The sequence below is a fragment of the Centroberyx affinis genome, unplaced genomic scaffold, assembly GCF_046629955.1.
Source record: "Centroberyx affinis isolate AG114_WGS23_722 - 3 ecotype Tasmania unplaced genomic scaffold, CSIRO-AGI_Caff_v1 ptg001162l_1, whole genome shotgun sequence".
In the NCBI taxonomy this organism is placed as follows: domain Eukaryota; kingdom Metazoa; phylum Chordata; class Actinopteri; order Beryciformes; family Berycidae; genus Centroberyx; species Centroberyx affinis.
In genome coordinates this window covers 318,858-372,095 of record NW_027279693.1, presented here as the reverse complement: position 1 = coordinate 372,095, position 53,238 = coordinate 318,858, and the positions used below count along the sequence as shown (strand labels likewise).

Here is a 53,238-nt window from a genome sequence, read left to right as displayed (position 1 = left end):
ACTTCTACTCTACTACATTTCAGAGGGAAATATTGTACTTTTTACTCCACTACATTTATTTGACAGCTTTAGTTACTAGTTACTTTGCAGATTTAGATTATTAATACAAATTATAAATCAACTAATAAATTATGATATATTTTGATAGGTTAAGCTACCCAGCAGTATATAAAGTAATTAAAATTAGCTACACCTTTACCAGCTGCAACATTAAAGTGATGAACACATTAATGCATCAATAATTATAGTCCAATAACATGATATATATGATTCTGAAATGGGCCATTCTGCATAATGACTACTTTCACTTTTGCTACTTTAAGTATATTTTGATGCTAATACTTTTGTACTTTGACTTAAGTAACATTTTGAATGCAGGACTTTTACGTGTAACAAAGTATTTTTACACGGTGGTATTGCTACTTTTACTTAAGTCAAAGATCTGAATACTTCTTCCACCACTGTTGTAAATGAACCTGCACATTTTATTGGACTCACTGGCTTTTACATTAGGGTTACGCACACACAAGGAGCACTCGTTTTTGGGATCAGGTCATCCCCCCCGGTCACATGAAGTGAGGACACCGGCAAGGGCGGAGTGTACTGCCGCCAAATCGAGTCGGCAGCAGCAAAACAAACCAACCCTAAACATCACTGACGTTGAATACAGTTAGTCTAGCATGTGTGTTTTGTTTGTTGGCTTTTCTTCGCCGCTCACTGGCAAACTCCGTCCAGCAGCCCGGCCACCACTCGACTAAGAGCAATTAAACGAGTGCACCAATCCAGCGCCGTAGAGGTGAGCGGAAGTGTGTCATAGCCGTGTGCAATAACGAACTAGCCCCAAAACCCGGATGGTAAACAGCAGATGATTGAACATTCTGGTCAGACTAGACGGTGTGGACGGCCGTTTCAGCACTGCAACAGGCTGGCTAGCTAGCTAACTAGCAGCTCAAAGTTTTGGATAGACTAGTAGCACATTCACAGGCTGGCTAGCTAACGTGCAGTTCAAACCGTCAGTTAATCTAGCAGCACAGGCCGAGAAACACAAGTCCAGTCCGGTATGGACTCTTGGGTTCGGTTTAACGCCCAGAGCCAAGCCAAGGAGAGACTTTTTAGGTAACGTCAAGGTTATTATCAGCACATAATAATACCATTTCAAATGTGACGGTAGCTACATATGTCTTCTTATGTATCTAAATTCCTTGCTAGCGCGGATAGATATTATTTGCTAGCTGAAATAAATTAGACAACTTGCTAACTAGTTTACAACTAAGAAACTGCTGTGTTTTTATTGATTATTCTATGTGAACTACCTGTTTACCTACAGAAAGTTTGAATTGGTCTGACTTGGATATTACATTGTTATCGTTCTGGTGTGTGTGCGCGCGCGCGGGTGGCAGGGTATGTGTGTGTGTGTGTGCGCGCGCGAACCTGATAGCTGTCCTCTCGTATTCTCCTGTCTGTAGGAAATAATCATGTGTCAGTATCCTTGTTTATGCATACCGAAATGCATACCAAACATGACTTGGGGTCGACACTTGTATTGCAGTGCTTCCTCTGTTATTTAATGCAGCTGTGATTCATGAGGGGATAACTCTAGTTTTAGACTAAATTACAATGCCAATGTCACATTTTCTGTGGCAGCAGTGGTGATTTCCACCACTGCTAAATGAACACAGAGGAAACACTGTACCGCCTGTACACCCATACCACCGAGCAGCACTTCATTTTTCCAATAAAATACCAACTTTTAAACTTATCACTGCTCACTCCACCACCCATGGGGTGGTTTGGTAGGTGAGGAAATTACAGTAAAAGAAATGACAGGAAAACCAGTTCTAAAAGAGTGAACTTTTATTGAAATAAGTGCTGCTTGGTGCAACCTTTTAAGGCAAGACTGCATTAAACTGTCAAATTTTAGCATGCAGTTTAATAACATGTTCTCTCAATGCAAAAAGAAAATGAAAGTCATGTATGGGTCCTGCAGGTTAGTGATTTTATTGGATATCATTTAGACTTCTAACAAGTAGATTTGTAAATTATCTTGTGTCCACTTTAAAAGGAAAGACCTCTATACATGTTACACCTGTTAAGGCTAGCTGTCAGCAGCTAATTCTGCATGCAGTTTTGTTATATGGTCGTTTGGCTATTATTCACAGACATCGGTCAGTTTTAACTTTAAATTGCTTTAAACTTTTGCTATTTATTTTTAAGCACCTGTTCAGTGTTTTCAGCCATGGACATTTCTAATACTAGTAATACTAGTATTAGAAATACTAGTAATACTAATACCTGCTAAATCTTTGGTCTTTTGTAAAAAATGATGGTCTTGAAAACATTCAGAGAGGTATGGGAGAATTTAATAAAAAAAAAAAAAAAAAATGGACAGTCAGTTTCATAAAGTCCCCAAGCTATTTTCCAGTCCAAATGCAAAAAAAAAAAAAAAAAAAAAGCAAAGTCTCCTTCTGTTTCGTTCCAACAGGGCCGCTCAGTATGCCTGCACTCTGCTGGGCTACACTCTTCAGAAGGGCGGGGCAGGGGCGGACCTTTTAAAGACCGTCGGTCAGCTGGAAGCCCACATGAGCCTAACGAGAAAGAGTGAGTGAGCCCGAGCGCCCCCTCTTTTTTCACTCTTTTCACTCTTTTTTTTTCCCACAAGCGACAAAGTGTGAGGATTGCTCAACTCACTCGGCCGGGTGTCTTGTTTTTGTCGTCCAGTGTTGCGCCTGGGGAACTCGGCGGAGGCCCTGGAGGCGGCCAAGCGGGCGGTCCACCTCTCCGACAGCGTGCTGCGGCTCTGCCTGACCGTCGCCCACCTCAACAGGGCCATGTACTTCGCCTGCGACAACGTCCTGTGGGCGGGGAAAGCGGGCCTGCTTCCTCAGCTGGACCAGCACAAGTGGAGCCAGAGATCCTTCAGGTGAGCGCGGAGGGATGTCGGTTATCTTTTCGTATCATTCCTGCGTTATGGTTTTGTAGGGCTGGGCGATATGGACCAAAAATCATATCTTGGTATTTTTAGGCCGAATGGCGAAACACGATATATATATCTCGGTATTTTCTATGAAGTGGGCTAAATGTTCAGTTGTAAGCAGGGCTGGGCGATATGGACAAAATCAAATATCACAATATTTTTAACCAAATACCTCGATATCGATATTGCGACAATATTGTAGGGATGACTATTGGTGCTTTCACAAAATATTTACACAATGAGATTTTTGATAAATAATCATCAGTAGTAATAGTAATCAGTAATGTGGATATAATGACTAAGTGGGTAAAGGCAAATAATAGAACAGCTAGAACAGTCTGGTAAGTTCAGAAAATGACATCACTTTACTGTAATGCAGCCTTTAAAACCAGGAAAAGACACTTATGCCATATCACCATATTACCATATCCAAAATCTAAGACGATATCTAGTCTCATATCACGATATCGATATAATATCGATATATTGCCCAGCCCTAATGTTTTGCTCTTTCTGAATGTTTGAATGTTTCACTTTTGAAGGGGGGATGCATCGATACCACTCTTTCAGTGCTTATTAAGTTCAAGTTCAAGTTTATTGTCATTCATCCACTTACATAGTATACGGCCGAAGGAAATGTCGTTCCTCACGGACCAAGGTGCTAACACACAAAAGATAAAAAAAATAAAATATAGCATATTCACAAACGTCATACTACACAGGAAAAAGTAAAATTACCAACAACAACAGAACTGCGAAGGCGGGTCTGTGGCATGGTGTGACTGCTGGCATTTAAAGTGCAGTGTGCACACCCGTATGTAAACATGGTGAACAGGTAGCCATGACTGACAGAGTAAAATAGACATTTAAGCAAAATAAAAAACGTCTCACAGTGTAAGTAGTTTTTAGCAGTCAACACTATGAGCAGTGTACCGATATTGTGGAAATTATAAAATATAGGCTAAATATAATATGCAGTGCAACTGTATCGTAAAAACTATAGAATATGAATAATATAAATATGCCTAACCTGTAACCTCAGTGGTAATTGTACATGGTACAAATACAAATACAAATACAAATACAAATAGGAGGCACAGCGGTGATGATGGTCCAGTATAAAGTGTCGGTGCAGGGTAGTCCTGAAATGTCCATTGCAGGAGCAGAGAGGTGTAGTCCAGGTGAGTTGTGTGTGTGTAATGTGGGGATGTTCCCATGTGTGTGTGTGTGTATTACAAAGTTTCGGTCCACAGGTTTGAATATCTCTTGATACTGAAAACACAGCTGCTAAAAATCCATTAGTGTGAATGCTCTCTGTTTGGGATCATTGTCCCAAATGTAAAAACAGTGAACACCCGGGTTTTTAGCTAAAGAATGTAACAGTGCTGCTTTGATCCCACATTATTAAAAAAAAAAAAAAGTTCCTACCACTCTTACCACCACTCTTTGCTGCCACCCGCAGGTACTACCTCTTCGCTCTGATCCTTAACCTGACCCGCGACGCCTACGAGCTCCGCCTCCTCATGGAGCGCGAGGCCCGCAGCCACGCCGCCAAACCCGCCCCCTCGCCCGTCGACGACCCGCCCCCCTCCTCGCCCGGCGCCGGGGTCGTCCTGCGTGTCCTCGCGGCCCGGCTCCGCAGAGAGCTCCGCCTGCTGGCCACGGTGCTGTGCGGCAACCCGCCGCTGCTGCTGGACCTGCTGAAGAACGGCTGCGACATCTTCATCCCGCTGGACCGGCTGGGGATCTACCCCACGGGGCCGGGCTTCGTCGGCGCCTGCGGCCTGGCGTCCTCCGTCCTCTCCGTCCTCACCATCGTCCACCCGTGGCTCAAACTGAAGCCGTGACGGCGTGACTAGACTTTTTCGGGGGGGGGTCTCCGTCTGAGGAGCCTGCGTGAGTGGAGGGAATCGACAGGATCAAATGGCATAGCAGAGGTATCATATGGCCTGACTTGTGAAGGTCCGGTTCTTTATTTGAAGTGTCACAGCTTTGCAGCGCCAGTGCAACGGCTGAGGTTTTCATGTGATGAAGCTTTGACGTATAGCGGAAGATCACCTGCTACTTGAACAGAGGGCAAAGCACTGAAATCCTTGAAATATCCTCAAAATAGCTGATAGGCTGGAGCCATGAAGAGCATTGAATTAAACAACTATGGAATTCCAACAAACAAGATGCCCTCCCCTAATAGATTATCTCTGCATCGCATAAACATCTCAGTACCCTGTTGCTAACTGACCAGCATCTCATTTCCACTGAACTGCTCAAGGCTACAGCTATTATCCAAACAGTTTTTTCAGTTTAAGGTTGATTTTTTGTTTTTGTTTTGCGTGTCTGAACTAGGTCTGCACAGGGCCGGACACAGAACCTGAATGGATAGCGTAGCATTATCAAAGACTGCGCTTCTCTCTCTAGCTCTTCTAGGCAACATCTGCATATTAGCAAACCTATCAGGTAAGCATCATCAAGTTAACTTTATAAAGCCCCTTAAAGGTTAAGTGTGTAATATTTCTGCTGAAGCATAATATGACTAGTAAATATCAGCAGAGGTTCCTGAATGGTACAGAGATTTCTGCATAGGAGCGGGCCAAGGCTAATGATTTTGTTGTTGTTTAAAGGCCCTCCTACCACGCAAAGGTCCATGCAAAAATCTGGCAATTTGTTTCTGCCTTGCTTATCGACAAAAAACACACATCAGAAAATATAATTTGAGACTTTATTACTAATCGGTAGAGTGTTCTGGTAAATTCGGCATGTATATAATCCCCAAAACAGCTTGAAATTTAACAGACCGACCCATTTATGCACAGGGTAAGTATTGATACTTCACACGAAAAACAGTGACTCCTTACCTTCGATGTGTTCCAAAAATCCACAGACAACAGGAATCGTGGTGATGTCAGGATCCTCCACCTAGTGGTGGCATGAGTGACAACTTAAAGGAATAGTTCACCAAAAATGAAGGGTGAGTAGATGATGACAGAATTTTCATTTTTGGATGAACTATTCCTTTAATACAGCTGCAGTGCCAGTTTTCCACTGCTTTGCTCCTTGCTGCAAAACCTCTCACCGCAGTGACTTGCCATAAGTCGATTCATACGGAAGCTAGCCCACCGGTACACATAAAGATGACTTGTTGATTTGAATGAGAAAGACCGTTCTATCCATTCAAGTTCTGTGGGGCCGATATGGGTTTGGTAAATCCATATATACACAGGCTCTCTGTGTAGGTTATGTACACCTCCTAAAAACCCAACAACATAGTAGTCTGTTGGTTTAGAGCAGTGGTTCTCAACCTTTTTCATATCAAGGACCCCTAATTTAGGCCACATTTGGGCCCCGGACCCCCATTTGAAACACAAACCTGAGAATATTTTTATTGTTAGATATGATTTTGTCCAGAATTCCATGACTATCTGTATTGTAGGTTGAGAGATAACAGTCAAACTAGGATCAAACCAGTCATTCTTCTACATTCTCTAATTGTGTTAACTTCTTGTAAATGAAATAATGCTGAAGTTTAGCAATTCATCAATTTGCTGGGGACCCCCTGGAACCCCCTGGTGGTCCCCCCCACCCCACGTTGAGAACCACTGGTTTAGAGGCATATGCAGAGGAAGGTCTACAACTGTACTGATGCTGCACAGTGTCCAATATTGTTTTAAGTGGCTCACAGTCAGGTACACTGTGAGAGATGGAAATATGAGAGCATTTTGTTTTAAGTTGAAGCCATATCTTGGAAAGTTTTCTATATATTATACAGGAATGTGTAAGGCATCGAGTCATTTTACTTGGTGTGAATGTGAGCGACTTGGAGGGAAATTCCTTTGTTCCAAGTGAGTGTCAGTGGTGTGGAATGGGGCTCTGAAGGGGTTTTATTCTAACAATTATGCATGTAAAGAGTGACTAGTTATTAATTGAATGTTTCAGGTAGATGGACCTTATGAAATGTGTTGAGCAGTCACACAGCAAGCCTGTATTATAGTGTGTTTAAAAATGCAAATTAATTGAGATCATCTATAAATTTAGACAATATTGGTGAAGCAGGCATATGAGGCGAGTGTGAGGTATATTTATATATAGAGCCTATACATATTTTCAAAACTAAAAGCTGAAATAACATAGGCACATCACTGTTCTAGCCTGCCTCATTAGCAAAAGCAGTCTTGTTTCATGTGACTGAGAGTGTGTGGAATGACATCATCACCCATCATTGTTCACAACTTTAAGTCTTGTAACGATTCTAAATGGAAAAACTAAAAGCGTTTGTAAATGATCTAGTAAATAATCCTTTTACAGTTTGTCAAGACATGGTGTGGTTTGTTAGGATGTTACAAATCCTGTCTCAGTGGTGTTGTATGTGATTTATGACCTGTTTGGAAAAATTTTTTCAATAAATGGTGGCCTTGGCTCTTATCTATCACTGGCCTGTATTATTGTTACACGCTGTCACTATTTTAAATGCTTCCACACTCTCCCATATTACAGACAAGAGAGTCCAACTGAAATATGTTTTTATTAGTGGTTTTGCAATTGACTGCAACTAGCTATCTGGTAGGGTAGAAAACCAGCAGTACAGTGGGCTCTTAAGATAGATCTTAAGAAGTTACCCTAAAAAGAAAATTAAGGCAATTTGCGAGCATCTTGCTTCCTTAATTTGATTTATTTCCTAGAAAAAAAGGAAATGACTGGTTGCTCTATATTGTCAAACTAGGATCAAAATGTGTCGGGTGCTCTTGGAAAACGGGGGAAAAAAGAGTGCTACAAACAAAAGGACAATCCAGGCACTCCGAATATAACAATATAACCACGAGGAAGGAAATCTTTAAAAAACCTTTATTGTAGTGGCTGAATCATTAAAAAAGCCAACCTACAGTGGTCGAAACCTATGAAAAACCTGTTATATATGGGTACCTATTTCCCATTTATGATATACATTTAATATTTCTGTGTAATCTCATCTCATGTTATTTCATTTTATTTATATATTTTTTTCAGTATTTTCAATTTGTTTCACCTTTCATGTTATTATCTGGGTCATGTGACTGCCTCCCATTGGCTGTTGCTATTATATAGGTGAGGCCACACCTGTGTTGTATGTGTTTAAAGCCCTGAAGAAGGCCTACAGTGGTTGAAACAAGATTTAGCCACTACAATAAAGGCTTTTTAAATATTTCCTTCCTTGTGGTTATATTTTTATATTTGGAGTGCCTGGATTGTCCTTTTGTTTGATTTATTTCCTGTTGAAACAGGATGTTGGGGTGGGACATAATGCAGGGAGGGATCATTCAGAAGTCTAAAACCAATGGGATATCAGTTACGGAGAGAAAGGCCTCACCTTAGGAAACACTTACCTTGGCATTACAATTACAGCCTCAGGCAGTTTCAGCCTGGCAGTGAATGCACTAAAAGAAAAAGCTTGAAGAGCTCTAAATGCAATTAAAATGAACATTTGTACTATTCAAATTCCAGTTAAAGGAAAGGAGGAGGTAGTGGAGGAAAGAAGGTAGAGGAGGAAAGGAGGAGGTAGATGAGAAAAGGTGGATGTAGAGGAGGAAAGGAGGAGCTAGAGGAGGAAGGGGGGTGGTAGTAGAGGAAAGGAGAAGGTAGGAGAGGAAAGGAGGAGTGATTTTTGGAGCTTTGGGATGCACTTTATAAGTAACTTACATCCCCTGCATACCTTTTTGTCTTTAATTAGGGGTCCAAGCACGAAATGCTGGGAACCCTGTTGTTTTTGTTCGGATTATTATTCCGCTTCTTCTTCTTCTTCTTCTTCTTCTTCTGCCCTAAAAGTATCTGGATCTCAGAAAGTGTAAGAGCTAGAGCGACCACACTTGTCAGATGTTGAAAGTCTCAGCCGCTACTCAGGCAACGAAACCCAAGTCAATTGGCCTCATGGTGGCGCTATAACAAGCAACTTTACGTTTTGGCCTATAACTTCTGAACCGTATGGGCCACAATCAAGATTCCACTTTCCCTGGATTCCTTGGTTCATTCTGCATCCATCCATATAGGCCCCGCCCATTTTGAATTTTGTCCAAAACTCTTTTTTCGCTACTCCTACAAATGTTTTCCTATTGTCACCAAATTTGTGACACAGCATGTCTGGACTGGTCAACTGTCATGGGTGGGGCCTTTTTCACAAAAATCGCCATAACTCAGGAACGCATTGTCCTATGGTAACCAAACTTGGTACACGTGTGCAGGTATGTAGTCTCAACTAATATAGGCAAGGCCTAATATACAAAAATTGCCCTAAGTCAGGAAGTTGTTGGCCTACCTTAAACGAATTTGGTACATATTTGCACAGGTCAACTCTGAGGTAGCATGCAACATTTGGTGGTATTGTAACCATAGTTGACCATAGTTAAAATACTCTAAGGCTCTAAATAGCCTATAACTTGGACAGTCTCATTACTCCCTCCATCGCCCCCCTGTGGACTCAGTAGCCTAATGGTTAATGAATAGGTCTACCATGCAAAAGAGTGTGGGTTCAAATCCCGTGGGTAATGCTGTCTCCTCACACCACTAAGCTTGTGATAACTAAGCATAATGTCTTAAGTTTCTAATTTTTGGACAAATGACCATATGAAAAGATGAACTTGACAGAAGTCACGGGCCAACACAAAAGCCGGTGTTAGACTGCATGTCCGAACTTCACAACATGTTATTTTCTGTGTGTGTCTTTCTACCTTCCGTAATGTTTTGTCTATCTGTCTGTCTTATCAAATTGTGCTTGGACCCCTCAATCGCCACTTGCGGCTATATTTATATTTATACTTTTACAAGTGTGGAATCCTATGTTGTCTTTCTATATGTCGCACATATGTACTTATGTGTACATTTTGTGTTGTACTGTGTAACGACTCAAGGTCACAAATTTATAGCTTGAGACTTGACTTGATGCATGAAGAGAAGACTTGGGACTTCTTGACTTGTGTTCTGGTGACTTGGGACTTGACTTTGACTTGTACTTTGATGACTTGAAAAGGTTTCTAAAGTCTTGACAAAAGATCTTGTGTTTGTGGAAATGACTTAGATTGAAGGTGATGAGATTTGTTCCACCAGACGACTGAATTTAAATTCAGTTTTCTGAATTTGTATGGAATGACTGAATTTATTGAAGTTGAAATTGATTTTAGAAATCAGACTCATGATGCACTTACCAAACTTGGTAAGTGCATCATGAGGTAGGGTAACAGCTGCCCCTTCAGACACTGCGAGGTGGCTATGGGCAGTGAGACAGTCTGCAACCTCTGGCAGGAGGGACGCTTCTTCCGTGCAGACTCGAAATTTCGCCACATGGTAATCAAGGTAAGTCAAAGCATGTTAGAGGATTGTCAAACTGAAGATTTCCCAGAACTATCTCCTTCAGGCTTTGCCCACTCCAGGCTGTATGTGTCTTAAATGGCCATTTATGGAAGGGTAGAAAAAAGCCTCCCTTAAAACCTGGGCCAGGAGCCTCACTCCTGTCTCCGAACCTGTTGGCAGGAACACCAACTTACTGCACAATCTGTGAAGTCAAACAGAAAACCTGAACAGAATTCACAGAAGACTCAACTTGGTGCATCCACAATAACTCCACAGTACTCAATCCTAAAAAGGAGTAAATCTCATCTACATTGTTCTCAATATATGGTCCCTCTTTCCACCTAGGCCCACTTGTGTGTGAAGAAACTAAGAGACCCATCACCATCAAAAATGCCTCCTTTTTCCAGATCAGGACTTACATTCAAATTTGCTTTATTGGCATGACAAGTATTCTCATATTGCCAAAGCAGAGCCATTGTCAGGACTTCATCTGAGATCTTCCATGCCAAGAAGAAAAAGCAGGAGGAACAGCAGAAGCAGGAGAACATGTCCAGCCCTAAGAAAGCCAAGCAGGCTGCTGAAAACCCCCCCGGCAAGACCCAGGGACAGTCGGACACAGCCCTGCCCAGCCATGTGGCCCCAGCTGGGGCTGAGGTCAAGGTGAAGACCCTGGAGGAGATCCGCAGGGAGAAGGCAGCAAGGATTCAGGCTCAGCAAGCCCTGGAGGCTGAAAACGAGAAGAGCCTTGCCATTGAAGCGCCCAGTGCTAAGAACCCCAGTTTCTCTCGGTAAGACGGCACTTCATCAAAAAACTTGCAGTATTGAAAATGACTACGTAATGAAATCCATGATGGTCACCTCCGGAACATACATTAGTCAATTGGCATATGATTGGTCTATGGGTCTTGAAGTGGCCATCTTTGATGTCATGGAATATACAGTAATTACTGATGACCATGCATTCAGTTCTGTAACCCTGACAAAGGCTATATGGCTTTGACAAAGGCTACTATAACCGAAACGATCTACTGTAGACGCAGTCAGACCCCTGAACAACAGAATTCAAGGACTTTCCAGGACTTTTACAGCACTCAGGAGGACATTTTCCATGACCAAAAAAAACAAATCTGTATATCCACCCAATTTTTGAAGTGAGCTCGTTGAAGCAAGCTAGTAAACTTCTACCTACCTCTTCACTACCCTGTCATTGTGGGACATGTAACCTTCAGCGGGAGAAAAATCTGGCAACCGGTGACACTTCTCCGTAGGTACGTTTATCTTAGCTATTAGCCTTTATGCACGGTCCTTCACTAGGTTTGCCTTTTGGGGTTTCCGTAGTCCAGCAGCTTTGCTGTAGGTTTATTTACAAATGTATTGCGGTTTGTGTCACCCTCTAGTGGTCGGAAAATTGCTTAGAGTAGCTTTATGTGTGAAGTGTAAAAACAAAAATTATCAGCAACAACCGAAGTCCATGGAAAACTTCAATCCTGGTGTCTTGACAGCTTTGAGTTTGAACGTGTGAACACCTCCAACTCGTTGCTTTAAGTTGTTCCAATGGTTATTCCCATATGACACGAATGCAGCATTATTGTCTGTCACTGAAGAATGAGTGAATATTAACCTTCCTCTCCTTACATTTTAGCCCAGTACCAAAGACACCCACTCAGTTCAAGCCCCGGAGGCCCAGTCTGGCTGCATCCATGACAACTACAACCAATCCTGAAACTAACGTGTGCTATGTGGAGATTTCCGTGAGACGTAATGATATAAACAGCCACACACGCAGGCCAGCTGTGTTGCTGTTTTTACCTCTTTTCTAAAGCTTGTTGTCAAACTCGGACCGAACAGTAGCTTTTATTTTTTTTAAACTAGCTTGTCTCCTCCCTCGCTATTTGAAAGCAGCACTCTCCCCCTCCCATCTCTGAAAAGAATTCTCGTAATGGCGGAATCGATGAAGCGAGCGAGTAAACTTGTTAAACTAGTAAACTTGCTACCTGCCTCTTCACTTGTCATTGTGGGACATGTGACCTTCAGCCGGAGAAAGATCTGTCAATGCGAGACTGGTAACCAGCGACACTTCTCCGTAGGTACGTTTAGCTTAGCTATAGCCTTTATGCACGGTTTGTCCTTAGGGGCTTCCGTAGCTCAGTAGGTTTGCTGTGGTTTTATTTACAAATGTGTTGCGGTTTCTGTCACCCTCTAGTGGTCGGAAAATCGCTTAGTGCAGCTTTAAAGTTGGTAGGGCAGCAGAAGACGTGTTACTGTATACAAATCTCGTTACTAACACAAGCTAGTTTGCAGCAAATTGTGGAATGTTTGTTTCACTTTTGTTTTCACACCAGGAGACTCTGTGGATTGAGGTGTCTGTCTGACTGACTGACTGCCTGACCTGAACTTGCCTCGTGTTCCCTTCGGCTGGGAAAAAACGAAATGCAAGAAATCTTGGGCTGGCCAAGTCAAAGAGGGATCCCCCACCTGGACGTTTAAGCGTGCAACAGGTGCTGGGACACAATAATAAAATGGACAATGAGATAAGAAAACAAATTAGACAAAGAGAAACATGATGTGGCAGAAAGATGCGACTTTGGCCAGCACCAACATCTACAGAAGCAGTGACAATGACAGTGAGAATAGGAAAGTTTGAGTTTGGATTTTAAAATTTCCAAAAAACTAGCTTCCTTAATTGCAAGTCCCTATCTCTGGAACCAACCCACCATTTTCTCAACCTGCGTCGAGGCCAACAAGTCTAATAGACGTTGAGTCACAACGTGACTTTATTTTGACCATTTGCCGACATGACAACATATATTCCAGTCCAATTCCAGTCCAAATGTGCCAACCAGTGTTGGAAGTGAAGTTCAAACGACTAAGCCTGTTCCTGAAGGCCACACTGCACACCTTGAAAGAAATTATAATTGAAAAAGAAATGACTGAGCCTGTCCCTGAACGTCACACTGCAAAAATCAAAGCAATCAGAACTGAAAAAACAAATGACTGGACCTGTTCCTGAACGCCACACTGCAAAATTTCCCAGTTTAGAGTGGAGACAAATTGAAAATTGAAAAAGAAACAACTGAGCCTGTTCCTGAAAACCACACTGCACAACTCAAAACAAAATGACTGAGCCTGTTCCTGAATGCCACACTGCAAAATCAATCAGTTTGGAGTGGAGAGCAATTGAAAATTCAAAAAGAAATGACTGAGCCTGTTCCTGAACACACACTGCACAACTCAAAGCAATTACAATTGCAATTAGAATTGGAAAAAGAAAGAACTGAGCCTGTTCCTGAACGCCACACTGCACACCTTGAAAGAAATTATAATTGAAAGAGAAATGACTGAGCTGTTCCTGAACGCCACACTTAAAAAAAAAAAACAGTTTGAAGTGCACCATTAACCAAGTATCACCAAGTATTTAGAATTTAAAATAAAATGACTGAGAATGTTCCTAAAGGCCACACTGCACAACTAACTAGTTGGAAGTGAAGATCAAATGGCTGAACCTGTTCCTGAACGCCACGCTGTAAAACTCAAAGAAATTTAAATTTCAAAAAGAAATTAGAATTTAAAAAGAAACAACTGAGCCTGTTCTTGAACACCCCACTGCAAAAATCTAAGCAATCAGAACTGAAAAACAAATGACTGAGCCTGAATGCCTGAACGCGGCGTGGAGACAAATTGAAATGAAAATTGAAAAAGAAATGACTGAGCCTGTTCTTGAACGCCACACTGCACACCTTGAAAGAAATTATAATTGAAAAAGAAATGACTGAGCCTGTTCCTGAATGCCACACTACAAAACTCAAAGAAATTAGAATTGAAAAAGAAACGACTGAGCCTGTTCCTGAACGCCACGCTGCAAAACTCAAAGGAATTAGAATTGAAAAAGAAAAGACTGAGCCTGCTCCTGAATGCCACATTGCAAAATTAACCAGTGTGAAGTGGAGAACAATTGAAAATTGAATGAGAAGCGGCTGAGGGTCACCATACTGTGCCAATCTCTCATTCACTGTCAATGGAGCAACCTACACAAAGCAGGCCTGAGAGGCTGCAATGTCTTAATGAAACACCAGAGGGCGCTGTTGTCTATGTTATCAACCTCTTTCCCTTTGGAATATTATAGTGAATGTGTATTTATCTCTATTTGTCTCTGTTGCTTTATTGGCATGATTAGACTTGGTTCACATTATCAAAGCAGAGTACAGCAGCATTTACATCAACTCTAATAACACTGACATAAATGGCAGCTTAAATGGAAGACTGTTCATATCAATCGAAGCCATTTATCCTTATAAGGTGAAATTGAACAAATATCATATGAAACAATTGAAACTATCAATAACAGATATTTCTTTTACCATGGACACGACAGGATAGAAAATTAAGAGAGGAATATCACCGAATTCAGCAATCACTTTTGTATCTTGGTGCACGGCATTACAAGTTTATGTTTCAGTTCTCTGATGTTCAGAAATATTGATTACACTGCCCTAGATCATAAGAATATGAATTTTATAAATAATTCAATAGGTTGAGGTTCTGAATGCTGAACCCCTGAAAAGTTTAGGTGTCACTTCAAGGTGTGAGGTAAAGTGAGGTAAAAAAAAAAAAAAGGTTATGTTTGTTACATTCTACGGTTGAGATACGATGCATTAGGAAAGTTGCACAATGCTTATTTTCCATTTACAAGTCAAACTTTTCAAGACTAATGTATGTAAAATGAATCAAAATGTATGTGTATTAGGTGTGTGTGTGTGTGTGTGTGTGTGTGTGTGTGTGTGTGTGTGTGTGTGTGTGCGTGTGATACACCACTTATCACCGCCACCATGTGAGCAAAATTACTCTGTCACACACTTATGACAGAGAGAGAGAGCGAGAGATGGGGGGACACTGATTTTGCCGTACGGATTGTCTGATATCTCCAATTTGAGATATCTTCACTTTAGTTTTGACTAGTCATAATTTAATTAAAGATATGTTCAATTTGCATTTTGACTAGTCATAACGTAATTAGAGATATCTTAAATTAGCATTTTGACTAGTCATAATGTAATTAGAGATATTGTAAATTAGCATTTAACTAGTCATTCATAAATGACAGATTCTGTAATGAGAACTAATGGAACTGCTACTACTATCCTGCTGCAGCAGCTGTAGCAGTGTTTTTGCATGCCACTAGTAGGACTAGTACGACCAGACTGTAGAGGGAAACCATGGCATCAGAAAATAAAGACAAGCCACTGGAAATACAGACAAGCACCAAGAACAAGGAAATATGTTGAAAGCAGGTGTGGCCATTTTACTGACATGGTTAAATATTAAATAATATTAAACTTTCAAACAAAAGGAGACCTTCAAATCCTATTGATACAACATATAGTAGGGAGGCGGTCCAGGTCAACAACATTATTAAGCAGAATTGGGATATTGTATATAGCGACAGTACTCTATAAGTGTTAACAGAGACTCCAAGGCTCAGCTTTAGACAGGACCCTACAGTAGCTGACAAGCTAGTGAGGAGTTACCTGCCAGCTTAAAGTTATGGGGATGTTAGAGGGCTGATAGACTAAAAAGACTCAAAGGGAGACTCACTGAATACACTCCCTACAAGCCACCACTTACCCAGGGCTTAATGAACAAACTGACTTTCCCCTGTTCTTTAGCCATCCTGCCTGTTGTAATTCTATCAGTAAATAGTCCCAAGCATTAAGCTGCCAATAATGAAGCCAATTAGACTTCTGTCTTTATTCCCATCGGGTGTGTGTTGCTATACTTAGAGTGTCACAGGATGATGTTCTCTCTTATATTGCAGGATGCAGATCTGATGAGATTTGTCTTCATGAATATATATGTGTATCTGTGTGAATGGAAGTCTGTTGATGATCATGTTATCTAGTGTGATTGCTTATATGATTATTTATAGTTGTTCATGATTGTCATACGTTGTCATAATGTATGCTATTTGAATATTGCAGATTATGAGATCTATCCTTCATACATTTGTATCATATCAACTCCTCCCAGAGGCCACTGGGAGTTCATGCATTGTAGGACAGGAGTCAAGACCTTATAATTAGGCCAGACTAACTTTGTTTGTATCATACTCTGATGAAGGCTGAAAGCTGATGTGTGTAAATGCTGCTGCTTTTAATGTTTTTAGTGTCCTTGCCCATCCAGTAAAGGCTTTTAACTATTCAGATCCACAGAAGTGCCTGGAACTGGATTTTTGTGCCACAGATAACACTGAGGTGCCTTTCAGAGACACTGACATGCTGGCAGCACAATGATGATGTCACAGATTTTCCTGCTGGGCACCGTGGGGCTCCTTGTTCAGGGTGAGACTCTCTTCTGAAAACTTTGTTTCAGGATGTAACCAGGTTTACCAGAATGATGTTCTGCTATGATGGAGAAACACTGAAACAACCAACATTTACCTTCTTCCATCTATTCTCCATGTTAAAGAAATTATACTCTTCTGTTGTGAAATTGATCATCTTTCTCCAAGTTGTATTTGTCTCAATAACCTTTCTCCTCTGTTTTGATATTTTTCCAGATTCATTAGCAGAAATCATTCTGACTCAGTCTCCTGAATCTCAGTCTGTTGAACCAGGACAGACTGTCTCTATCAGATGTAAAACCAGTTCAAGTGTTAATAATGAACTCCACTGGTACCTTCAGAAACCTGGAGAAGCTCCTAAACTCCTGATTTATTCTGCTACAAACCGTCAGTCTGGGATTTCAGATCGTTTTAGTGGGAGTGGATATGGGACTGACTTCACTCTGACCATCAGTGGAGTCCAGACTGAAGATACAGGAGTTTACTACTGTCAGCACGATTACAGCTGGCCGTTCACACAGTGATACAACGTCGTACAAAAACCTCCCTCAGCTGGAGAGGAACTGATCTGACTCAACAGCTGCACAGAAACTAAAATATTAGAGGTTTGATCAAAATGGCAGTTCATTGTAGTATACAATAATAACATTGTCATGATGAAAATATTTTATGTAATTCAATGACTTCATACTTTTTACTTTTTAATGATTCTATTATTGAAACTCACTGTTACAGTGAGTCTTACAGTTTCAGCATCATTGTAAATGAGGGCAACCTCAATGGTTATTTGAGTTTAAATAAAGGTTTGAATTACAAGGATTTAATTTCAGCTGTCATGAATTTGAATTTTTTCCTTGAGAATATGAGGTATTAATACTTAATTAGTGATTTTAGAAAAATATATTAACAATAACTTTCAGCTTTTTAACTGCCATATTAGTATAGTAGCTAAAACATACTGAATATATTTCAGTCAAATAAACTGAACAAACTCAAATCAAACAATTTGAACTCTTCAGATTAATAAGATTAATATTGATTTCAATATATGTAACTTAAGTCAGACTTCGTATGTCTTATGCAAACTGAACAAACTCAAACTCATTACGATTCTGCATTAATCACACAATCATCACTACAATTAATACACAAACAACAATTGAATGTACCATAAAATTCAATAATATCGATGTCAATATATCATATTTTTGTTCAATCATAGTGTGATCAGTCAAACAATTCTCTCAAGCTCAGATTTGAACAAATTCTATGTAAACTCTTTCTAGTGAGACTGAATGTAATTAATTTGAGGTTAAAGTAGAGATGTATTTTCTTTGCTGTGTTTCTGTGTGTCAATCCAGCTCTATTCATGTTTGACCTCCCCATGCTGACCTCCAACCTGCTGAAAGTCAACTTCCCAACCATTCAGCTGTTCCTTCTCCACCCTCTCAAACCAAGACTGGGAAGACTGGGAAGACTGGGAAGGCTGATTCAGTCCAAACACAAACACACACAAGACTTGTTGTGAATGATTCAGCCTAAAAAACTGAACAACATTCTTTCAATCATCATTTTTCCTTTAAATTTTTAAGGAAGTCCTCTAGCTTTTCCTATAGCTTTTACTCTCTTTACAGTCCCTTGCCACCACTTTTATTTGCCTCAGTGCTCGATCCCTTTGCAGAGACAGACCACACACATGTAAATATTTCCCGAGTCAAAACTGGAGATCACACTCATGTTATATCCCTCTATGCTGATGATATTCTGCTTTTTGTTTCCAAACCTGAAATTTCTCTTACTACTTTTGCAGAATTATTACAAAGATTCACCATATTTTGTGGATACAGTATAAACGTGACACAACCAGAAGCCTTACCAATATGACACTTTGATAATAAGGGATCATTGGGCGATTTTCCATTGGTTGTAATATTGGATTTGTTTTCGAGGTGTGACCACACAGAGAAACTTGCAAACAATAAATAAAAGCAATTCTGCTCCAGTCATGCAAACAGTGATAAAGATCTTTAAAAATGAAAATAGTATCCTTTCATCCTTACATCCACACCTAGCTCCTGCCTAGCTTTAGGATACCACTGGTAAACAGAGTCACTGTGTGGAAGTATAATTCAGTACGAGAGATTGGCAGTTTGGCAGGTTTATTCAATCCAACCAAGGAACTCAAAATGTGGATGATTATGCAGAGTTTTATAGTGTTGAATATTCATGATTATGTTAATACACAATATAATAAAGCTATTGGTCAAAAAGTATAAGGTCATACGAACAAGACTGAACAACCAATGATAACTATAGTTCTAACACTTTAAATAGATGCATAATAAGAGGTGAGCACCTTCTTCTAGAAGACAACAAGTTATTATTTCAGTGTTTTCTATGAGATTTGGGCATTTGCACATTCCAGGCTCACAGTTCTGTGAAAAACACACAAGATGTTAATTTAGAGTTTAAACTGATTCAGTATCCTTGTGTTTTAGGCACTTAAGGTGAAAATATGGGTCAAAGGTTACGTATTAAGTGAGCATATTGGAATGTTGCTTAGTATAGGTATTTTTCCATTTCGGATGTGTGACAATGCATTACATAAACCCATTATTTATTTCTCCAATCATCACCAATAATTATAAAATCCCATTGATTTTGCACTGAGCCAAGCTCAATCTCTGTGGTTTAACTGAACCACTGTTACCATTAAGGCAGGATTAGAGACATCTCTAATAATATCCATCGAAACACAACTGATTTGGTGAACAGGTTTTTATTGTCTTAGCATATCAAGATTATCAGCATTACTGCGAGCAAGAAAACATTACTATTTAAATATGTAATGAGTCTGGTAAGATGAAGAGGGAGAGAGAGAGAGAGAGAGAGAGAAAGAGAGACTACAGTGCTGAGTGCAGACGGAGAGCAGTAGCAGAGTAAAACCAGTAGCAGAAGTCCCAGTGAGTCAGGTCAGGACTGGGAACACTGGTCTCTCCTCAGTGTCTCCGAGAGCGGAGACTGGGAGCCCTGGGTGGCCTCACAGGTCACAGAGCCCACCTTCCCCCACTGGTCTGCAGGGAGCCTCAGGGTGCTGCTCCAGCTGTAGTGGCTGTCCTTCTCCAGCACCCCGGGGCTCCTGCTCTCCTCCCAGCTGCTGCTGCTGCTGCTGCCGTCCACCTTCCAGGCCAGCCTCCAGTCTGAGGGGAAGCCCTTGTTGGCCAGGCACATGAGCGTGGCCTTCCCCTGCTGCAGCTCCACGCTGGAGGGGGGCAGCACCGTCAGGGTGGGACGGACATCACCTAGGAGACACCAATCAGCTTAGAGGACAGGAAGGCTGCAGCTGTCAATCAATCACCAGGCGGTTTGAAACCTTTACTGTGTGAGAGTCGATTTTCCCCTTTAAGGAGTTTCTGTCAGATGGTTTTTATGCTCCACCAGTCATTCACTCGCACATTGTTTCACTTCACTTTAAGAACCCTCTCATGCATATCAGCATATATTTGCTACATTTTAAAAAATGTCCTCCCAATTTTCAATGTTCTCAAACTGTATTTTATTTAAAAAGTGAAAAATATGAAATAATTAGATTACCAATACATATTAAAACTTTCTATGATTTGGTTGAAATAATGGTCAAAATATAAATGTATAGTAACACATGGATTGTGTTGAAGAAAACTGTAAAAAAAAAAGCAGGGTTAGATTTAAAACAGCAATTAGAATTAGCAAACTGCCAAATAATGTTAAAGCAGGCTATATTTGAAAGCATGAGATTTGGCTACATTTTCAAATTTTCAGGTATATAGAAACGCTCATTACTTATTAATTTGACTTACATGTACGGTAAAACTGGGAAATTAAACAAGAACATGGCACACCATTTCAAAAATAGTAATTTTTTCTAAAACCTTTTCTAAAGCTCAAGCTGTTGACTTTTGACAGTCCTACAATGTGTAAAGAAAAGTGCAGTAAAGCAGCTGTAAGTTAGACTCCATGGTTAAGGAGAGAAACAGAGAAAAGAAAAGGAGACTATAAGTCACAAGATATTTATATCTACTTCTAAAATTATGACACAGGAATAAAAGCCTTAATAAATAATATGATATTGAAAATTTGTGCAGAAACTTACTTCCAACATCCAGTCTGGTTCCTCCACCAAAAGTCCACCACAGTGATACAAAGTCATTGAGCCGCCGTACAAAAACCTCTCACTCTAGAGAGACACGGCTCTCTCACTTTACCAGACAAAACTAAAACTACAATGCCTCAAGATGCAACATTAAACTAAGAGTTATGAATACATGCTTTCTCCTCTGGCCCAAGAACTTATATTAATTAGATTGGTCATTTGGATTACATTAATTAATGTGTTTTTTCACTGGTGAGAGAAAACTGTTTGTTTAAAAATTATATATTAACATGGAAAGTCAAATATTTTGCTCTAAAGTGCATTGCATATGCAAGAAATTAAAATGTAGCTAATGGTTTAATAAAAACATTAGATAGGTGAACTTACTTCCAACATCCAGTCTGGTTCCTCCACCAAAAGTGAACCACAGTGATACAAACTCATTGAGCCGTCGTACAAAAACCTCTCACTCTAGAGAGACACGGCTCTCTCACTTTGAACAAAACAAACTCACCAAAATTATTTTCAGTTCATACAACTTTAGCTAACTGATGTAATAACAAGCTAAACTATCATATTATACACCAAAGTTTCAACTTTAATCTTTTTTTATTTGTGTATTGTTAATTTTATCTTGTAGTGATATTGATTTCTCTAGCAGTAAACTAAAAGAAGACATGAGATATCCTTGAAGAAAACTTGTTTATAGACATCAAGCCAAATCTACATCAAATTTTCCGTGAATACATTGTTAATCAAGAGTTTGGTAACTTAACTGATCCATTTGGAAACAGCATCATCACAGTAATCCAAGTCCCTGTTGGAGTCAGTCAGAGCATTTCCATAGAGAGCCACTTTGCATCAGCAGCACCATGCTCCAGTGCTCTGGGAGAGTTTATAGTCCTGAGAGTTGAACACTGGATGACTGACAGCTGTCCTTCATGACAACAGAAGCCACAGAAATCCTCCTCATCAAAACATGACTTTGATCTCCATCCTCATCTGGACTCTCCTCTGCTGCTGCTTCACAGGTAAAGTCCAGAGAATCAAACTCCTCTCCTCTATGAACATCCCTCAGTCACACTGAACAGAGACTGAACTGATTGCTGCAGCTGGAAGCTACTGCAGGAACTGATACAGTTCACTGAGGACTCACACACACACACACACACACACACATGCACACACACACGCACACACACACACACACACACACACACACACAACTTGTTTGGTGAGAATTTATGATGTTGTTCATAGTGTCACTTCCAGTTTGCCTTCTGAACTTAAAACAGCCCACCTCCCACCTCAACAACCTGAAAGTTCCCCCAAATGAAGAGGACAGTTCCAGTGAAGAAGCCCAATCAGACCATTAAAAGCACAACAACATCTAGCAAAGTAAGCAGTCCTGATGCCGACCCCCAAACCACTGCTGAATGATCCAAACAGCTTATCCACGCTGGTCCTGGAATATCTGGACTGTCAGGATCCAAACAGATCAGGATGATCATTCAGTCAACTGGATCAGGAAGCCTTGTTTAGATAGAAGAAAGTCAAGAGAGTCTTTTTCTTCAAGGAAGGGAATAGTTGGGTGAACACATGTATCTATTGTACAGACACTGAGTCAGGCCAGAAGAGGGGAATGTGGTGTGAGACTGTAGAAGGAAACCTTGGCATCAGAAAATAAAGACAAGCCACTGGAAATACAGACAAGCACCAAGAACAAGGGAATATGTTGAAAGCAGGTGTGGGCATTTTACTGACATGGAATAATAATAAATAGTATTAAACTTTATTGAATAGCAAACTAACAATGACTCAAAATAATGTGGATGAACAATAAAAGGGATTTAATTAAAAACATAAAGGCTAAAACAAGAGGAATAAATGAACAATGCCCTGACACTTTATTAAGACAATTTATTAAGTTGATACATAACCTATTCAAACCCCATAGAATACATAACCTGGGTCAAAAAATAAGTATTTGAGCTGTGATTTGGATCATACAGGACGGTTTTGATGTTTGAAATCTGCTTGACCTTTCAGCAGTCATAATATTTCAATATAAAAAGGCAGCAGATATCCTTATACCTGTTGAGCCTCACTGTGGCCTGGTAGTTTGGATTTTGCTGTGGATCTAAAAACATCTCCTACATAGACAAATCCCAGCTCTTTTCTCCACCAGCAAGGAGTGTCAAAACCTCTAAATTGGTGCATTTGAGCAGCTCTTCAATGATGAACATCTCCCAGGCATCTTTTGGGGACACAGCAGTTGGTCCTACTGCAGGTCTGGGAAGCTCCTCAGGATGTTATGGGTTCTTGCTGTGCCTTCAGAGGGACGAAGCTCACTCTGATAAAACCCCTGTCCACTTGATCTATCAGACTGATTCTGACTTTCCTCTTCAGGAGTCTCATCAGAAGAGTCCTCTGTCTGTTTATCTAGGAGAGCTTGACTCCCAGGTGCATCCACAAACAGCTTGTCCCTGTCTCTCAGTCCAAGTCAGAAGCATCAGACATGTCAGAATCTGAATCAGGACCAGCAATAGGCTCCTAAGCCAGCATCTGTTGATCTGGTATCTGGTCCTCAGTCAGCATCTATGACACTTTCTGCTGTATATCTGGAACTATTGTGACCAGAAAAACAAAAGAAGGTACTTCATTTTAAATGCACATAAATCAACTGATGAATTAGTCGATATGTGACTATAACTGAGTAATATTCAATCTCTAGATAAATAAGGTTAAATGCACCGGTCAACATTATTAAATCTCTAAACTAGCTAATTATTATATTCAATTATACTAGTTAGGTCAACAGTACATCCACAACAGCTATCTTGCTCGTAGTTTTGTACAAATTTGTTTCTCACTATAGTAGGGGATATGTAAATATGATGTAACATAATCTACCATAAGACATCAGAAAAGTAGAATATAACTTACTTAAATTTGTTACATGAGCATTCTTGCAGAGTTGCAAAATTGTTATGTTACATGTCAAAAAAGTGTTGTCTGTGATGTTGTTCCTGACTGTAAAAACTGCAAAGATCAAAGATCCCTAACACATTCCATAGAGAATGTATGCGGGTAATTTGTGATAGAAATGCAAAAAGTATTATTACTCCAAAAGTAATAAAGATGAAAAGAAAAAGAAACATCCAGAACATCAAGAACAAGATATGTAATGATAAAATACATTGATTTAAAAGATACAGCAAAGAAACACCCAGCTTAGTCAACTTTACCCATGCAATGCATCAAATAAATTGTGTCAACATGTGTCTTAAATAATTTTTGACACATGTTATGGAAACTTGGACTAGTAGTGCAAAAGTAGTGCAAAAACTCTGCATGTACATGAAGATAATGTAAATAGTTAATGCTCCCAGTGAGGGGGAAACACCATGATATGCTCAGGACATCTACACTTCACTGACTCTCTCTCTCTCTCTCTCTCTCTCTCTATGTCTGTGTGTGTGTGTGTGTGTGTGTGTGTGTGTGTTTGCATATCTGTCCTGCCTCTCTGCTCTCCACCCGTTAAGAGGCCAGTGTTGATCAGTGGCTGTCCAGGCCTTTCAGAGACACTGACACGCCGGCAGCACAATGATGATGTCACAGATTCTCCTGCTGGGCACCCTGGGGCTCCTTGTTCAGGGTGAGACTCTCTTCTGAAAACTTTGTTTCAGGATGTAACCAGGTTTACCAGAATGATGTTCTGCTATGATGGAGAAACACTGAAACAACCAGCATTTACCTTCTTCCATCTATTCTCCATGTTAAAGAAATGATACTCTTCTGTTTTGAAATTGATCATCTTTCTCCAAGTTGTATTTGTCTCAATAATCCTTCTGTTTTGATATTTTTCAGATTCATTAGCAGAAATCATTCTGAGCCAGTCTCCTGAATCTCAGTCTGTTGAACCAGGACAGACTGTCTCTATCAAATGTAAAACCAGTTCAGGTGTTAGTAATGACCTCCAGTGGTACCTTCAGAAACCTGGAGAAGCTCCTAAACTCCTGATTTATAATGCTGCAACCCGTCAGTCTGGGATTTCAAATCGTTTTAGTGGGAGTCAATCTGGGACTGACTTCACTCTGACCATCAGTGGAGTCCAGACTGAAGATACAGGAGTTTACTACTGTCAGCAGGATTACAGCAGACCGTTCACACAGTGATACAACGTCGTACAAAAACCTCCCTCAGCTGGAGAGGAACTGATCTGACTCAACAGCTGCACAGAAACTAAAACATTAGATATTTGACTAAACATAGAATTCATAATAGCACACAATAATTACATTTTCATCATGAAAACTAATTTGTAATATAGTTTTAATGATTATATTGTTGAAACTTGGTTTGAAACAGGATTACTATTACAATAAGTCACACTTTACTCAAAGTCAAACACATTTTAAATATAGAATTTAAACTGTCATGAAGCAAGATATTTTAAAACAGATTATGAGACATTGAATTATATAAAATTATTTAATGTTTTCAAAATATATTATTTAATGCATAATGTTAATGAGATTTCAACAAGATACTGATTTCAATATAGGATTTTTAGTGAAATATGCTGAGTATCTTTTATTCCAAAAAACAATTTAATGCATTGTGTATTTCAATATTATTTAAATGTATCATATTTTAGGACAAACATACCGAGAGTCCTTTAGCAAAAAAATTCTCCCAACCTCAGAATTGAACAGATTCAATGTAAACTATTTTCAGTGAGTCTAAATGTAATTAATTTGACATTATTTATGAAGTAGAGATACATTTTCTTGGCTGTTTCAATGCATGTCAATCCATCTCTATTCATGTTTGACCTCCCAATGCTGACCTCCAATCTGCTGAAAGTCAACTTCCCAACCATTCAGCTGTTCCTTCTCCACCCTCTCAAACCAAGACTGGGAAGACTGGTTCAGTCCAAACACAAACACACACTTGACTTGTTGTGCTCCATTCAGCCTCAGGTCAGAAAACTGGACAACCCTCTGTCAGTGATAATGCTTCCTTTTAATTTTTAAAGACGTCTTCTAGCTTTTAATCGGAAAGGGGGACACATCAAGGGTATCTGTTGTCACCACTTTTATTTGTCTCAGTGCTTGAACCCTTTGCAGAGACAGAACACACACATGTATATATTTCAGGGGTCAAAACTGGAGGTCACACTCATGTTATATCCCTTTATGCTAACGATATCCTGCTTTTTATTTCTAATCCTGAAATTTCTTTTACTACTTTTGTAGATGTATTTCAAAGACTCAGCATATTTTATAGATAGGGTATAAACTTGACAAAATCATAAGCCTTCCAATAGAACACTTTGGTGATTAGGGATCATTGGGTTAACATTTGATTATCTATCTAGGCGTAACAATACAGAGAAATTTGAAAAAGAATAAATGAGAACAATTTTGCTCCAGTCATGCAACCAGTGATAAGAGATAAAAATGGAAATGGCCTCCTTTCATCCTTACATCCACAACTAGCTCCTACCTGTCTTTAGGATAACACTGGTAAACACAGTCACTGTCATGTTGCTGTCACAGAGTTAATGAATAATATAATACAAAATACACATGGACACATGGATACCATGTAAACACAGCTGATTTGGTGAATAGATCTTTATTGTCTTAACATATCAAGAATATTGGCATACTGCGAGCAAGAAAACATTACTATTTAAAGATGTAATGAGTCTGGAGACAGAAAGCGAGAGAGAGAGAGAGAGAGGGAGAGAGAGAGAGAGAGAGAGAGAGACTACAGTGCTGAGTGCAGACGGAGAGCAGTAGCAGAGTAAAACCAGTAGCAGAAGTCCCAGTGAGTCAGGTCAGGACTGGGAACACTGGTCTCTCCTCAGTGTCTCTGAGAGCGGAGACTGGGAGCCCTGGGTGGCCTCACAGGTCACAGAGCCCACCTTCCCCCACTGGTCTGCAGGGAGCCTCAGGGTGCTGCTCCAGCTGTAGTGGCCGTCCTTCTCCAGCACCCCGGGGCTCCTGCTCTCCTCCCAGCTGCTGCTGCTGCTGCTGCCGTCCACCTTCCAGGCCAGCCTCCAGCCTGAGGGGAAGCCCTTGTTGGCCAGGCACATGAGCGTGGCCTTCCCCTGCTGCAGCTCCACGCTGGAGGGGGGCAGCACCGTCAGGGTGGGACGGACATCACCTAGGAGACACCAATCAGCTTAGAGGACAGGAAGGCTGCAGCTGTCAATCAATCACCAGGCGGTTTGACACCTTTACTGTGTGAGAGTCGATTTTCCCCTTTAAGGAGTTTCTGTCAGATGGTTCTTATGCTCCACCAGTCACTCACTCACACATTGTTTCACTTCCCTTTAAGAACCCTCTCATGCATATCAGCATATATTTGCTACATTTTAAAAATTTCCTCTAAATTTTCAATTTTCTCTAACTGTATGTTATTTAAAAAGTGAAAAATATGAAAGAATTAGATTACCAATACATTTTAAATTTTTTCATGAAATAACCGCAAGCCAGTTGAAATAATGGTCAAAATATAAATAATAACAACACATGGATTGTGTTGAAGAAAACTGTAAAAAAGCAGGGTTAGATTTAAAACAGCAATTAGAATTAGCAAACTGTCAAAATAATGTTTAAGTATGCTATATTTGAAAGCATGAGATTTGGCTATATTTTCACATTTTCAGGTATATAGAAATGCTCATTACTTTAATTTGATTTACATTCATGGTGAAATTGGGAAATTAAAAAAGAACCTGGCAAACCATTTCAAAAATAGTATTTTTTTGTAAAAACCTTTTCTAAAGCTCAAGCTGTTGACTTTTGACAGTCCTACAATGTGTAAGGAAAAGTGCAGTAAAGCAGCTGTAAGTTAGACTCCATGGTTAAGGAGAGAAACAGAGAAAAGAAAAGGACACTATAAGTCACAAGATATTTATATCTACTTCTAAAATTCTGACACAGCAATTAAAGCCTTAATAAATAATATGATATTGAAAATTTGTTCAGAAACTTACTTCCAACATCCAGTCTGGTTCCTCCACCAAAAGTCACCCACAGTGATACAAACTCATTGAGTGGCTGTACAAAAACCTCTCACTCTAGAGAGACACGGCTCTCTCACTTTGAACAAAACAAACTCACCAAAATTATTTTCACTTCATAAAACTTTAGCTAACTGATATAATAACAAGCTAAACTATCATATTATGCACCAAAGTTCCAACTTTAATATTTTTTTATTTGTCTATTGTTAATTTTTTCTTGTAGTGATATTGATTTATCTAGCAGTAAACTGAAACAAGACATGAGATATCCTTGAAGAAAACTTGTTTATAGACATCGAGCCAAATCTACATCAAATTTTGTGTGAATACATTGTTAATCAAGAGTTTGGTAACTTGATTGATCCATTTAGAAACAGCATCATCACAGTAATCCAAGTCCCTGTTGGAGTCAGTCAGTGCATTTCCATAGAGAGCCACTTTGCATCAGCAGCACCATGCTCCAGTGCTCTGGGAGAGTTTATAGTCCTGAGAGTTGAACACTGGATGACTGACAGCTGTCCTTCATGACAACAGAAGCCACAGAAATCCTCCTCATCAAAACATGACTTTGATCTCCATCCTCATCTGGACTCTCCTCTGCTGCTGCTTCACAGGTAAAGTCCAGAGAATCAAACTCCTCTCCTCTATGAACATCCGTCCCTCTGAAATGAAGCGGAGAAAACCATGACGGTGGTTTATGTTTCTGTCTCTGTATCCTCAGAGTCCAGAGGCCAGAGCACAGTGACTCAGCCTGGAGCAGTGAGCTCTGCTCCGGGAGGCTCGGTCACCATCAGATGTCGAACCAGTCCCAAGGTTTATTTTGGGGGCACCTACCACGAATTAGCCTGGTACCAACAGAGAGATGGAGAAACTCCTAAACTGCTCATTTACTATGCTAGTTATCGAGCATCAGGGATTCCAGATCGTTTTACAGGCAGTGGATCAGGGACTGACTTCACTCTGACCATCAGTGGAGTCCAGGCTGAAGATGCAGCAGTTTACTACTGTCAGAGTTTCCATATTATCAACAGTCAGTATGTGTTCATACAGTGGTAAAGCGTCGTACAAAAACCTCCCTCAGTCACACTGAACAGAGACTGAACTGACTGCTGCAGCTAGAAGCTACTGCAGGAACTGATACAGTTCACTCAGGATACACACACACACACACACACACACACACACACACACACACACACACACTGTGTACACATACACACAAACAGACACATACACATGACTTGTTTGGTGAGAATTTATGATATTGTTCATAATGTCACTACCAGTTTGCCCTCTGAACTTAAAACAGCCCACCTTCCCCCTCAACAACCTGAAAGTTCCCCCAAATGAAGAGGACAGTTCCAGTGAAGAAGCCCAATCAGACCATTAAAAGCACAACAACCTCTAGCAAAGTAAGCTGTCCTGATGCCGACCCCCAGACCACTGCTGAGTGAGAGTCTTTTTCTTGAAGGAAAGGAATAATTGGGTGCACACATGTATGTCAGATTTAGCATTGAGGTGGCTTAAATCCTATTTATCTACCTTCTCTGTCCCAATTGGCAAGTCATCGTCGACCACAGCAGACATCACCTGTGGGGTTCCACAGGGCTCAATCCTTGGCCCCATCCTCTTCTCCCTCTACATGATTCCACTTGGGCATAACGTTTCTTTTCACAGCTATGCTGACGACACAGTTATATCTACCCTTAAGACATAATGATCCCAATTGCTTTAATACTCTCTGAAACTGTCTCAAGGATATTAAGTGTTGGATGTCCCAAAACTTTCTTCAGTGAAATGAAATCAAAACTGAAATAGTCTTATTCGGGCAGCCAAACTCAAGAAATCTTATTTTACATGATCCAGGTGACTTATCATCTAATATAAAGCCAGGAGCCAGAAACTTAGGAGTGATTTTTGACAGTGATCTGACTTTTGAGGGGCAGGTAAAGAGAGTCATGCAGTCCTGCTTCCTTCAACTGAGAAATATATCAAAAATCAAGTCATTTTTATCTCACACTGATTTAGAGGAAGTAATTCATGCTTTTATTTCATTTCGCCTAGACTATTGCAACTCTCTGTATGCCTGCCTCAGTCAAAAATCACTCTCACGTCTCCAGCTTGTTCAAAATGCCGCAGCTAGGATTTTAACTGGCACCAAACTTGAGACCATATTACCCCAATCTTAGCGCATCTGCACTGGTTACCAGTTAGATTTAGAAGTGATTCTAAGATTTTACTGGTTACATTTAAAGCACGGCAAGGTCTAGCCCCTAGCTATATTGCTGACCTGTTAACCTTTCATGAGCCGGTACGCAGCCTTCGATCCTCGGGCAAGGCCCTTTTGGCTGTTCCACAGTCTAGGCTCAAGACTAAAGGTGACTACGCTTTCTCTATTAGGGTGCCTAGACTTTAGAATGACCTGCCTGAGGAAGTTAGGCTAGCTAAATCAGTTTCATCTTTTAAAGCCCTCACACACACACTGACACAATGTACACACAGTAACGCAGTGTAACACAGTGTAACACAGTGTAACACACTGCAACACACACTGACACACTGTACACACAGTAACGCAGTGTAACACACTGTAACACACTGTAACACACACTGAAACACTGTACACACAGTAACGCAGTGTAACAAAGTGTAACACACTGCAACACACACTGACAAACTGTACTCAGTAACAGAGTGTTACACACTGTAACACACACTGACACACTGTACACGCAGTAACACAGTTTAACACACTGTAACACACACTGGCACACACTGACACACTGTACCAACAGTAACGCAGTGTAACACATTGTAACGCATTCTGCACACACAGCAATACACAGTAACGCAGTGTAACACACTGTAACACACACTGACACACTGTACACACAGTAACGCAGTGTAACACAGTGTAACACACTGCAACACACACTGACACACTGTACACACAGTAATGCAGTGTAACACAGTGTAACACACTGCAACACACACTGACACTATACACACAGTAACGCAGTGTAACACACTGTAACACACACTGAAACACTGTACACACAGTAACGCAGTGTAACAAAGTGTAACACACACTGACACAATGTACACCCAGTAACAGTTTTAACACACTGCAACACACACTGACAAACTGTACTCAGTAATAGAGTGTAACACACTGTAACACACACTGACACACTGTACACGCAGTAACACAGTTTAACACACTGTAACACACACTGGCACACACTGACACACTGTACCAACAGTAACGCAGTGTAACACATTGTAACGCATTCTGCACACACAGCAACACACTGTAACACACTGCAACACACACTGACACACTGTACACAGTAACGCAGTGTAACACACTGTAACACACACTGACACACTGTACACACAGTAACGCAGTGTAACACAGTGTAACACACTGCAACACACACTGACACACTGTACACACAGTAACGCAGTGTAACACACTGCAACACACACTGACACTATACACACAGTAACGCAGTGTAACACACTGTAACACACACTGAAACACTGTACACACAGTAACGCAGTGTAACAAAGTGTAACACACACTGACACAATGTACACCCAGTAACAGTTTTTACACACTGTAACACACACTGGCACACACTGACACACTGTACACAGTGACACAGTGTAACACACTGTAACACGCATTGACACACTGCACACAGTAACGCAGTGTAACAGTGTATCACACTGTAACACACACTGACACACTGCACACAGTAACGCAGTGTAACAGTGTATCACACTGTAACACACACTGACACACTGTACACACAGTAACTTAGTGTAACACAGTGTAACACACTGCAACACACACTGTACACACAGTAACGCAGTTTAACACACAGTAACACACTGACACACACTGACACACTGTACCAACAGTAACGCAGTGTAACACATTGTAACGCATTCTGCACACACAGCAACACACTGTAACACACTGCAACACACACTGACACACTGTACACAGTAACGCAGTGTAACACACTGTAACACACACTGACACACTGTACACACAGTAACACAGTGTAACACACTGCAACACACACTGACACACTGTACACACAGTAATGCAGCGTAACACAGTGTAACACACTGTAACACACACTGAAACACTGTACACACAGTAACGCAGTGTAACAAAGTGTAAAACACACTGACACAATGTACACCCAGTAACAGTTTTTACACACTGTAACACACACTGGCACAAACTGACACACTGTACACAGTGACACAGTGTAACAGTGTATCACACTGTAACACACACTGACACACTGCACACAGTAACACAGTGTAACAGTGTATCACACTGTAACACACACTGACACACTGTACACACAGTAACGCAGTGTAACACAGTGTAACACACTGCAACACACATTGTACACACAGTAACGCAGTTTAACACACAGTAACACACTGACACACACTGACACACACTGACACACTGTACAAACAGTAACGCAGTGTAACACATTGTAACGCATTCTGCACACAGCAACACACTGTAACACACTGCAACACACACTGACACACTGTACACAGTAACGCAGTGTAACACACTGTAACACACACTGTACACAGCAACACAGTGTAACACACTGTAACACACACTGAAACACTGTACACACAGTAACGCAGTGTAACAAAGTGTAACACACACTGACACAATGTACACCCAGTAACAGTTTTTACACACTGTAACACACACTGGCACACACTGACACACTGTACACAGTGACACAGTGTAACAGTGTATCACACTGTAACACACACTGACACACTGCACACAGTAACGCAGTGTAACAGTGTATCACACTGTAACACACACTGAAACACTGTACACACAGTAACGCAGTGTAACACAGTGTAACACACTGCAACACACACTGTACACACAGTAACGCAGTAACGCAGTAACAGTGTATCACACTGTAACACACACTGACACACTGCACACAGTAACACAGTGTAACAGTGTATCACACTGTAACACACACTGACACACTGTACACACAGTAACGCAGTGTAACACAGTGTAACACACTGCAACACACACTGTACACACAGTAACGCAGTTTAACACACAGTAACACACTGACACACACTGACACACACTGACACACTGTACAAACAGTAACGCAGTGTAACACATTGTAACGCATTCTGCACACAGCAACACACTGTAACACACTGCAACACACACTGACACACTGTACACAGTAACGCAGTGTAACACACTGTAACACACACTGTACACAGCAACACAGTGTAACACACTGTAACACACACTGAAACACTGTACACACAGTAACGCAGTGTAACAAAGTGTAACACACACTGACACAATGTACACCCAGTAACAGTTTTTACACACTGTAACACACACTGGCACACACTGACACACTGTACACAGTGACACAGTGTAACAGTGTATCACACTGTAACACACACTGACACACTGCACACAGTAACGCAGTGTAACAGTGTATCACACTGTAACACACACTGAAACACTGTACACACAGTAACGCAGTGTAACACAGTGTAACACACTGCAACACACACTGTACACACAGTAACGCAGTTTAACACACAGTAACACACTGACACACACTGAAACACACTGACACACTGTACAAACAGTAACGCAGTGTAACACATTGTAACGCATTCTGCACACAGCAACACACTGTAACACACTGCAACACACACTGACACACTGTACACAGTAACGCAGTGTAACACACTGCAACACACACTGACACACTGTACACAGTAACACAGTGTAACACACTGTAACACACACTGACACACTGAACACACAGTAACACATTGTAACACGGTGTAACACACTGCAACACACACTGACACACTACACACAGTAACGCAGTGTAACAAAGTGTAACACTGTAACACACACTGTACACACTGTACACAGTAACACAGTGTAACACACTGCAACATACACTGTACACACAGTGACGCAGTTTAACACAGTAACACACACCGACACAGACTGACACACTGTACAGACAGTAACGCAGTGTAACACATTGTAACGCATGCTGCACACACAGCAACACACAGTAACACACCGTAACACACTGTAACACATACTGACAAACTATACACACAGTAACACAGTGTAACACACTGTAACACACTGCAACACACACTGACACAATTTACACACAGTAACGCAGTGTAACACGGTGTAACACACTGCAACACACACTGACACACTGTACACACAGTAACGCAGTATAACACGGGGTAACACTGCAACACACACTGACACACTGTACACAGTAACGCAGTGTAACAGACTAACAGTGTAACACACTGTAACAAAGGGTAACGCAGTGTAACACATGTAACACACTGTAACACACACTGACACACTGTACACACAGTAACGCAGTGTAACACACTGCAACACTCACTGACACACTGTACACACAGTAACGCAGTGTAACACACTGCAACACACACTGACACACTGTACACACAGTAACGCAGTGTAACACACTGTAACACACACTGACACACTGTACACACAGTAACGCTGTATAACACAGGGTAACACTGCAACACACACTGACACACTGTACACAGTAACGCAGTGTAACAGACTGTAACACAGTGTAACACACTGTAACACAGGGTAACGCAGTGTAACACATGTAACACACTGCAACACACACTGCCACACTGTACATACAGTAACACAGTGTAACACGGTGTAACACACTGTAACAGACACTGACACAGTGTACACACAGTAAGGCAGTGTAACACACTGTAACACACTGCAACACACACTGACACAATTTACACACAGTAACGCAGTGTAACACGGTGTAACACACTGCAACACACACTGACACACTGTACACACAGTAACGCAGTATAACACGGGGTAACACTGCAACACACACTGACACACTGTACACAGTAACGCAGTGTAACAGACTAACACAGTGTAACACACTGTAACAAAGGGTAACGCAGTGTAACACATGTAACACACTGTAACACACACTGACACACTGTACACACAGTAACGCAGTGTAACACACTGCAACACACACTGACACACTGTACACAGAGTAACGCAGTGTAACACACTGCAACACACACTGACACACTGTACACACAGTAACGCAGTGTAACACACTGTAACACACACTGACACACTGTACACACAGTAACGCCGTATAACACAGGGTAACACTGCAACACACACTGACACACTGTACACAGTAACGCAGTGTAACAGACTGTAACACAGTGTAACACACTGTAACACAGGGTAACGCAGTGTGACACATGTAACACACTGCAACACACACTGACACACTGTAGACACAGTAACGCAGTGAAACAAAGTGTAAGACATTGCAACACACACTGCCACACTGTACATACAGTAACACAGTGTAACACGGTGTAACACACTGTAACAGACACTGACACAGTGTACACACAGTAAGGCAGTGTACCACACGGTAACACACACTGAAACACTGTACACACAGTAACACAGTGTAATAAAGTGTAACACATTGCACCACACACTGCCACACTGTACACAGTAACGCAGTGTAACACACTGTGACACACACTTACACACTGTACACACGGTAACGCAGTGTAATAAAGTGTAACACATTGCACGACACACTGCCAAACTGTACCCAGTAATGCAGTGTAACACACTGTAACACACACTGACACACACTGACACACTGTACACACAGTAACGCAGTGTAACATACTGCAACACACACTGACACACTGTACACAGTTACGCAGTATAACACATTGTAACACAGGGTAACGTAGTGTAACATTGTAACACACACTGACAAGCTGTACACACAGTAACGCAGTGTAACACACTGTAACACACACTGAGTTAGTGTAACACAGTGTAACACACACTGACACACTGTACCCACAGTAACACAGTGTAACACACTGTAACACACACTGACACACTGTACACACAGTAACGCAGTGTAACACACTGCAACACACACTGACACACTGTACACACAGTAACGCAGTGTAACACACTGAAACACACACTGACACACTGTAAACACAGTAACGCAGTATAATACACTGTAACACAGGGTAAAGCAGTGTAACAGTGTAACACACTGTAACACACACTCAAACACTGTACACACAGTAATGCAGTGTAACGCAGTGTAACACACTGCAACACACACTGACACACTGTACACAGTAACGCAGTGTAACACAGTGTAACACACTGCAACACACACTGACACACTGTACACAGTAACGCAGTGTAACACAGTGTAACACACACTGACACACCGTACACACAGTAACACAGTGTAATACACTGTAACACACTGACACACACTGTACACACAGTAACGCAGTGTAACGCAGTGTAACACACTGCAACACACACTGACACACTGTACACACAGTAACGCAGTGTAACACACTGTAATACACACTGACACACTGAACACACAGTAACAGTGTAACACGGTGTAACACACTGCAACACACACTGACACACTGTACACACAGTAACGCAGTGTAACACACTGTACACACAGTAACGCAGTGTAACACACTGTAATACACACTGAAACACTGTACACACAGCAACGCAGTGTAATAAAGTGTAACACATTGCAACACACACTGACACACTGTACACAATAATGCAGTGTACACACTGTAACACAGGGTAAAGCAGTGTAACAGTGTAACACACTGTAACACACACTCAAACACTGTACACACAGTAATGCAGTGTAACGCAGTGTAACAGTGTAACACACTTCAACACACACTGACACACTGTATACAGTAACGCAGTGTAACACAGTGTAACACACTGCAACACACACTGACACACTGTACACAGTAACGCAGTGTAACACAGTGTAACACACACTGACACACCGTACACACAGTAACACAGTGTAATACACTGTAACACACTGACACACACTGTACACACAGTAACGCAGTGTAACGCAGTGTAACACACTGCAACACACACTGACACACTGTACACACAGTAACGCAGTGTAACACACTGTAACACACACTGAAACACTGAACACACAGTAACACAGTGTAACATGGTGTAACACACTGCAACACACACTGACACACTGTACACACAGTAACGCAGTGTAACACACTGTACACACAGTAACGCAGTGTAACACACTGTAATACACACTGAAACACTGTACACACAGCAACGCAGTGTAATAAAGTGTAACACATTGCAACACACACTGACACACTGTACACAATAATGCAGTGTACACACTGTAACACACACTGACACACTGTACACACAGTAACACAGTGTAACACACTGTAACGCACACTGACACACACTGACACACTGTAACACAGTGTAACACACTGTAACACACACTGACACACACTGACACACTGTACACAAAGTAACGCAGTGTAACATACTGCAACACACACTGACACACACTGACACACTGTACACAAAGTAATGCAGTGTAACAGATTATAACACAGGGTAACGCAGTGTAACACACTGTAACACAGTGTAACAAACACTGACACACTGTACACACAGTAACACAGTGTAACGCAGTGTAACACACTGACACACTGTACACACGGTAACGCAGTGTAACAGTGTAACACACACTGACACACTGTATACACAGTAACACAGTGTAACACACTGTAACACACACTGACACACTGTACACACAGTAACACAGTGTAACACGGTGTAACACACTGCAACACACACTGACACTGTACACACAGTAACGCAGTGTAACACACTGTAACACGGTAATACAGTGTAACACACTGTAACACACTGTAACACACACTGACACACTGTACACACAGTAACGCAGTGTAACAGTGTAACACACTGCAACACACACTGACACACTGTACACACAGTAACACAGTGTAACACGGTGTAACACACTGCAGTGTAACACACTGTAACACAGGGTAATACAGTGTAACACACTGTAACACACTGTAACACACTGTAACACACACTGACACACTGTACACACAGTAACGCAGTGTAACAGTGTAACACACTGCAACACACACTGACACACTGTACACACGGTAACACAGTGTAAAACGGTGTAACACACTGCAACACACACTGACACACTGTACACACAGTAACGCAGTGTAACACACTGTAACACACACTGACACACTGTACACACAGTAACGCAGTGTAACACAGTGTAACACACTGCAACACACACTGACACACTGTACACACAGTAATGCAGTGTAACACTGTAACACACACTGACACACTGTACACACAGTAACGCAGTGTAACACAGTGTAACACACTGCAACACACACTGACATACTGTACACACAGTAACGCAGTGTAACACACTGTAACACACACTGAGACACTGTACACACTCTAACACAGTGTAACACACTGTAACAGACATTGACACACTGTACACACAGTAACGCAGTGTAACACACTGCAACACACACTGACACACTGTACACACAATAACGCAGTGTAACACACTGTAACACACATTGACACACTGTACACACAGTAACACAGTGTAACACTGTAACACACACTGACACACTGTACACACAGTAACGCAGTGTAACACAGTGTAACACACTGCAACACACACTGACACACTGTACACACAGTAACGCAGTGTAACACACTGTAACACACACTGATACACTGTACACACAGTAACACAGTGTAACACACTGTAACACACATTGACACACTGTACACACAGTAACGCAGTGAAACAAAGTGTAAGACATTGCAACACACACTGACACACACTGACACACTGTACACACAGTAACGCAGTGTAACACATTGTAACACACACTGACACATTGTACATACAGTAACACAGTGTAACACACTGTAACACACACTGACACACACTGTACACACAGTAACGCAGTGTAACATATTGTAACACAGGGTAACGCAGGGTAACGCAGTGTAACATATAGTAACACAGGGTAACGCAGTGTAACACACTGTAACACACTGCAACACACACTGACACACTGTACACACAGTAACGCAGTGTAACACACTGTAACACACATTGACACACTTTGTTAAAGGTAACATAACTTATGTGGTTGTTTCCTTACTTTATAACATTAAAGTTATTGATTTTTCTTTGCTTTGTTGGAGTTTCTACCCCTGTAACTGAACAACAATACGTAGCCAACGCTAGCTAACTACAAAGTGTTTTGCAGGGTGCAACCTTATTGCTACAAGCGTTTAATTGCGGTTTTGTTGTTTTCTTTAGGCTGCCCTAGTGCTTTAAACGACGTTGAGTCTGTAGACTGGGCTCCCACAGTTAACCTCGGTTATCAGAAAGGTAAGCCCGTGTCAGAGGCATCACGTCTACGAAAGGATAGGTCCAGAGAAAGTCCACAGACGATCAACAAAGACGCATAGAAGGTGCAGAGGCCTAGCTTGCTGCATCTCTATGAGTCAGCTGAGAACCCAGAGCCAGAGGACATCACTGAGATGTTACATGATCGACAAGGTAAATGAATTGTATTAATAAGTGTAGCCAGTATCTTAGATTATAGTTGGATAAGGCAGACGTGATTCTGACAACAAATAATGTATGTAAATGTATTTGAATTAGGCTTGCACAATGTAGATAACTAAGTTCTCAATGAACTCAACTGCTTAAATAAGGGTATAAAAAAATTAGAATCTGCAAATAAATTGGACCAGATATCTTGAACCTTTGTAAGAATGTTGACAACTAAGAAGATAACTAGACAACAACAATTCCCATCATGAATAATTTGGAGAGTAATTTGAATAACTCTCTCTCCCTATTGCCATATATTGTATGCAGATGCAGGATGCCAGACAGACGACATTGAGAGGATGGAGGATGTTCTGAAGCAAACCACAACAGAGCTGGGTGATCTTCGGACTAAAGCATTGGACACACAGTTTAGCCAAGAGTCTTTTCAGAAAAATGAAGACAAGACAAAGTTTTACACTGGGCTCCCCAACTTCTTAGTTTTAATGCAGGTTTTTCAATAGTGTTTCCACTTCACATATTGACTTTTCTTACTGAATTCACATGGTATTAACCTACTCCTAAGTGGCACTTGACATTCATTGCTTTCACTGTAATTCACTATGTAATGTCCTAATAGTGTCCATTTAACTTAGTGTACAGTCCAGTTAACATGTACCATACATTTTCAGTTACAGTAAACTCCAGATCTGTCCAGATCAACACTCAAATTTAACATAACTCAAGTTTCGGCCTCAGTTCTTTTAGTCTGTTACCAGTCCATTTTGTTTACAGTACAAGTCCAATGTTCTCCCGGAATCGTCTCTCCCTTACAGTTCATCCAATTCCTTTATGCAGTGTGTGACTCTGACTGTCTGGTGCTGTCCACGGTCGCCACATGACCGGTCTCTTGCAGGCTTGCAGAGTCTTATCTGGCACGTCCCCATCCAGAGTCACTGAGGCGTCGTCAGACTGCTCACTCTCGCCAGTCTCAGGAGCTGCAATCTGGGGTGGCTGTGTGGTTGTGCTGGTGGAAGGCCTTACTTTGGCATTAGGCAGTGGTGGGGGGACATCAGTCACCACCATGTGGCGATGCTCCAGCTCCTCAAGCAGCCTTTCAATAAGGAAAAAAAAGAGAAAAAAGAGAGAAAAGAAAAAACAATTTAGATTCCGTGTTAATACATTTCAGACAGAGGAAACAAGAAGTGAGGTTTAAAAAAAAGACTGAAAAGCTCTTGCACCAACCTGCTGAGTGGATCAGCATCATCCCTAACTTGGCGAAGGAGGCCGTAACTAAACATCCTGCCAGACACCAGAATCTGGTGAACTTCCATCTTTGCCTTCTCCACCACTGCAGCAATGGCCTCTGGTGTACCTTGTTTCATGCAGACCCTGCGCAGATGCACTGACAGGGCTGCCTGGGTTTTCTTGCACACAGGACACAGCAGATAGAGATAGTGTCTGTTGGGTACACTGGGAATAGAAAAAGACATTCTTCACTTAATTTAAAGCTTATTCAGAGAGAAGTTTGTACACATTAAAAAAGTCTTGATAAATTATATACAGTACTGTGCAAAAGTCTTAGGCACATGTAAAAGAAACAAAGTAAAGCGAAGATGCTTTCAAAAATAATTAAATGAAAAGTTAGTTTTTTCTTCCTTGGGTTTCTACAGATGCAAATATAGAAATAAAAATTGATCTTAACTTACCGCTGGGGAGCCATTCTTCAGGAATGAAAAAAGCAGGTAAAAAAAACAGGAACAAAAGCAGGAGAAATCTTCAATGAAGATGGGAACCCTTCTCTAGAAGCAGAAGATGGGTAACTGGTGGTCTGGTGGTCTCATCTTATATATGTCTAAAACAATCTGACAGTCCCGCCCACAGTCCTGCATTATTAGCATATGCATACCTGCATACCTGAGAGAGAGGGCCATTAAGCAAAACAAAAGATGTGGCCAGCCAAATTAGATGTGATTCACAGGTCACTTACTCAAGCTGAGAGTTGCACCATCAGTGTTGATGGCTCCCAAACTGAGGAAGGGTGTGACAGAATGTAGTTACTTGTAAAAAAAAAAGTCATTTCTAATCAAGTTAAAATAAAATAAACACATTCCTGGATTCATTGATTGATTGACTTTATTCGATAAATTAAAATACCATATACAAATGTACATACAGTACTAAAATTCATCAGGATATCGCAATAAAGTCACATGACTTATTTGTTTATTTGTTTATTTTAAGGATCCCCATTAGCTGAATGCCTTGGCAATCAGCTAGTCTTCCTGGGGTCTACACCTTACATACAATATATTACACTACATTACATGTAAAACATCCAATTTCATCAGTTTACATTAATAAAATACTAAACTTATGTTTATGTAAAATTTAAACAAAAAAAGAAAATAAAGAAGAAAGATTGAAAAAAGGAATTACATTCAGTCATTTCAGTTCAATATTGGGTACACTGTAGGCTACATACATTAAAAGTAGAATACTAAATAAATCAATATATTGAAAATATTTTTATTTTAAAAGACAAAAGACAAAGAAAAGATTGCACTACTTGTAGAAACACACAATATTGTAAACACACTCACAAGTATACCTTCTACTTTTTCCCACTCATCTACAGGCCAGCAGATGCCTCTGCATGTCCTTTTTAAAGGATAATTTATTTTTAATTAAACGAATTTTGAAAGGTAAACTATTCCAGTATGTTATGGCTCTGTAAATGACAGTTTTTTGCGATGAGTTAGTCCTTAGACTGGGAACCACAATATGACCATTACTGGCAAATCTGGTGTTGTGTTTATGTGTGTTATTGCAATAAATTATTTGGTCAAATAAAAATACAGGTTTTCCTTAAGTTAATAATACAGCTAAAAAATGTGGCCATGGTTGAAAAAATCCTTTGCTCAATGGTGAGCCAAGAAAGGCTAGAATGCAACTTTTCAGTGCTAGTTCTTATTGAGCAGCCCAGAACAAGTCTAGCAGCCCTATTTTGTGTGACTTGTAATTTTGCAAGATTAGTTTTGGATGCAGACGACCATACTATTGAACAATAGTCCAAGTGGCTCAAAATTAATGATTTAGACACTTGACCCAGCATGTGTGATTGTACATAAGGAGAACACTTTCTTGTAACTGCAATGCCTCTGCCCATTTTACTGACAACTGTATTGATGTGCTCAGTCCATGATAGATGACTATCAAGGACTAGGCCCAGCAATTTAGCTTTATCCACCTTATTTCCATTGCGGTCCTGAGGTCTAGGCTAGGAGGCAGGCAGGAAAAGGGAGTGACATGTATATGCTACTAATATCCCATTTTTACACTAACACACCTAATAGAAACATCAATATTATACAATCATGAAAATAATAAAATACCACACAAGTTCAGAAACCAGTCCAAACTTAGAACTGGCCTAGAAAAGATGTTCACTATACTAGCTTACTCAGCATCCATTTTTTCAGTTGTTTTTTAAACCTATTCAGAGAATGGGCAGATTTAATTTCCTTTGGGATTTTATTCCACTCCCCTGTGTAGAGAAATGTACTTCTCCCTACTTTGCTTTTTAGATTGGGTTGTTTCAGGTTAGATACACTAGCCCTCGTATTCAGGCCATGAGAGTCCAGAACATACTGAAAATACCCGGTAAAATAATTTGGACATAGACCTTGTAAAAGACCTAGACCTTGGACATGCCTAAACGTGTCCTGTAGCTAAGAAAACCAAATTATTCTATTAGCAGCAGTGTTTAAGCAGTGTAACAGTCAAATAAGTTAATTTGTCATTGTTTGGCCTAATATGTGACACAGAGTCTCACCTGTAAAACACTACAACTGCATCAAAAACAGACAAAATGCTGCTCCAAATACTTTTTCTGGCTTTCTCTGTTCATGGCATCATGTTTTGATTTGATCATTTGCAAGGAATTGATTAAAATTGCCAAAGCATGTCCATAGTGTGTGCTGGGGATGGGGGATGAGCAGTTGAGATGTGGGGAAATAGCCCAAAACCAAACTATTGTCTGTTTTTGCAGTCCTGCATTATTAGCATATTATTAGCATATGCATACCTGAGAGAGAAGCAACAGCAGCAGAAGAGGACCATTAAGCAGAAGAGGGCCATTAAGCAAAACAAAAGATGTGGCCAGCCAAATTAGATTTGATTCACAGGTCACTTACTCAAGCTGAGAGTTGCACCATCAGTGTTGATGGCTCCCAAACTGAGGAAGTGAGGAAGGGTGTGACAGAATGTCAGCAGAACTTCTGCTGTCTGCTTCAGCAGTCTGTATCTGCTGTAGCAGACATAACCTAGCTGATAGCTGATAATATTATATGTTTTTTTTTCAAATATGATATATTTGAAATTAGGGTTAGCCTTCTACATAAATAAGGGGAGCCAGTCACTTTTTTCAGATGGATTGTTTTTCACATGGGGGGTGTTCTGACATCTTTTCTGAAAACAAGGCAGGGTCAAGTGTGAATGTGGCCAACCTGTGAATGAGGGTTATTTGACAATTGGGGTCATTTCTCCTCCATACAGCATATATGTGGTTTCTTCCCTCATTCTCAAGGTGGAGATTTTTCATGTGTCCTGCTGGTCTTATTCATTTTTGCATTGTTTTATTTGTTTTATTTGCAGTCAATGATTTCATGGCAGCCACCTGAGCAGATGTCAGTTGACATGGTAGCTTAGTGGTTAGCACACATGCCTCCCAACATTAAGGTTTTAGGTTCAAACCCAGCTCTTGCCTGGGTGGAGTATTGTTATCTAGAAACAAGAATAACACTAGTCCTATTTTAGTCCTATTTAAACCCTAGGAATTGGGGGATTGTTGCCAGACTGTGCCTTCTGGCAGTAATTGCACTCCATTTTTAATTTATAAATGTGTTTTATAAATGTGCAAACAGTTTTTTTCTGTGGGAAAAATAACTTCCCCTGGCATGAAGTTCAGCTGCCTTAGGCCTGATGGCCTTTTCAGTTTATTTAACATGAAAATCAACCCTGTATATAAGTGTACCAAAGAGTTAGCCTTGATGTATATTACTGTTGTGTGTCTCTAAATGTTGTGTGTTTATTTTTTATTGTGAGGTGGATTGTCCCAATTTATGCCTGACTGTTCCCTCTATATTAGGGGTGGGAATCACAGAGTAACTCACGATACGATACTATCATGATACGTTGCCCACGATAACGATGGTATCACGATACAGCGATTCTGCGATACTCGATATATTGCAAGACAATTCATCTACGATACATCACGATATCTGTGTAACTGAAGAAGAAAAAATACCCCTAAAAAGGCAAAAAGCAGGAACTGTGGTGCCCAGGGGGTTCCCCAAATTTTTGAGTAGCCAGCCAGATGGGAAAAGTAGCCGGCTAAGGGATGTTTGCAGTGGCAAAATGCCCCCAATTTTACATGGTCATAACACCTGCATACTGGCTTTAACAAACCTCCTAAAACAGAAGTCCCTCTAATCTTTCCCTTTTCCTCCCTTTACTTCTCCCATTTATATTTTGAACATTGGCAAAATGGAGTCAGTGGGACTTGGTTAAACTTGGGTGGTAACATCAAAGGCCAGGAATTTCTTTAGGAGCGTTACATGAAGCCCCTAAAATGATCTCCTCAGCTAATACCTTGTATTTAGCGTTATACAGTAGTTTCAGCTGTAACGCTTCAGTTGAGTCCGTCGTTACCATGGCAACCGTTCGCTGCGCGATCAGAGGTTCAGCAGAAATCGCTATTATTTTGAAACCTCTATGAAACTCACAACTCTCCTTGCAATTTCACACGCAGTTCAGTTATTAAGGAGAGTGACAATCGCATTCTATAACCAAACTCACTACCTGAAAAAATCAGGTACTGACTACCCAATTTGACAGCGGTTTCGGTAGTAGTGTGAACCAGAACGGGACTGGACAACTGGTTGTTACGTGGCGCGACACTCGTTATGTTACGTAACATTATCATCCTTAATTTGAAAGAGACGGAGGTAAGTGTTGTGGGACATTCTCAAATTTTATATTCCTCAACATTGCAGTTGCTCCTACCAGTTCTGCGGTCTCGGCCCAGATGTTGCGGTTAAAAGTATCAAGTTCCTGCAGTGGAAAAACAGAAAGTGACGCCGCTGTCAGTGGCGGTTTATTAAGATCTTATGGATAAATTGACGCCTCTGGTTACTGGTGTTACTGGTGTCAAACAAACTGAAAATACAGGCAGTGGTAAACGTTACTATGGTTACAGACATTATTTCCATAGCCAGAGCCATCGTGAGATCGGAGGAATGGCGTGACTCCTGTTAACCGTACAGACACAGTCTAGTCATTTTACTTCAGTCTGCTCCAGTATGTACCATACATATGCGCAGTCACTCTCATTCATAAATTCGGTTGTCACTACCAAATTCTGATAGTGTGTACGTTTAGTGACATTCAGTTATAAAAGTAGCCGGCCAGACAGAGGTGAGTAGACGGCTAAATAGCCGGCAGCCGGCGCTTGGGGAACCCCCTGGGTGCCTCTCTGATTTGCTTTCCCCCGCTGTCCGCCGTTTTCCCCTTGAGTGAGTTATTCGTCTTCTTCACCGCAAGTTAGTTAACTTCAGTTCACTTTACTCTCATTCATTTGATAAGCGCCACCACGAGGAGTCATTAAGTAGTGACTCTGGTAATTCAAAATGGTAACAGGTTTAATGCAGGGGAATCCGTTCAGAGCGCCTGCATGTTTTAATAAAAAATATCGATATTTGGCGCCAGTGTATCGATAACGTATCGCAAGAGGAAGTATGACGATATATTCCAGTATCGATATTTTGTCCCACCCCTACTCTATATACCTTTATGTCCCTAAATGTTGTGTGTTTTATGTTGTTTATCATTGAATGTATTCCTGTTTTTTTGTAATTCCTTGTTTTATTTTTCTCTCCATTTTTAAAATATGTGATAAAGTATTATCATGACTTTCACCCACATAAGTTACTCTCTGTTCAAAACAAAACAAAAAAATCTGTTCAAAACAAATTTCACTGGCAAGCTCATTTTCCATCATGCAAATGACTTCAGAGACCCCACAACCTGAAAATGGTCCAACCCCATCTCACCTGAAAGACGACATTCCTAAGAACAATGGGCCTCATTCAGCAATATCTTCCTAAGTTTTTTCTTAAATTTGTTCTCGAGAAAGGTCCTAAGAAAAGTCTACGTCAGATTCCTGACATGTTCTTAAACCGCAGAATTGTTCACACCTGTGTTCTTATAATGATGAATCCCATTGTCCTCGTAAATTGAAAGTGCGTGCCAGGTAATCCTAATTAGCATAGGTAAACGCCCCGCCAATCCCCATAAAAGGGCATGAGACTGCAGGGCCGTGTGCACACAGAAATCACACACAGAAATTTAACCTTTAATCTAACCCTAACCCAAGAAAAGTTGAGAGAAGTCAAGAATGCCCAAACAAAAGTCTAAAGAGGGTGGAGCACCAGACTCCAAACGTAAAAAAAACTGCTGCAGGAAGTGAACACCAAACGAGCTGTCATATTTAGTAGCATCAGTAGTGGATATAAAATAACAGAAAAAAAGATGCATGGGATCCCAATTAACATAATTGATATTAATTGAAGTGTTAGTGTAGTGTTTATTTATTTTAAATAAAAAAATATATTTTATAATACTTTGTAAAATAATGAAAATAATTATTAAAAACTATTATAAATGATAAAAAATATTATTGTAATTTAAATCCTATAATATTATACAACTGTAGAATTGAAGGAAACGCAATAACCACTTATTTTGCACAAACATGTCAGCACTCAAATGTGCGTAAGTGTGCTCTTGAGTGTGCATAGATTCTGTTCTTACCTAAGAACAAATCCCAAATAAGAAAACATTGGTGAATGTCAGAATCTTCATGAAAACTGCGTAAGTGGGTTTTAAGAAGAAATTTATTCTTAAGAACGGTTGGTGAATGAGGCCCATTGCACGCTAAAGTGTGAATTGGTCTGCCGCTGAGTGGAGGTTGGACATTGGGGAGAAACATCAGTATTGGTGTGGACGATGTCTTTTTCCCCCCAAATTCAACATGAGTAAAAGAAGAAAATCACCTCCTACAAGCAAAAATGACATTGACAATATTGGACAAACTGTACCTCAAAATACTCATTCTGGCCTCCTATCATTGCATGTGCTTTGGATGTGAATATGGAGTTTTTCATGTTCGTAAAGGCCTGCAAAACTCCAAAAAAGGTATACAATAATAACATTTTCATGATGAAAATATTTTATGTAATTCAGTGACTTCATACTTTTTTACTTTTTAATGATTCTATTGTTGAAACTCACTGCTGAGTCTTACAGTTTTAGTCAGTCAAACATTCTAAGGATTTAATTTCAACTGTCATGAATTAGAATTTTTTCCTTGAGAATATGAGGCATTAATACTTAATTAGCTATTTTAGAAAAATATATTAATAATAACTTTCAGCTTTTTAACTGGCATATATAGTAGCTGAAACATACTGAATATATTTCAGTCAAATAAACTGAACAAACTCAAATCAAACAATTTGAACTCTTAAGATTAATAAGATTAAGATCAATATTGATTTCAATATATGTTACTTTAGTATGTCTTATACAAACTGAGCAAACTCAAAGTCATTACGATTCTGCAGCAGTACAAACAACAATTTAATGTATCATAAAATTCAATATATTTTGAATATTGATGTCAATATATTGTATTTTTACTGTGTGACCAGTCAAACTCTCTCAAGCTCAAAGTTGAACAGATTCTATGTAAACTGTTTCTAGTGAGACTGGATGTAATTAATTTGAGGTTAAAATAGAGATGTATTTTCTTTGCTGTGTTTCTATGTGTGTCAATCCAGCTCTATTCATGTTTGACCTCCCCATGCTGACCTCCAACCTGCTGAACGTCAACTTCCAAACCATTCAGCTGTTCCTTCTCCACCCTCTCAAACCAAGACTGGGAAGACTGATTCAGTCTGATTCAAACACAAACACACACAAGACTTTTTGTGAATGATTCAGCCTAAAAACTGAACAACATTCTGTCAATCATCATTTTACCTTTTAATTTTTAAGGAAGTCCTCTAGCTTTTCCTATAGCTTTTACTCTCTTTACAGTCCCTTGCCACCACTTTTATTTGCCTCAGTGCTCGATCCCTTTGCAGAGACAGAACACACACATGTAAATATTTCCCGGGTCAAAACTGGAGAACACACTCATGTTATATCCCTCTATGCTGATGATATTCTGCTTTTTATTTCCAAACCTGAAATTTCTCTTACTACTTTTGTATAATTATTACAAAGATTCACCATATCTTCTGGATGCAATATAAACTTGACACAACCAGAAGCCTTACCAATATGACACTTTGGTGAGGGGGCGATTTTCCATTTAAACGGGTAAAAAATTGGATTTGCTATCTAGGTTCAAACTTACAGAGAAATCTGCAAACAAAAAATATAAGGAATTTTTCTCCAATCATGAAGGCCGTGACAAGGGATCTTTAAAGATGAAAATGGCCTCCTTTCATCCTTACACCCACAACTAGTTCCTGCCCATCTTTAGGATACCACTGGTAAACACAGTCACTTTCATGTGGCACTCCAGAGCCCCAGGGAGGTCCTGACCTCCCTGGGGGTAGGAGGGCCCCTCCCTGCTAAGGTCCCCTCCTACCTGACCCGTGAGCCATGTAAACCATTCGCCATTGCCACACAGTCACACCTGACACCCCAGTGCTCCCACTACAATCCAACAATTAAGCATAGCACCTGTAAATTACAGATAACAATAGCCTACTATTATTAATTTTATCAGCTGCATCAGGCCCATTCAAACTAGCTCCCCCAGATTTCCTTTTATACATTTTCAAATATAAAATACTATTTATACTATGGCTTGGCTGAATTCTTGTTGGTTATTATTTACTGAGAAATGTGCATCCATATTGCCCAGTATGCCCAGCTAATCAACATTTTAAATTCAATATTTAATCAATAGTCAATGTCAATCCATTGCTTTCCATCTTGCATTAGTCCAGAGTTGTAACTAAACCTTGACTGAGAGACTAGATAATCATTGTCGTGTTTTAAAATTATGTGCGCCTATGAGGAGTGCCATCACGCCCATATACTGTCTGGACTGGACTGGTCTGGACTGGACTGGTCCCCACAGAGGTTGCTGCTGGAAAGCGCAAGTTTCATTTTGTGCACGTGCATATGAATGCATGTTCATGCGTGATGCGGTTGTCTTTTCTGAGCAGCAGTCCATACACACCGTTGCCCGTTGGCGTTCAGTTTGTATCTTCCAGAACTCTTTGCTGAAACCAGTAAGTTGTAAGACATGGTGTGCGTTTGCTCTACTCATTTACACACGTTTCACTAATGAACCAGGGCAACAAACAGGTTTCATGACTGAAAAAGGCAGTTGCAGAAATAGTTTTGTCAACTCACCAAATTACTCCTTGTACTACAGTATGTGATTGAAAATAAATGATGTAATAACAAGCTAAACTATCATATTATGCACCAAAGTTCCAACATTAATCCTTTTTATTTGTGTATTGTTAATTTTATCTTGTAGTGATATTGATTTCTCTATCAGTAAACTAAAACAAGACATGAGATATCCTTGAAGAAAACTTGTTTATAGACATCAAGCCAAATCTACATCAAATTTTGCATGAATACATTGTTAATGAAGAGTTTGGTAACTTGATTGATCCATTTAGAAACAGCATCATCACAGTAATCCAAGTCCCTGTTGGAGTCAGTCAGAGCATTTCCATAGAGAGCCACTTTGCATCAGCAGCACCATGCTCCAGTGCTCTGGGAGAGTTTATAGTCCTGAGAGTTGAACACTGGATGACTGACAGCTGTCCTTCATGACAACAGAAGCCACAGAAATCCTCCTCATCAAAACATGACTTTGATCTCCATCCTCATCTGGACTCTCCTCTGCTGCTGCTTCACAGGTAAAGTCCAGAGAATCAAACTCCTCTCCTCTATGAACATCCGTCCCTCTGAAATGAAGCGGAGAAAACCATGACGGTGGTTTATGTTTTTGTCTCTGTATCCTCAGAGTCCAGAGGCCAGATCACAGTGACTCAGCCTGGAGCAGTGAGGTCTGCTCTGGGAGGCTCGGTCACCATCAGCTGTCGAACCAGTCCCAAGGTTTATGTTTGGAGCGGCTACCAGTATTTAGCCTGGTACCAACAGAGAGATGGAGAAACTCATAAACTTCTCATTTACAAAGCTACTTATCGAGCATCAGGGATTCCAGATCGTTTTACAGGCAGTGGATCAGGGACTGACTTCACTCTGACCATCAGTGGAGTCCAGGCTGAAGATACAGATGTTTACTACTGTCAGAGTCTCCATATTATCAACAGTCAGCATGTGTTCACACAGTGATAAAGCGTCGTACAAAAACCTCCCTCAGTCAGACTGAACAGAGACTGAACTGACTGCTGCAGCTGGAAGCTACTGCAGGAACTGATACAGTTCACTGAGGACACACACACACACACGCACATGCACACACATACGGCATGGTTGGTGAGAATGTATGATGTTGTTCATAGTGTCACTACCAGTTTGCCTTCTGAACTTAAAACAGCCCACCTCAACAACCTGAAAGTTCCCCCAAATGAAGAGGACAGTTCCAGTGAAGAAGCCCAATCAGACCATTAAAAGCACAACAACATCTAGCAAAGTAAGCTGTCCTGATGCCGACCCCCAAACCACTGCTGAATGATCCAAACAGCTTATCCACGCTGGTCCTGGAATATCTGGACTGTCAGGATCCAAACAGATCAGAGGGGTATTGCACAAAACTAGGATAAAGACATCCAGGATAAATGAGCAGGCGCGGCTTGACTAAGCCTTGTCGGCGCTATCTTGGATTAATTGGTTGCACGTTTGCCGAGCCAGGATGAAGAGACGCGGCTTAGTCAAGCCAGGTGTGGATGTTTGGGATAAGTGCGTGTTCACGGCATTCTTAAGAAGACCACGAAATTGATCACAGAATCACAGATTGAAGAATGGATCACGGACGCGCAACTTCATTTACATTTGCTGAACAAGAGCTGCTTCTTCAGCAATTTGAGGAAATGAAAGGCACAATACGCAAAAAAGGAAACACCAGTGCTGCAAAAAAGGAGAGGGAAAAAGCCTGGCAGACAATAGCCGACCGGCTTAATGCGTAAGTAGCCCAAACATGTAGAATTAATAAAGTGTACTCCACAGGAACTGTCAGAATTACAGTTAAAGGATGCGGAGCTGATGACTTTAAGTCCACTAATCAATAGGTGTTTTTGTGTTTTGTTTTGCTTTAATGTGGCCCATAGAAGTGCATGTTACTCAGGTTATGTAAAGTATAAATAAGTTCAAAGAAATGATCTACTCTCTGTCATCTATTGAATCTATTTATCCCATGTTGTGTTCTGTTTCATCCATCATCCTTCATAAAGAACAAACTTGTCTGGCCAGAAAAGGACCTGGCAACAGGTGAAAACCAAATATAAAAACATTCTGCAGTCTGGTGAGTTACTTTATTGTAGCCCAAATAGCAATTATCAAATGAAGTGATAGATTTGTTGTCTGCTGACAATGAATTTCTTTACGATTTTAGCGGTCAAGAAAAAAGCACACTGCGCTGGCACAGGGGGCGGCCCACCCACCCAGGACCTGACCCCAGCAGAGGAGCTGCTATCCCATACCCAGTCTGAAGTGCCAGTATGCAAGATTGTTATATGTTTATTATAGGTAGCAATAACCAAAACCAAAAACAGATGCAACATTTTTGGTTTCTCTGGATGTATGAATACTACACAAGACAAAATACCATCATGATGTATAGATGGCAGTATAGATGGCAGTTACCTTGTAGTCCTTTTTTCTCCTCTTTCATCATCATGTAGGATTTCTTTTAAATATCTGTATTGTATTGTACCTATTATCTTTTTGAACCTTTCAGTGTTGGTGTTGTATTAATAAGGAAAGCATTCCAAATAAACCGTCTGGCTTCTTACTTCCATTTCTCAAATATTGTCTTTTTATATGTGCTTTTGGTCTTTATATATAAACTGTGCTAATAAATAAAACTAAAAGTCAACCAGCAAATGAAATGACTACAGTTATAATATTTGGATGATGTAACATGTGTAGAAAAACCATGGACATTCTGTAAAACACACTCATTTCTCACAGTACTGACAGCAGAGCCACTACAGGATTAACCTGATCCTGGTTGTTAGCCTGGAGCAGGCTAGCTGCAGAGACTAAATCACCATGGTTACTTGTCCGGGATAAACTTGGCCTGCTTTCGTGCAACCGACTTGAGGCTAAGTTTATCCAGGATAACCAATATTTCCAGGCTTAATCCCTTATCCTGGTTTTGTGCAATACCCCTCAGGATGATCATTCAGTCAACTGGATCAGGAAGCCTTGTTTAGATAGAGGAAAGTCAAGAGAGTCTTTTTCTTGAAGGAAGGGAATAGTTGGGTGAACACATGTATCTATTGTACAGACACTGAGTCAGGCCAGAAGAGGGGAATGCGGTGTGAGACTGTAGAAGGAAACCTTGGCATCAGAAAATAAAGACAAGCCACTGGAAATACAGACAAGCACCAAGAACAAGGGAACTGCTGAGGAAATGAGGGAAACTAAATATATTGAAAGCACGTTGGAGCATTTTACTGACATGGACTTATAGTAAATAGTATTAAACTTTATTGAATAGCACTTTTTAGA

At 40.6% G+C, this 53,238-nt stretch overlaps 1 protein-coding gene, 1 long non-coding RNA gene and 2 gene segments (V, D, J or C); 2 read left to right on the top strand and 2 right to left on the bottom strand.

Moving 5' to 3' along the window:
* The first annotated feature begins 861 nt into the window (after positions 1-861).
* On the top strand, positions 862-7,866 carry pex11b (peroxisomal biogenesis factor 11 beta). Its single transcript, XM_071524170.1, has 4 exons — positions 862-1,116; positions 2,483-2,598; positions 2,719-2,920; positions 4,437-7,866. Exons 1-4 carry the CDS (start codon positions 1,061-1,063, stop codon positions 4,819-4,821), a joined length of 759 nt encoding a protein of 252 aa, XP_071380271.1. The 5' UTR covers positions 862-1,060; the 3' UTR covers positions 4,822-7,866.
* Positions 7,867-19,312: 11,446 nt separating this feature from the next.
* On the bottom strand, positions 19,313-21,198 carry LOC139648121 (Ig kappa-b4 chain C region-like). The segment is given in 3 exon segments: positions 19,313-19,924; positions 20,755-20,830; positions 21,142-21,198. Coding segments are annotated over 3 exon segments (462 nt in total).
* Positions 21,199-26,389: 5,191 nt separating this feature from the next.
* On the bottom strand, positions 26,390-29,422 carry LOC139648120 (Ig kappa-b4 chain C region-like). The segment is given in 3 exon segments: positions 26,390-26,931; positions 27,767-27,830; positions 29,339-29,422. Coding segments are annotated over 3 exon segments (477 nt in total).
* A 22,213-nt stretch (positions 29,423-51,635) lies between these two features.
* On the top strand, positions 51,636-52,727 carry LOC139648138 (uncharacterized). The gene is made up of 3 exons (XR_011695562.1): positions 51,636-51,688; positions 51,957-52,027; positions 52,118-52,727. It is a non-coding gene; the product is annotated as an uncharacterized lncRNA (long non-coding RNA).
* Positions 52,728-53,238: the final 511 nt, after the last annotated feature.

What these genes read in the sequence shown, in the direction of transcription:
- pex11b (XM_071524170.1), top strand. Translation starts at nt 1,061, where the DNA reads ATGGACTCTTGGGTTCGGTTTAACGCCCAGAGCCAAGCCAAGGAGAGA. An exon ending in CATGAGCCTAACGAGAAAGA is followed by an intron (nt 2,599 to 2,718) that starts GTGAGTGAGCCC and finishes TTTGTCGTCCAG; the next exon opens with TGTTGCGCCTGGGGAACTCG. An exon ending in TGGAGCCAGAGATCCTTCAG is followed by an intron (nt 2,921 to 4,436) that starts GTGAGCGCGGAG and finishes TGCCACCCGCAG; the next exon opens with GTACTACCTCTTCGCTCTGA.